Source organism: Sinohyriopsis cumingii, chromosome 9 (genome assembly GCF_028554795.1).
Source record: "Sinohyriopsis cumingii isolate HCF-2022 chromosome 9, ASM2855479v2, whole genome shotgun sequence".
In the NCBI taxonomy this organism is placed as follows: Eukaryota; Metazoa; Mollusca; class Bivalvia; order Unionida; family Unionidae; genus Sinohyriopsis; species Sinohyriopsis cumingii.
The window spans coordinates 118,421,668-118,482,615 of record NC_142969.1 but is presented as its reverse complement, the minus strand read 5'-3'; the positions used below and the strand labels follow the sequence as shown (position 1 = coordinate 118,482,615).

Genomic DNA, 60,948 nt, shown 5'->3' with positions numbered 1-60,948 from the left:
CTCTCCTATGGTTGTTAACGTTCATGTATTCCGTTTTAAAGAAATAACGAGAAAGAATTTGTTTTCAATGATGACAAGAATATCCAATATAAAGAACTGTGTCTTGAAGTCTTTGTGAAATTCTGATATTCGTTTTAAATTCTTGGACTAAATGTAACAAATTATTCTTTCTTCAAACCTCTTACACAATTTTTTATCTTTATCAATGCCAGACACATTTTGCAGTTGCAGATGTGTCTGTATATTTGCAATAAGATGTCTTTGATCTTCAGTGTTTAAAATACGTCATATTTTATATTTTGATTTAGATGTATGGACAATGCAGTCAAAAAAAGAATTATTATCATATTATATGAACTCATGTACATTTTTTAATCAAAGGTGTAACCTATTTTTATTAGTGTGATGTAGGTTACTGTTTTGGGATTTTTATTCTAGTTTTTTGCGGGAGGTGGAAGGGTGAGGGTAATTTACGGTTTGCTTTTCTCTTTTGAAATCCCATCGAACCCCTTTCTGGTTTTATTTTGTAGTCCCATCCATTCCTTTCCATGCACTATTTCGTAGTACCATCCATCCATGCTCTGACTTAATTTTGTAATGGCATCCATCCATTTTCGACCTTTATTTTCAGAATTCTTGGATAGATGTAGCTACTTTATGAACAGGCTTAGTCACTTCTCTTGGAGAATAGAAGTGTTTTTAGCATATGATGATTTTGTGGATGGTCAGGCTCAGAGCAGCAGCATCCAAAGTGGGAGCGGAATGACCATCACCTTCCCCTCCTGTACTTCTTTCTCTCTATCTTTGGCAGCCGAAGCTGCTTGATTTTAATGGTTTTCAAAAACATTAGTCCTTATTAAGCTATAACATAGCTTTTTCGTATTTTCTATTATGTCTATTTCGTGTTCATAGATGTTGTTGTTGTTGTTGTTGTTGTTGTTGTAGGGTTTAACGCCATTTTTCTGCACAAGATAGGCTATACATGGCGGCCAGTATAATTGGTGGAGGAAGAACCCTGGAAAACCCCGGGAAGAACCACCGACCCACGAGAAGCTACTTTCAGGCTTTCTCCGTGTTCATAGATAAAGAGTCGATTCGCATAATTGGTGTAGTCGGCGATGTATGATGTTTTATGTGTATACAAATTGTTACTGTTTATATTTGTTATATGGTGATATCCTTTTCCGAAATGCTGGGGTAAGGTTCTATGATCTTGGTTAAATGCTGCCGGGCGGTATGTCCGTTCCTAGTTCTATCAGTGGCCGTAAACTGACCATCCTAAGGGTTTGTCTTCGACTTCATGGAATGTCCTTACGTGTTGTAAAAGTTTTAATAATTCTGAGGAAATGAATATATGTTCACATTATAAAACTATTTTTTTTAAAATCCACCCAACTCCCAGTTGTTATTATGTATCTCTCATTCATTTTAAATTTAGATTTAATATATGGAGTGACCAGAAATGGAACTAATTATGCATGTATACCAAACTATTAACCAAAATTAACATAAACATTTTGACTTGTGCGAAATATAAAAATAGCGTATTCCACATTCTCTGTCCATGCAAATAGTCAAGTTCCATGTATAGTTAAAACAAATTCACATCAGATTCTTATTCCTATATAGTAGTATTACAACAGTCTTAGATAGTGAAAGTAGATTGGTTTGCGATAGCGGACGTAGATTGGTTTGCGATAGCGGACGTAGATTGGTATGAGATAGCGGAAGTAATAACTTGTTGATGAATCTAATAGGAGTTTTTCTTTTCGAATACCAAAAGTGTTCTCGTTGCAAGTCCGCATAGAAATCATGAGGCCATCATAAAAATTGTGACATGTCTAAAATATTCAGAATATTTAATAAATATTTTCATTTTTTTTGTAATACAAAATAGAAACATGAAGAGCTGAAAAATGGCGTAAAATGGCATTAATATTCTGACATATTGTTTTAAAAACCCTCTAATATCCTACACAGATTCTACTGTGTAGATCACATATATTGCAGTGGCAGTCATAACTGTCAGATAAGAAATGACATAAATATTTACACATAGACAATACACTGGGCTTGTAAAAACTTCTTAAGTACAGGAATACTGTTGGAACATCTTTATTTACACATTTAGGAAATACGTGTCTGTATGTATGTTATTCGAACTTCTATTTCCATGTGTACACCTATTTTCTTCTTCTTCCTCTTGTAGATGTTCTCTATAAAATACATTTATTTTTACAAAAATTACCAGAAATGTTTTCAGTGCGTAAAATACAAAATATTCTTGTCTCCAAACATGCAAAATATTGATGTAAGATGATACAAATATTGCTTATTCATTACGGTGTCAAAACAAAACCTGTATTCTTTTGATTTCATGGTCGAATCAGACTGCTTGTGATATCAGAATGTTCGACATATTTAAAACAATAAATGATTAGTTGTACAAATAGGGGTAATCTTTCAAACACACTTCAGTGTCCTTAATTGCAGGTCCGCCTGGAAAACATTATAACCACTATAAAATCGTCTAATAGATATGTTAGTTTGAAAAATTTGCATGGTATATTTTTCATATATTTTATACCAGAAACAATATAAAAAAATATGAGTTGAAGATGAATGCACATTAACATTATTGTTATCACTATTTTTTAAAATAATGGCTGCTACCAAATTAACGGAAATGGCGTCTGCAAAAAAAATTGTCACATGATGTCATTGTATCAATCTTAGAATTTGAACTTGACGAACTGCTCAATGACTAATCACCGGATATAGGACTTTGAACTGGACGAACTGCTCAATGACTAATCACCGGATATAGGACTTTGAACTGGACGAACTGCTCAATGACTAATCACCGGATATAAAATTTTGAACTTCGCGAACTGTTCATTGACTAATCACCGGATATATGACTTTGAACTGGACGAACTGCTCAATGAATAATCACCGGATATAGGACTTTGAACTGGACGAACTGCTCAATGACTAATCACCGGATATAGGACTTTGAACTTGACGAACTGCTCAATGACTAATCACCGGATATAGGACTTTGAACTGGACGAACTGCTCAATGACTAATCACCGGATATAGGACTTTGAACTGGACGAACTACTCAATGACTAATCACCGGATATAAAATTTTGAACTTCGCGAACTGTTCATTGACTAATCATCGGATATAGGACTTTCAACTGGACGAACTGCTTAATGGCTGATCACCGGATATAGAATTTTAAGGAAGAGCACTCAATTGTGTCGGGTCATTAATGTCCAATCTTAACTCGAAGCACTATGTGCCTTTTCCCCTAACGATTATGCAATATGAATACAATTTGAATTTTATATTCTTTTTCATATCTTGTTTCTAATTTTCTAATATAAATACCTGAATTTAAATTAAAATCAAATTTGTTTGATAAGTTTTGTTGTGATAACTGAAGTAATATTAACGCGATGATAACCCTGGCACATGATGACTGGTTTATACAGTACTATTAACGGGATGATGGGTCCAGTGGCCTAGTGGTTAGAGCGTCCACATCGGAAACGGAAAGTCGTGGGTTCAAATCCCGGCCGAGTCATACCAAAGACTTACAAAAATGGTACTAACAGCTGCCTCGCTAGACGCTCAGCATTAAAAGGTTAGTGTTAGGACTGGTCGGCCTGGTGTCAGGATAATGTGACTGGGTGGGACATCATGCTACATGTCTGCGGCATGATGCCCCAATGCTAAACATCACTACAAACTGCCACACTGCAGACATCGTAGCGATATGACTGAAAGATTGTTAAAGCTACTTTAAAAATCCTAATCACACACACACACACACACACACACACACACACACACAGACACACACACATTAACGGGATGATAACAATGGCACATGATGACGGGTATATATTGCATTATTAGCAAGTTGATAGCTCTGGCATGTGAGGATGGTTACATCCATAATTTCAAAAACTTTAGAATCAGACACAGATCTGTGTCTTGAAACCCAGTCGAATTTAAGGGTGCTTTATCTTTATTTCTTTTCTTTCAATTTGATAGTCTGTCATCTGTTTGAAAAAAATAAGAATTTCCAAGTTACCTTTTTTTCATTGGAAAAATGGAATTAGGCTTGCTAAACATGAAATACAAAGGAAAAACGCTTGTTTCAAATTAATACTTTATTTGCAATACTTTATTTGCATTCATATAAAATAGTTATGTGCTGAAAAACATATGACAATTATATTGCAAACGCGAAGATACGTGGACGATAACTCAAAAATATAAATACGTTAAAAAATAACTTGTCCAAAAATTACAAACTCACTCACTCACATAAGTACACATGAAATCATGCAATTATTGCAAGGTATTCGTTAGAAAAAATACAAATGAGGTAGAAAACATGACAGCATATTCGTTGACCTCAATTAAGCACGCTCTAGACAGAACAATCTGTGAATGACGAGTTCCAAATGTTGTCATGTCCGTATTCGTCTCTGCTGTGATCGATGTACTCGTTGTTGAGGACGTCGTTGTATATAATGGCACAACGTCCAGGGGGTGGAGTAAAATGCAATTAAAATTGGACATGTCCAATAAAGTGGTCAGAGAGTGATTAAGGAGCTTGAAGTACGTGTCCGCAGCAGGTATAGAACAAGCTAACGCCGTGGATGTGTATACACAGAGAACGTAGTCTTTTGCCGTGCTGACAAAAAGAAGAAATAAAACGGATAAATGGCAAAGTAATGTACACTACACTTATAAAGACTTAAAGATAGTCAGGCTGAAAAAAAAATATGTTGTTTTTTTCTTTTTAATGTTTTTTTTTTAATGTAGCTAAATGCAAATCCTGAAATTATGCCTGATGGAACTGTTCTGCATCTGTATCCATGGGCCATATCTCACCAACAAAAATTTTGAGTTACGATTAGACTTATTGGTGGATGTTATATTACATTACATTACAGTACATTACATTACATTACATTACAGTACATTACATTACATTACATTATATTATATTATATTATATTATATTATATTATATTATATTATATTATATTATATTATATTATATTATATTATATTATGTTATATATATTATATTATTATATATTATATTATATTATTATATATTAAATTATATCATACGATCACAGCACACCTCCCCGCTGCTCTGTACCCTACACTTGCTATCCATTCGATTCAGAATCAAACACAAAATTTGTTCTCTGTGCTATGTTTCACTGACGGACTCCAGTCCAACATACCTATTCGACCTCACCCATGTGTACACACCAGGACGATACTTACGCTCCTCTTCTGCCAGTCGTATACTCATTATTCCAAGTATGAAAACAAAGTCATATGGACAGCGTTCTTTTGCATACCAGGGTCCAGCAACGTAGAATGAATTGCCCACTGAACTTAGACACAAAGACACAGTGACCACATTCAAGAGGGCTCTCAAAACGCACTTATTTCGACTGCAAGAACAAACTTAAAGACCTAATAATGTTTCCTACCTTAAATATTCTCAGCATGTTTTTTAATGTTTTCTAATTTCATGGTGTTTGTTTTTGTAATCATATCATTATATGTTTTTTATCTTATAGGTGTTGTATAATGTTGTAAAGCGCTTAGAGCTTCTAAAGATTAGGCGCTATACAAAGTCCTCATTAGTATTATTATTATTACTTGCAGTTTGAAAACAAAGTCATATGGACAGCGTTCTTTTGCATACCAGGGCCCAGCAACTTGGAATGAATTGCCGACTGAACTTAGACACAAAGACACAGTGATCCCATTCAAGAGTGCTCTCAAAACTCACTTACTTCGACAGCAAGAACAAACTTAAAGATCTAATAATGTTTCCTACCTTAAATATTCTCAGCATGTTTTTTTATGTTTTCTAATTTCATGGTGTTTGTTTTTGTAATCATACCATTATATATGTTTTTTATCTTATAGGTGTTGTTTAACGTTGTAAAGCGCTTAGAGCTTCTAAAGATTAAGCGCTATACAAAGTCCTTATTATTATTTTTATTATTATTATTTTTATTATTATTATTATTTTTATCATTATTATTATTTTTAAATACAAAACGTTTGACTAAGTTGTTAAGTTAAGTTAAGAAGTTAAGTTAAGAGTTAAGTTAAGTTAAGTTAAGAAGTTAAGTTAAGTTAAGCTAAGAAGTTAAGTTAAGTTAAGAAGTTAAGTTAAGAAGTTAAGTTAAGTTAAGAAGTTAAGTTAAGTTAAGAAGTAAAATTAAGTTAAGTTAACAAGTTAAGTTAAGAAGTTAAATTAAGAAGTTAAGAAGTTAAGTTAAGAAGTTAAGAAGTTAAGTTAAGTTAAAAGTTATGTTATGTTATGTTATGTTATGTTCTGTTCTGTTATGTTATGTTATGTTATGTTATGTTTTGTTAAGTTAAGTTAAGTTAAGTTAAGTTATATTATATTATATTATATTATAGTATATTATATTATATTATATTATATTATATTATATTATATTATATTATATTATTATATATATATTAAAAAAGTAGGAATAATTTCGTTACTGCTGACTTAGATGCTGCACCTTTCAATTTTTGCCCGTAAAAAAACAATCTTAGACACATTTCTACAACCATTTACATTAAAGGTAGATTTTTTTATAAACTATTAACCAAAGAGCAAGTATCATTCCGAATAAATAGAACATTTTGCAAAGACGAAATTATTTTTAAGCGCAGAATGCCCAATGCGTGAGATGTCATATAACTTGACCGAATAGGGTACACAATTCATGTTAACACTTGTGTCAGTTTTACCACTAGAAATTCCATGCTGTCATGTATTTGTGACCGGATATTTGATTTGGAACACCAGACTACAGAAGATACAAGCAATTTAGAGTCAGAGTTGCATCACATAAGAAGCATTACTCAGTGGTTCCTTTGAGCTATTATACGACGTAAAAACGCTGTGGTTGTTTAAAGTTCTGTCAGTTGGAGGACCGGTTTATGTCCACATTCTTCTGTGAACAAAAGTGAGTTTGTGTACTTTTACAAGTTATATTTTAAACCACGCTTATATATAGGGCGGACTCCATGTTAGAGGTATACCTCCCACCCCCACCCCTTACCGGCTAGAAACTGACAAGTGCCCTTAGTTTTATTTTTGTTACAATTTTTTTTGTAGTTCTTGTCTCGGGTTTTACGCAATATTTCAGAGCATATACATACACACACACACACACACACATATATATATATATATATATATATATATATATATATATATATATATATATATATATATATATATATATATATATATATATATATATATATATATATATATATATATTATAATAAAGCGGCAAGGAGACATGAGCTATCGGAAAATTGAAACGCCACGTGGGAGCATTTTTTCATCACTTACCTACATACTAGGTCGGAATCATCTAGCTGGCGACTTTTGCCGGCCTTGAACTTTTGTTCCACCTTCTGCTGACAATTAGCATAGGATTGTTGTCTTCTTTGGTAGCAAGTTATGTGTTCTAGATATGCTGGAAGACGAGGAAGAGGAAAAAAGTTTGAGTAACGTTACATATCTATATTTCAGTCCAATCGGCTTTAATTTTCCAAAAATATACTCTGCCGATCTTGGATGTATTCCATTTGCCTGTCAACAACCTGGACGTTATATTATTAAGGTACCCACATTGGACATTGATATGTTATTAAGGTACTCACATTGGACATTAATATATTATTAAGGTATCCACATTGGACATTGATATGTTATTAAGGTACCCACATCGGACATTGATATGTTATTAAGGTACCCACATTGGACATTGATATGTTATTAAGGTACCCACATTGGACATTGATATGTTATTAAGGTATCCACATTGGACATTGATATGTTATTAAGGTACCCACATTGGACATTGATATGTTATTAAGGTACCCACATTGGAGATTGATATGTTATTAAGGTATCCACATTGGACATTGATATGTTATTAAGGTACCCACATTGGATATTGATATGTTATTAAGGTATCTACATTGGACATTGATATGTTATTAAGGCACCCACATCGGACATTGATATGTTATTAAGGTATCCACATTGGCCATTGATATGTTATTAAGGCACCCACATTGGACATTGATATGTTATTAAGGTACCCACCTAGTCCTTTTGATTAAATCAATGTTCAGTATGAAAGCTTTAGTAAAGAAATAACCTATTTGACGACAAAACTTCACATACAACGAGCACCATCTCTATAATCTTATAATAACCAGGGTAGAAAGGATTTTAAACAATTACGCAAGAGTATAAGCACCAAGTAGATTAATTCTAAATCGAACTCAGTATCTCGAAATGTCGACATATTATCTCGAAATATTATGATACAAATTCGATATTTTAGTTAACATAAAAAGCAGCCTTGGACATTCTATCTTCATATTCTGAGTAAGAATCTTCAAAATTATGGTTAAAATTGAACATTGGAGCTAATATCTCGACAATTTGACTTAGCATCACGAAAATGAAAGTTAAAAGTGAATCAGTTTAATTGAATTCGTTTCATCTAGTGACTTTCGAAGTTGTTGGACATAATCATTGTGACTATGACACATCCATAGTTTTATCCAAGATACCAAGAGACAGTATCTCGAAATAATGTCTGAATATAATGAACCTTCGTGTTAAAATATTCAAATTTCCCGATACTAAATCAAAATGTCGAAACACCACATTGAAGTTTTGCAATATTAAGTGAAATTTCGCAATGCTGGCACTAACTTTCGAGACATTAAAATTAAATGTTGAAACGAGTTAACTTTTGCAGAGAGTTTGTATCAACCATGAACTAAACTTTCCTTTGCAGAATCGGACATTTGTGTCATCATTTGTCAAAGATAGACCATGTTCTTCGTGTACTAAATTTATCGTCAGCTATTAAGCTATTATTTAAGTCCTTTAAAACCCAACTGCTTGCGATTTGAGACTTATTGATCGATACATACTGGAAATGTGTAATGAATGTGTGAAATATATCTTAAAACAACCAAAAAGGGGGAAAAATCCACTGCAACTGAATTGTGGTTTTTATGGGTAAGGAAATATTGGACGCATCATGATCGATTCACAAAAAGACATTTAAATAAATATTACCGCTTCAAAGAATATGAATAAAGTAATGACAATGTGTTATGAATTTGAAACGACATAGGATGTTGGAACGTTTTAACAAAGCTGAAAGTTCAAATATAGCATGGGAACGGAATGTACCAGAATGGAACACTAGGGTCTGTATCAAAAAGATCAATTAAACGTTAGGTATAAATGTGCTGAAGGCGTTTCCCTTTCAAGTCATCCCAATATTTGATAGTTATAGCTACATTTGCTCAGAATGAACGATAATTGCAGTGTGATGTAGCACCAGTCGATACAAGGTCAAGGTGAAATGGGTGTTTGTAAGCGGACGTTAGCGATTGGTCAAACAAGACTATAAGATCATTAAACCAGACACAGTAAACTTGATCTTTCAGCGTGTTATTAGAATCTGGCACGATACATTGTCGTCTAATTTGAGTAGGTGGGTGAGGTTTAATCGAAATATTCTATAAAGTCCAATAAGTTAGATGTAGTTCTTTAGATTATCATTAGCTTTAATCTTAACCATTAGATATGAACATCGCCCACAAAGGGTTCATTCGAATATTTTCATTAATAATAATAATAATAATAATAAGAAGAAGAAGAAGAAGAAGAACAATTATTATTATTATTCTCATTATTATTAGTATTAATTAATTAATAATAATAATAATTATTATTATTATTATTATTATTATTATTAAAGGAGATTACATATCTGGCATTCGTCAGACTTACGGTTCTGTGTGTGTGTGTGTGTGTGTGTGTGTCTGTGTGTGTGTGTGTTCAAAAACAATATTTTGTCCCCTAAATAAAATTTGTATGCATACAATTTCTTTTATCGATTTAAATGAAAATGCTTTTTCAAATCTACTTTTTCTGCACTTCACGCAGACCGATTAAATCTTATTATTTTAAACGTACGTGCACATTCTAAATTTCAATCAAATTATAATATTTTAAAATGTGCATTGTTCTAGTCTGCGCAAATTAGTATTTGACTTCATACTATTTAATACTGACATCTGTGAAGTGATAGGAGTCGAATTTTGTGAATTTTATGTACAAGGTCTTAAAATACATATAATTGACGTAAAATCTTTGTTCTTCTATATCATTCAAAGGCGGAATCTATGTTGGCTTTTTATTTTTATGTTGTGTCTAGTTATTTTATAATGTGTCTAGTTATTTTATGTTGTGTCTAGTTATTTTATGCATCAATATGTAGCTAGATGTCTTTTGATTTGCTGAAATCTTCCCCTTTGTATCGAATAATGCTGCTTAATTTTCCAAATTCAATTATCGATTATTGGGCAGATATATGCATTAGTGAAATGCATTTGAGGGTGACACTGATGTAAGTCAAAACAAAGCAATCTCTCTCTCTCTCTCTCTCTCTCTCTCTCTCTCTCTCTCCTGACCACACAATACAATTTTCCTTCGAGAGCATAAAAACCATTCTCATACACATACTTTGACCTAAATTCAAACTGACCAATTAGATGTGAGATTAGTGATTTGAAAGTGAGTTTGAGAACCTATAGAAATAGTAGGACCGTATGATGTCGCACTGGATAAAAACTCATAGCACGGACCGATCAGACATTAGAATTTGGCTTATTCTGAGTGTGAGAATATTTAATGATATTGTGATATTGTTTACTACAAATACTGAAGCATCGCTGCCACATCCAAGTCTTTTTGATTTAGAAAAGAACAACATTGTTTTTGGAATATGTCACCGAGAGTAACATTATTATTGTTGTATATTTAGACAATCATTTTTCAAATGTAATTTTCTCTTTAAAAATTTAGTCTCTTCATATAGACCACAAGAAAATTTTCTATCTATCTATCTATCTACATTTTTAGCTAGCTATCTATCTATATATCTATCTATCTACATTTTTATCTATCTATCTATTTATCTATCTATCTATCTACATTTTAGCTATCTATCTATCTATCCATCTATCTATCTATCTATCTATCTATCTATCTATCTATCTATTATTTGTCTGTCTGTCTATTCCTTGGTTGATTTGAATGTCTGTCTGTTTGCCGATATTTATTTGTGGGATATCGTGAATGATGACAAAACATCTTACCCTCAATTAAGTCAGCACACAGAAGTCCTAGAATAGAGTCCAACATTTTCATCTCTGAAAGGGAACTGTTTGCACAGGAATGAATGAAAGGCTTTGAGCAGTTTATATACTCGATATACAAGCTGAAAAGATAGAGTACATGAAGCAATAAAACTATTATTTCCAGCATATACTGCAGTTAATATCTGCCTGTGTTAATGGCCGCCGTAGAAAATCGATGTTAAAGTGCTTACACATACTTATATACTATCTCATTGATACTCTTGACTATATTGAAGGTACTCTGTTTCTCTTTTCAGATTTATACCTAGGAAAATCAAAAGTATGTAAGTCTTTTAGTTGTTGATATGTTTTATTTCTCTAGACATCATTTGTCCCCAAAAGATGAGGAATTCGTCAGATTTGAGGAAAGATACCTCACTGTATTTTCTTTGATCTTTTCTATTAGCGAGATCACGATCGTGCATACAGGCAAAACGAAAGGAAACAAGTTGTTTACTTTATAACTTTCTCTTCATTATTGTTACGACTCTACGGTCCTAAACTATGTAACAGAAAAACCTGCATGTTTTATGAAACGTTGTTTTTATAAGACCTGTCATTCGCTAAGTAATGAAATGAAAACTTCAAAGGCAATTACAGTATTACGAATTAAATGCAAGAAACAAACCCTAAGTACATCATAATACAGCTTTAAACATATCTACAGATTGATATTAAAATAAGATCACAGGAAATAGGAATGATTTAACTGTCCAACTCATTGTCATTATATACACCCAACTGTTCTACGAAATAATATTTCCTATTCGATCTATGTCTCAATACCTCCCATGTGAAATAGTTCACAATACTACACGTCGGAACAGAAAATACATGACTTAATCATCCAAGGGGAATTCCTCCGAACTTTTAAGTATGTTCATTATTAAGATTATTTTGAAAGCTTGTCAACCCCTAATTATAGCTCACTGTAATCGACAGTCATGCACCAAAAGGAAAAACCCAATATATATATATTTGCACTCGGTTTGATACCCCTTATGGGCTAAATCTATTTATGAACTGTTTGAACATATAAAAGGTCTCTCGGCCTTAGTTAATGTCTAAATACAACCATTTCCAAAGAGAATTTTATTAATGTACCTGCATATATGCACGAGTGCCGTCTGGTTGTAGTCTTGTATGTAGCGGATAGAGGGTGGGATTTGGCTGCTGTGATTATTCAACTGAACCACGGGTCGCGTACAGGATTGTCTGTGTACTTCTGAACACTGGCCGTGAATTACGCGGAGAAATAGAACTATAAATAGAAAATTAGTATGCTGGATAGTTTTTCTTCTTTGCAAAATTATAAATATTTATTGTCTTACAGGTATCGCTTTATGTGTGTGTGTGTGTGTGTGTGTGTGTGTGTGTGTGTGTGTGTTTCTATTTCGTAACAAATGAAAAGCTCTGTCATATAGTAGCCATGTGACAAATCAGTAAGAAAATTGATATATATTGCTAAAAAGTTTGTCCATTTAAAGTTTAAAAAATGTTCTGCCACAGCAATGGCGGAGATTCTACTCAATCAGCATAGATTGGAATCTAACTTAGGAGAAAGGTGTATATTTTAAACTACTATTTTTTTAAGTTCTGTTTTTACGTTGATCTAATATACCGTGTTTAATCTAAAACTTCATATGCTAGTTACTAAATATCGCTGCAAAAAGAAACCAACTTTAAAAGTGTATTCGATCCATCAAACTTTCAACAGAATCTATTTCAAAGCTTTAGTTTAAACCTTTTCAGAGTGACGTTGTAGATATCCTGTAAAATTTTAACGCCACAAATAAACACTCGTGAATATGAATCATGAAGTCAGAGTTAATTTAGGAGATTGAGCAAGTAATTTTGCACAAAATACAAAACCTTTCGCAGATCAAATATGGTTTAGATTAAACAAGGCATTTTTTAAATCAAACAAGTCATTTGTTTAGGTCAAACAAGGCATTCAGCGCATCTAGCAAGGCATCTAGTGTATCGAACATGATATTTTACAGCTCGAACAATGGATTTAGCTGATCCAAAAGACTTTTTGCTGACCAAGGTTCAATTAAACATTAACAAAAATCAAGACTGTGGATAAGAAATTTCATAAATTGACAAGATAAGCTTTCTAGACTACAGTAAATTTCGTAAAGCTGTTGAATCTTACTTTTACTGTTGCATATGGTTCGATTTTTAAGTTGTGTACGAGACAATGTTTTAAACTTCGAAATGTATGTATGTATGTATGTATGTATGCATGCATGCATGCATGACTGACTGACTGACTGACTGACTTTATTTCCTCTTTAAAAAGAGATTACATCAGAATAAACAAATTCATGATAATACAAGATCATAAAATAAAACAGAAAATTGACAAAAATACAATAGTAATACTATGTCAGCTACCGTATTGACAAAACGAAATATCTCACTGCCTGCAATTATGCAAATCTGCAGTCATTTGGCGGAGCAAGGCACTAATCTTTTAACAGTTGCTTGATGATGATAATATTTCGAAAAGTTAATACGTCTATAGTGTTATGTGCTTAACATTAAGTTCGAGATAGTAACGAAAATGAAATGAAAAAGTTTTAACAGTGTAATTCTATATGTTGTTTTTTTTTCTTTATATGACGCATGTATTTATGCATATATATACTTGTTTGCGCGTATGCGTGCGTGCATGCATTTATTTATGACTGACTGTCTAAATGACTTAGTTACCTCTACAACAAAGAGTATATCAGGTTGCTAAGATACATATTATACGTATCATAGGATTATGAGACACATCATAGACGAGAACGCAAGCATGATATATACATCGCCAACTAATGTGTTTACAAAATGAGATATATAAATACAGAAAACCATATAGAAATCTCTTGGAAATAAACATAAACAAATACATAAACAAATACATAAACACACACACAAACAGCTGTCATACTACGAAATTTGCGGATTTGACAAGAAGACTTTGGCCTTTAATTGTTTATATTTAATGTTAATTTACTACTTACTTTTAATATCATGTTAGGGCATGTTAGTTGATAGTAGGGCACACATTTTATTGTAGAATGAAGCTATGCTGTTTGCGGTCATCAACATGAGCGTATCTGATACGTCATCGTCAATAGACGACATGCAGTCAACCCTGCTTCCAAGAAGTGTCTCCAACAATATATCGTCTTCTTGGTTGAATAAGTTAACCCCGTCTCTCACTTCTAAAGAGTCAATCACTCTCTCAAAGAAAACGTTTCGTTCCTCAAGCAGCATTTCGCAACCTAAAATAAGATGTTTCGCTCTGTCGTCAGTCTCTTTTCCACAGAGTTTGCATACCATAACTTTACCAACAGGCATGATATATAGTTTCATTACTTCAGAGACAGGCCATAACATGGATGGAAATTTACTCCCAAGAAACCATATATTACTTGGTTTTAAGTCCAAATGAATGTTTCTGAAGTGAATTAAATCATTCCTTAGTTCCATATTTGCTCTCCAGGTAGTTTCTTCATGGTTTTGGATAATATCAATAATATGTCGATTCCAGATGAGTTTTTCTTCAGTTTGTACTCTTTCTGCATAGTCTAAAAGAACACTTCCCGTACCATATTTCTTAGTTATTTTGTCAATATCAGGTATAAATCCCGTCTGTTTTAGCGGGTTGTTCAGATACTGACATAGGCGCATAATGAAAATCTTTTTCCAGATAAAAGTCCAATCGCCCTTACACAATCGGTTGAAAAAGAGCAATTTCATCCTATCTATGTATGCTTCCATTGACCAGAGTCCTAAGGTACTACTCGTTGCCTCCGTAGGCGAATATTTATCGAAAGCTTGCATACGTCGCGCTGCATATCTCTGGCATAACTCAAGTTCTTCTATATTTGAGTTTGTGATACCTGACCATAGTTCACATCCATATAGGACCGAGGGTAGAATAATTCTTTTCCAAATCTTCAGACTTGTTAGAGGGTTCATTCCTCCATCTCTGATACCAATAAAATATAAAGAGTTTAACAAGTGTTTGCCTTTATCACATGCTTCCTTTATCGCGTCGTTTGGTTTTAAGTTGTATTTTAGAGGTATGCCGGCATACTTCTTACTTTTGACTGCCGGAATTGGAGATTTGTCGAACATAAAAGAAGGTATACCAGTCGTTCTTTTGTTAGTAAACAAGATGGTGCAACTTTTATCTGCATTATATCTTAATCTCCACCTTTTCGCATAGTCGGAAATTATATCAAGCAGCTGTTTCACGCTCTAAACATAGTTTCATTCAATTACTTTATCCAAACATTCATAAATAGGAAAACAAAAAAAAACGATTCATATATTCAAATGCATGACGGTATGATTCATATAATCTCACGTAATGAAAGTGAGATTCAAGTAATCTCGTGGAATGAAAATGCGATTCAAATAATCTCATGGAATGAAAATGCGATTCAACTAATCTCATGGAATGTAAACAAGATTCAAATAATCTCATGGAATGTAAACAAGATTCAAATAATCTCATGGAATGAAAATAAGATTCAAAAAATCTCATGTAATCAAAATGACTCAATTGTACTCATTTGAAATAGCAATCAATTGAAACAAACGTATGATTTGGTCATTTGTACAGCCGTATGATTCATACATACTTGTAAAAACTTGCAAATGTGTCCACTGACAAACCACACAGTTCTCCCGAATTCTTGGGTTGGCCCACTCTTGTATCAGCCGCACATACTCTTCATGGATCCACCATGCGCACAAGTTTACATATTAGCGGCTTTATCATTGTATGGCCTTGATGGTTACATCATGATCTCTGTTCATACAGACACACACACGATCAGACAGACAGCCTGATTTACCCGCACACATATACCTACATACAGCATACAGTTCTCCTGAACTGGGTTGGCCCACATGTATTGGTCACACTCAGTCTTCATGGATCCACCATGCACACATACATACGTATAGACATACGTACAGGCAGCCCTATGGCTGTAGAACAAAAATGGAGAACATTCACTCCCTGACAAGATCCAAAGGACCAGTGTGTCAGGTAGAAAAACACTTGTCTTAAGTCTACAGGAGAGTGAGTATTAGTAAGGGTAAAATATCCGCGCATACCGCGCTATTAGTGTCTCTTACCGCAAGCGATCTACGACGAGATACATGCTAGTTCGGTCGCTAACCTAACAAAAATGATCAAATCGTTCTAAGGCGAAACCAAGTTATTCTTGCCTTATTCTGTGAGACAATGTTTGAGCTGAACTAACGATCAGTCATTTCTACTACGTCATGGGTAAGAATGATGCATTTGCTGTTTTTATCATGATAGTTTATACAATCTTGACAGGTACACGAATACAGCCAAAGAGGGAGTGACCACAAGATCACAAGTGGTAGAAAGGAATGTTTGAAACATGACTCGAAAGTTAAAATAAATCTGAGTACCAATTACAAAGTATACTTAATCAGCACCAATGTTAAATTGTCAGGATTAATAGCCAAAGCCTTGTACAAATCAACCAGACACGGAGTTTGTAGGTTTTTGAAACCGTTAATCGATATATATTTCAGACTAAATCAAACACGGCATCACAAATTACAGTAATGGCTATTCTCCTTATTCACTTTAGTCTTTGAATTGTGTGTCACGTTGACTTTGCTGCTTTATGCAATGTAAATAGTTATCACAAACATTCGCATGGGGTACAATTAAAAAGATTTAGTGTCAACATCAGCGATGAAGCAGGAAGAGTAATTGATTTCCATTGCATGCATGTAAGCTATACTTTCCATGTTAAATAAAGGCCAAGATTGTAAAGAAATCTCTCAGAGGCCTTTGTAAACTTTCAAGTATTGAGACAAACAGAGATCCGAAATAATACAAAACCGGGTCAATAATTAAAGGTGAATGTGTCCAGTCTATTTGGAACTGGAACTGAGGAACTAACTGATGTATTTGGAATTGTAATGAGGACAGTTTTAAACTAAATGCTTAGTACAATACATGAGAACAATTGTTTTTATAAAAAATGAAGACTTCTAGGAGGCAACTTGGTGATAAATCAACTGTTGTCGTAAAGAATGGCTACGAAATGTCTTGCACAATCACATAACTTCAGAAGCAGGTTGAAGTGAGCAGAAGAAACATTGTAAATGTTTATTGGAAAATCATGTCACTTTATAACTGAACTTGAACAGATATAGAGAGATCTGAACAAAGCTATCCAAAAGCTAATGATGTATTCAACACAAAAGCTACTGACCTGAACTGCAAGATCACAAATAAAGCTAAGACACTTTTAGCGTTCAGAAAAAGAATAATTTAACAGAGTTAGCCAAATGATATATAGGTCATGAAAAATATCTTTCCTCTTTGCAAATTGCATTTGCCTCTCTTATTTCTGAAGCTGTATTTCTGGTTCCTCTTTCTCAAGCTGAAGCTTTCTTAACTCTATTTGCATCCAGTTTTTTAAATTTCATTTCTTGTAAGTTCATTTCTGGGTCAAATAGAGACTTACTGATCACACCAAAGAATCATTCTTTTTTTAAAAAGTCAAACTCTTTTTCACCAAATATTAGACGAACATATTTTTCTTGCTTCATTAACGAAGCTTCTCTTCCGAAAGATCATATTGTCTGACATGCTGAAGCGATTCTTCTTTTTTAAGGACTCTAACCCTTCCTGGGTAAGATATAAAATAAAGTTCTCCACTTTCGATGACATTGTGAAATCATGTTGGCTTCACTAAAGATTTCTCAAATATGCGAAATATAAATACCAGGAACATAAAATATAATTCGAAAACAACGTGAATCGATATAGAACTCAAAACCAAGTAAACATATATACCCTGCATGACATTAGGGTAAACACATACACACCTACCCTCAGTTAAATATATAGAAAACAATTTATATCTGTTTCATTTAATTTATCGAAATTATCCATGTATTCATACGAGTATATGTTTTCCCTCAGTTATGTTTGTCTCATTGTCGCCAAATTGTTTGATTGTTTCAGTAAACTTGACATCCTCGATATCTGTTTCGAGCTTCCAAGACATTTTTTCCATGAATCCAAAATGCTAACGACAAAATTACAAAGATCCTTTATTTCCTTAAAATCTTTTTCTCTCAGGGAGGATGAGTCTCATCCCTTTAGAACGATAAGCCTATCGACTTCCAAGTCCATCTTGAATGAAATACACTTTATCGTCCTTATTGGATACGATTTTAATCTCATTGTATGGATCGTTTTTTCAACATCTTGATAAACAGATGACTGCTGCTGCAGACAAGGGTTCAATGCAGTGAAAGATATTTTGGGAATCTGAAATTTAAAATAGAATTTCAATAATCAGGGTTTCTTTATTTACATGTTCTCTAACTTTATTTTAAGACGTATAGCCGACACATATGGCATGTACCTGTTGATTTAACTTTATTTTATGTTCACCTTTGAATGCCACACATGTTTGGCATTTTCAGTTCGAAACTTACTAAACGTAAATCTTGCTATCCTATCCAAACGGTTGTAAAACACCTGAATACAATCAGTAATCTTGTAAAGTATGGGTCTGAAATAATTGAGTTGATTTAATCTAAAAACAAAAGGACGAGCCTATCTGTTTTTATTGTCGTTTGCAGGAACAGATTAATGTATTAATGATTCTGGTGATGTTGATACATGCTTTCGTCTTTTTTAACCAGAAAAAAACCAACATAAACAACACATGAAGCCTTCAATCGATTTTGATAGTTTTTGAATTTGAGCATTGCCACCTATTAAGGTATTATGTCTATCACGTTGTCTACACTGTTGCATGGTGACCTGATGACCCGATGACCTCTCTGGTGCATGTAAAGAACAATACATGTCTGCAGATAATTCCTGACCATGATGCTTTGTTATTCCACTCTTCTTGATAAATCAAGTATGCCAACATAACGGTACCTTTCCATTCAATCAAAAAGAATCAGTGTAAACATGTCTGTCTTCTTTACCCTAACTGGTCTTCAACTACCTTATACACCTTTAGAGAAAGATCAAGATATACATCTCCCTCTCTCTCTCTCTCTCTCTCTCTCTCTCTCTCTCTCTCTCTTGTGTAAGTCTCTTCTTAAGTCTGATAGACAAGGCAAGCTGAACTTTAACAGAACCAATGTCTCCAATCTTCAAATATGGTTTAATGTCATTGAAAAATTAATAGATATCTTGATATTTACTACATAATAATTTGTATTCATATAAATTTCTCTTAAATGAATCTCTAAACCTTTTAGCTATGAATCTGATACAGTTATTTTATTCATTCGTTTAAATTCTTTTCGACGTATTAGCGAAGCTTTAATTCTTTCTAGCATGCTTTGGGTTAAGCATAAAAGTCATCTGTTGTTTTAAAGATCAAAGTTTCATTTTGCTACTACTGCATCCTTTATTATGTGCAAAAAGGCTAATTTCCAATGGCGTCACAAGGAGGGTGCGGGTCGTGCGGACCTCTGTGGGAGACACCATCAGACGGGGTGACACGAAAAGGACTGTCTATAAAAATTTTGAACGTTTTGTGCAGGAAGGAGGTCCATGGGTGTGGCACCATGAGTTACCGCACATGACTTTCTATACAATTTTTGAATTTGTGTGCAGGAAGGGGGACGATGGGGTTGACACCATGAGTTACTGCACATGACTTTCTATAAAATTCATGAATTGTTGAGCAGGAAGAGGGTCCATGGGGGTGACACCATGAGTTACCAAACTGGGTGACACCAACCCTAGTGACGCCACTGCTAATATATAAGCTTTTGTCATTAATTTTAGCAAAGTATTCATCTGCACTCTCTAGGCATGTCTCCCCTGTGAACGTCCATCTATGGAGATTGATTGCATTTAGCCACTGTTACGTATATTTGATTTAATTTATATTTGAATTTTGGGTTTTGGAATCTTTTTTATTTTCTTTACATGTCAATGTAATGTAATTTTGTTGACTAGGAATTTGATATTTTCCAGAAAATTCAGTTTTATTGGAATTTTTCCTTAGATACCTAATAATAGAAAAACTGTTTGTTTCTACTGTTGACTTAATTCCTAACCTTGATTGAGTGTCAAGTAAATAACTTTTATTCTGCAGTAAAATGATCGGTTCTTATCAAGAACATACAGGGGCTACGTGATTTTATTTTATATGTAAACATGATCACGTGATCCTCTATTTCACAATTAGGCATTTCCAAAATTGCGATATACTAGTATTAATAGTGATGTTGAGAGAGAGAGAGAGAGAGTTCTGGTTTATAAACACTTGGTGTCAAGTTTTCTTCTCTTGTGAGTTTTTAAGTTATTATTTAATTTTTCTTCAGATCATTTGGATTCTAAAAGATTAATTCGTTTCTCTGGAAATATTATTGTAGTCATACAGAATCTTGAACAAGGACATTTCTTGAAACGTTTATTTGGATTTCCAAGACCGGAGGATTAATTATTGTGCTTCTACAATATTTTTAATAGCTGCAAGTAATTTGGGCCTGTTGCCTATTTTACAAAATAAGGATTATTATTATTATTATTATTATTATTATTATTATTATTGAAACAATGCCAACAATACCTTGGCCGCTCCGGTGGCCCAGTGGTTTGAGCGTCCGCCTCAAAAGCGGGAGGTCGTGGGTTCGAACCCCGGTCGAGTCATACCAAAGACTTACAAAAATGGTACTAACAGCTGCCTCGCTTGGCGCTCAGCATTAAAAGGCTAGTGCTAGGACTGGTCGGCCTGGTGTCAGGATAATGTGACTGGGTGGGACATCATACTACATGTCTGTGGCATGATGACCCAGTGCTAGACATCACTATAAACTGCTACACTGCACATATCGTAGCGATATGACTGAAAAATTGTTAAAGTTACGTTAAAAATCCTAATTACACACACACACCTTGGCACCATTTTGATGTGGTACCAAAGTCGACTCAAGACCAAGCAGCGAAATACACTGTCACACTCGGAAGACATATTCACTTTATCTTATGGCGAATGCGTGGATTGGGGGTGGGATGGTCCTTAGTTTTCTTGCATCATACAAAAACACTGGTGTGTCGCTGAATTATGTTGTAACCTGAAGTATTGTCAAATCATGCCCATACTCGCGTTTTCAGATACACAGCCAACACCTGGTTTGATTGGGCAAACCCTAATTTAAATTCTAAAGTTTGGTTTATTTTTATTGATGTATTCTTCTTTAGAATTTCCAGACGTCTACCGAATCAGATATATTAAGAATTTAAATCTTGAATTGTCCATACTTGAATGTTTGAATCAACTAGATTTCATGTGAGATACAAAGAATCCTCTATTTTAATTGTCACTGTTCATTTCCACATTTTATGCGGTGAACTTCCTTATATACTGTTATTGTCTGAGTTCATTTCCACATTGCATGTGGTGAACTTCCTTATACACTGTTATTGTCTGAGTTCATTTCCACATGGTAAGTGGTGCACTTCCTTATACACTGTTATTGTCACTGTTCATTTCCTTATACACTGTTATTGTCTGAGTTCATTTCCACATGGTATGTGGTGCACTTCCTTATACACTGTTATTGTCACTTCATTTCCACAGGGTATGTGGTGAACTTCCTTATACACTGTTATTGTCTGAGTTCATTTCCACATGGTATGTGGTGCACTTCCTTATACACTGTTAATGTCACTGTTCATTTCCACATGGTATGTGGTGAACTTCCTTATACACTGTTATTGTCACTGTTCATTTCCAAATGGTATGTGGTGCACTTTCTTATATACTTGTATTGTTAACGTTCATTTCCACATGGTATGTGGTGCACTTCCCTATATACGGTTACTGTTAAAGTTCATTTTAACACATACGTAATATTTTGCAAATTATTCTCCTAAAGCATGCAAGCCCTATTCTGCGAATTTTTTAAACGAAAAAGTGGCAATTAAATAGTTTGTTTTAGGTTTTTCTTTTTGGATTCCCCAATTCTTTCTTCAGAACATTCAAAAACGTTAGGAAAAAATCTTGTCAGTTGTTCCAGAATGACGTGCTTCAAAGAAGGGAAGAAAAAGCGTACCAGCATAACCAACCCGGTAAAAGCATTTCCATTGACCATTTATTTGTGTCATTAGTTTTTGACTGTGCAAAGAATTGCAAATTATTTTGTTTCATAGGTTCCTGACTGTGCAAAGAATTTCTAATTATTTTGTGTCATGAGTTTTGACTGTGCAAAGAATTTCACATTACTTTGTATAAACAGTTCTTGACTGTGCAAAGAATTTCAAATTATTTTCTGTCATGAGTGTTTGACTGCAAACTGAACTGGTTTTCGCACGATTTAGGTACCTACCCATTGAAAAATTCTATCGCGCACCCTCAACATGGCATGGCATTGACTAATCCGATCACCATTGGTATAGTACGTGCATAGTGTCTGAGGGCGTGTACTATCCCGATGACGACTGTGTAGTGCGTGTACAGTGTAACAATTCTTTGACTAACCAAAACTTCTTTGCGTAGTGCATTCATAGCCTGACTTGTTTGGACTTCTAATAGTGATATTTAGGATTATTTGGAATATAATTCACAATACTGTGTCTTTTAAATTTTCACTTTCTATTGTAGAGAAAATAAATTGTTTGTTAATACTAATTAACATTGTTGGTTTCACTTCTATCTTTAACATATTTAAGACACTGAGTCGTGACAATTGATGAAAGCAGCAGAAACGGTCTTCACTGAAAATACCCTCAACACAAATCACAAAGCAAAAGAAACTGACTCCATTGAAAATAATCTTATTATAGATCACAAGGTGATATACACTGCATTAAAAATAATCTCGTTAAAAATCACACGCAGTAGAATTTGTCTTCATTGAAAATAATTATATTATAAATTACAACGCAATAGAAACTGTCTTCACTGAAAATTATCACAGTATAAATCACAACGGAATAGAAACTGTCTGCATTGAAAATTCAAAATAATCTTATTATAAATCATGCGTAATAGAAACTGTCTGCATTCAAAATAATCCCATCTTAAAACAGAACGCAATAGTCTGACACAACCCGTCAAATTAACAGTTTGGGTGAAACATATTGTCAGGAGTTACAATCCTGAGCTATGCTGAAACTGCTAGTTTAAGGAAAAACATGTGTCCCTGCAAGACATCTGTGCTTCGTGGTAAGCAAGCTATTATACATACATTGATGTGTTATGAAAACAGTCAGCAGATAGATCAAAGTGTGGGATTGCACGTCTCAATAGCGCCCTACCGAGCGTTGTGGCCGGTGGAGGGAAAAATTTAAAATATAAGTAGAGAAACAAATAACTGGAACACTGAATAGTTTTTAATTGTGTCCATGGACGGGAAAATGGTGTAAATTCATCGAACCATACTGTGGAATGGTATTCGGACCAGGATACAAGTAGAAAAATTGACTTTTGAGTTCCAGTGAAGTGCAATGATAAAACAGTACAATTAAGAGAACCGAATAGCAGGACTTGAATCAGTTTATATTTATTTTATTTCGTTTATCATCATGTGATGTAGTACTAGTGGGAACATGTGAGTGTGTGTATTATTAGTGTTATATATCAATAAATGTAATATTATAGTGATGCCTTGCACTGGGGCATCATGTCGTAGACATGTAGCATGATGTCCCACCCAGTCACATTATCCTGACACCAGGCCGACCAGTCCTAACACTAACCTCTTAATGCTGATAGCCAAGCAAGGCAGCTGTTAGTACCATTTTTGTAAGTCTTTGGTATGACTCGGCCGGTGATCGAACCCACGACCTCCCGCATCCGAGGCGGACGCTCTAAATACTAGGCCACCGGAGCGGTTAATTCTTTTTTTAATCCAAGAGATTACGTGTTCGTAAGGTAATGTAACTGAACTTTCATCCTAACCATGCTTGTCGTGATACAGAGGAGACCATGCTATTGTATTACGTTTGAAGGTGCAGTCTCATGATGATATAGTGAAAGTAAATGTAAATTCATTTCCTGATAAGTTTCAGTTGGGTAAAATCAAAATAGACAATCTTATTACATTTTGAATTTTAATTTATATCATTTACACTTGTTTGTATTATCTTCTAAACATTTTGTATCGCATGTTGTAAATGAATTAATTTTTGAATTAACTAACAACAAAAGTCTATTTGAAACCTGTTTAACTCATCTTCGGAACGTTTTGTTGAAAAATCATTCTCAAAGTCATTTGTTGTTTTCTACCTCAATTATGTAATCAGTTCAATGCAAGATTTTATCCATGACTATTGATCAAACAATACAACTGTTTGTATTTGTTTGATTGATAAACCGAGTTTTATATAAAGGTTTAAGTTTCTTAAATAGATGTCATTTTGTTTTCAATATACAAAATATTTTGGAAGGTTTGGTTTTGTACTCGTCTGGTGTTCCGACGGATGTCCTCCTATCGTGTATCGGATTGTTCTGCCATCTATGTTATGAATCCTTCAGTTTCCTATCTCAAATTGTTTTGCATTTTGTATTGAGTAATGGCTCACAATTAAAGACTGCTGAAATTTAAATTACGTAATTGATTACTTTGAATATGTTCGTACTTCAGTTGATCGCCTAATATTTCAAGACCAAAAGTGACCATGACATCATGCATGTACAGGGTATCGTCGTTTGAAATGTTTAAATAATGCATTGACTAATAACTATTTTATTTGGTGGTATCACTGCTTCGTTAAACCATTCAAGGCTGCATACATATCATAAGAGCAAATGTCTTTACTTGAATCGCTAGGCTGCATATATGTAAACTGTTTCTGAAAACTTCTAATCATCTCAGTTTTTTATGATAATTATCCAACTCGTTGTCCCATAAATCATTACTTTTCCATCTCCACATTAATTGTCGTTTTCCTTTCATAAATGTATTAGCTATGAAATACTTCATGAATGAACTATATTTTACATTGTTTGTTCAGTATGACTTTGAAGTCTTGATCATTTTCACATATTCATACAGGTCATGAATAAACAGGATGCATGACTTTCAGTTCGCCTTCGTTCTGATCATTATTTTTCTTTCTATTTCAGTTATTCTAACCGATTTGATATTGTTTCCCTCATTCCTGATACTCTCATTCCACCAATTCATAAACGTTTAAGGATACATTAAATTCATGTTCAAAGTATCCTATGCCCTAGATTATTACATGGCATCTATTAAACCAGTGATATAATCTATCAACATTATCACTTGTTTTGTTAACACATATTCCAGAACATAAAAGAAACTTTAACCGTCTCCTTTTTCACGCTTTTTGGAAGATTTATACCTATTAGCTGACTTAGTTAAATCAGCATATGAAAGCTTCATGTTCATTAATACCTAGCTTTGACCGATGTTTGGATTCAACCGTGTCAAACAATCATCTTGTACTGCCGCATATTTCATGTCCGAATTGCGTGTATTATAAACAATATCTACATCAAAGTTCGACTTTCTGCTGTATTTAATGTGTTTACAGGCCTTGTTCTGTGGTGAAGCTGTATAGATGCAGCTTTCTTTATATTAATGAAAGTGTTTCCTTATAAGATTGCTAATTAAGTCTACGTGCATTTTATAGAGTTAAATTGTAGACCTTTCATAAAGAATAGCTATGGCTGGACAATTCTGAAAAATCCAAACATGTCATGTCATTACTGTTGCCATCATAACATCTACACTCATTTGTATTGCGATTCATTGAATCTCATGGACACTTTCTTTTGATTCTGTTTAAAGTCTGCATATTAATCACTGAAGTCAGCAAGATTGTCTCCCTTCGACACTTCTGTAATAAAAGACTCCAGATCTTTATAAAATTTCTTCCTAATCTCATATGGCTTCGTTATGGTGGGTGCATAGGCGAAGATGATAACTGCATGTCTTTTTTCCCGACAGTGGCAGTCTCGTTGACATTAATCTGTCATTCACACCCTTTGAAGGGTTTTTTAGCTTACCACCTAGTTCTGGTTTAATTGCAAACCCAACACCACGTCTCTCTTATTCACTCGAACCACTCCAGAAGAAGCTCAGATAGGTTCCAACTTGGTTAGTTTTCCTTCTTCAGCTAGACGAGATTCACTCAGAGCTGCTATCTGTATTTTGAATCAGAGCAGTTTTCTACCAGCCAGAGCTGTTCTTCTCCTTGGTTAATCGGCTGATGTATTGTCAATTAGAGTGCGCCCATCCTAGGCACCGAGGGTGCGTTACGTTACCTTTGTATTCTTGTCTGATTCTCGGCCGCCAAATTGGGATCCCCAGCATTAGCCCTGGTATGTGATCAGTGTTAAGGTAACACATTTAATCTTTAGGGAACCTTTTGGAGCCCATTCAGACGCACAATATTTGAATATATCTAGTGGGGGGGGGGGGGTAATAACGTCATGAATTGCTCGTGAGTTAGATTTAAGAGAACGTTGTGCAGAGCCATCCTCACTCTCATCCAGCCCTGTCTGAATACAGCAGCACATCAATGTCGAGATGTCCGGAGATGAATCTGGTTGCTGTGGAGCCTATAAATAACTTTTGTCCAAGAAAAGTAACTCGTAAAAGTATAATTCAGACGCACAGAGTCTTCCAAGGCTAACTGGTCCAGTAATTAAGTTATGAATGGTACCCTAAAAAAGTGAATATGTCGATTGGCTAAGTCATTTATTTAAAAATTTGTTAATTCAACAGGAAACCAGTAGTATATTCATGCTTTATTCCTTCATGCACTTTCGCGTGATGATCATGTAAAATATAATATAACATACTTGAAGGGCATCCATGACCATGACGTTCTGTGTGACCTATGTTTCTCTTAAAGAAACAATGAACGGTGGCGAGTGAATACATTATTTGTACCTCTCTTTTGAAATTTCGCTATCAGCCGCAATGAGACAATAACTAGAGTCTGTCAAATTGTTCATCATCCGTCGGCTGCGTTACCATGCAGAGAGTGGTTTCTGTCTAGATGATTATTCGTGCTCAATGCGGAGCACGAGTGCGCTCATCCTCAGGTGTGTGTGTGTGTGTGTGTGCGTGCGTGCGTGCGTGCGTGCGAGTGAGTGAGTGAGAAAATAAAGCTTTTTATTTTTGAATTTAAAAAGAGTAAATTGAAAATACCACAAAATGAAATTTAAGAAAAATTTAATTAAACGCTCTGATCATCCATGAAACAGCAGCACCCCACACCCAACACCCCAGTTTGCGGTTAGCGGTTAAAGCCATAGCTTCTACATTAGATGTTTAATACACACTAGATTTGCTAAAATAAATATTGCATCATTTTTTCCAGATAACCTTGGCAGAGACTCCACATAGAGATCATTTTGTATTCTATGTGTGTCCTTCAGTACACCCACCCACACCATTGACTAAACTGTATGTTAAGAAATATGATTTCCTTTTATTACAATATTAGGTTATCCAACTATTCTCGAAATTTAGAATGTACGTTCATTAGGCCTTTATCGTCATATAACTATATAAAAGCGCTTATTATCAAACTTAGAGTGTGGGCTCTACATATGGGTTATCCCCAGCTATTTGTAAAGTAAATGTGAAAAAGTGATTCTACTCAGAAATGGCATTTTTGTTTTGAAACCCCACAATCAGGACTTACTAGTATAGAATAGTAACACTACTCAGAAATCAGTTTATTTCTAAAACCCTACAACCAGAACTTACTGGCATGAAATAGTGATTCTACTCAGAAAGAAAAAAAAAATATTTTTGAAACCCTAGACCAGGACTTTTTGTATGGAATAGTAAATTTTAGATTTGAAACCCTACAACCAGAACAAATTGGTATGTGATAGTGATTCTGCTCAGAAAAAAAGACATTTTTTAAAACAAAAAAAAAAACAGGACTTATTGTTATGTAAATGGGGTAAGTAAATGTTTTTATCGCCCATCAGAGGCTAGTTATTGTACGAGACAGATGTCCCATATATTGAACTCGTTAACTTAATTTTCTTAATTTGCTTTTCGGTAAGTTTACTTTCTTATTCATTGTGATTACGTAGTTCTAAGCACAACAAATTGCTAAAGTGTCACGTTCTGTCTATGAAGACTGACATATGTGAAATTCATCACTACTTCAATATATTTTAGCTCAAGTACCCATAATTGTTATAAGATGTCTTCCAAGATTGAGTAAGTAACATGACACATCTTGTCTTTCTTCCAGCAAAAAGAGAAAATAAAAAAAGGTTATGTGCAGAAAAGAATATGACGATGATCCCTTAATATTTTTGTCTTTTATTGTTATGGTCTTGGCAAGTCGCATTCTATTACCCTCCAATCATTCAATAATAAGCTGAATTGGGAAAGCAAATGTCTGAGTAGGTATTTTTGGAAAGCTAGGATTTCACGAGAAGATTGCTTAAAGAATCTACTTTTCTAAGGTAGCCGATTGACCTTTTATTATGATTCCACATGGGGTATATATTAGGTTGTACAGCATTCATACTTATTTATCCACTTCATTATTTACCATAGTGTCAAGAATGCGTTATTTCATTGTCTGTGCACAAGGGGACGATTCATCTAGTAATGAATTGTTTGCTTAAAATGCACTTCAGCAGCTACCCATTTTCTCACCGATCTGGATGTACACACGGAAGTGGGGGGGGGGAATATTGGGGGGGGGGTCAGAATGAGCTGATTTGTCCGATATCGGATCGATCATCGTCCAGTTATACTTCATTAAAGTATCGTTTGTGACACATTTCTTACCGCCTATATAAAAAGTGTCCCCTGCATATTGGGGGAGAGGGATTTTCACGAGTTGTATGATGAGGCGGCGAGTGGTGGTGGTAGTGTGCCTCTAAAGTGGGCACTCACTGGAATTTTTTTACTGACTCGCATTCTCCGACGAGTTTCCAAATTTTACACATATTAACTATAATGGAGTTTTATTTTATAGCAGGTGGCTTCAAAGGTTGGATAATGCATCCAAGGCCCTAAAGGTGGCCGAAAACTGTTTAGTGTTACCAAGACATTTTATTACAATAAAATATTCCACTTTCAGTATAACATAGAAAAACCTATTCTAACATAACGAGGCCGGTTTCTGTTGGTTTGACGAGTGCAATTTTAAGACATATGCTGTACTCAGTCATTTAAACTAAACGTGCCTATTTATTAGGGTTGTTGTTGTTGTTGTTGTTTTTGTTGTTTTTCTTCAGACGAGCACTATGTAATTCAATAACAATTTACTTATTTTGTAATTGATCATATAAGAAGAATTGTATCAATAATGTATTCGCTAAGTTCCAGCTACTCTAAATTGCTTTCCAAATGGCGTTAATAAGCAACGCTACAGTATGCACACACCATTTCACCCTGATGTAGGTCTCTCTTTTACTTGTTTTTCGAGTTCTTTTTTTTTTTTGTTTCATTTTGAAAAAAACACAAGTTTATGCTTTAACAATTTCAGATCTGCTCATTTAAGTTTTAAGCTTTTTCTTTTTTATGTTTCTTTTGCAAATTCCTTGAAAGATTAGGCCAAAGAAAACTTCACAAGACCATACCCTTTTCCAACTTGAAGGTCACTGAGTGAAAAATATTTTTTAAAGAAAGCAAAATTAAACAAACAAAATCTCAAGCTCAAACACTTCCTTTGGGTTCCCGCCAAAGGTTGAAATTAGTAAAATATGTTTCTTATATCTGTACTACATGATTAAGAAATATTTGGTTCTAGCGTTGTCACGCTTTGCGGGGATATAATTCATTATGAAACAGAGTTATTCGATCAGACCAAACAATTTATTTATCCGATGTGTCGAGTGTGTCGTGCTACCTACTAAAATGAAACGACTTTGATGCACAACAGTACACGCTATGTCTTGTTAGGATACTCAGTATGATAGCTGACATTTTCGTAATAAACTGTTGGAACCGTTTTTGATTGTCGTAAACATTATAAAAGTCATTTTGGCTTTTAAGGTGGAACTAACCTCAATTTACGTTTAGCATTGCTGTTTGTTTGTTGGGGTGTTTGTTTATGTTTTCTTTTGGTTTTTTAAAATATTTTTGTTATTTTTTTTTTTTTTTTGGTGTTCAGTCTGCACTCGCCTGATTTCAGAATTCAGTGATATAAGTTTAATTGTAATAAATTTGATAGATTGTTCCAGAAAACTTAAATTAATTTCAGACTCTTGAGAAACAAAAAAATTCATTTCAAGGTCAATAATAACCATTCATTTTGGGTTAATATCAAACTATGCTAGGAGGTTACTGTGACTAATATGTACAATAATAATTATTATTTACGAAATAAAAATAAATATGTTGAGAATATAGTAACTTAATGAAGACGCGAGCGTTGGTAGGGTTTACGTATATTAACACAAATGCTGTCCTAGCCACATTTTATTTGTTTTTATCAATGCCATCATTTATTTGCCCATCTATTACCGTCGCCATTTGTTTTCCTTATAACTTTCCGATAACTTTTATGCAATCAAATCTTGAATGTGGTGGCTACATCGTGGCTTGCACGAAGAATGCCCAAACTTTAATGCAATAGACCGTATGCTTATTGCCATCTGCACGCACATTTAGCACATATTCATATAGTTACGGCTCTTTGTGAATGACTCGAGTTTGCTCTGTCTTTTCCGTTCTAAAAGAAAAGCTCGAATGTGACGAATGGACAGTCATTTTGAATTTCATTGATGAAAATGAACCTATCACGTGATCTGGTAACAAAATACTGCCTCACTTCGTAAATGAACGTTCAAATATTGATTCATTGTAACTGATCTGAGTAAATATTTTAATTCTTAGCTTAACTTTAATTTATTTATCTGTTATTCATCTCGTGCATGGTCAGTAAACATGACGTTGGCAGAGCACTACTTTGATGCGCAAGTGATATGCACCATTTTGCTCTTTGTTTTTCCCAAAAGTCGAAATTAATCCGCGTAAATACATCCAATGAATTTTTAAGTTATCATTTCACTTTTATTTTTGTGTTAATTATTGTAGTTGCTTTACAGCTAAGGCTCGAGTTGATTCCTTTGAAACAAAATAAAGTAGTTATTTAACAAAGCGTATTTCCTGCTACAATGATCTGATAACGTTTTGCGATTTGGATTAAAGGATCTGATAGTCATATTTGCTATATATTAATATTTGCAAATGTCCTGTGAAGATAAACACTTGACATTTTAGTCATTTATGTTAATTGAAGAAGGGAACTGCAGACTTTGTCGAGGGTTCGAAACCTTCTCTGTTCAATGTAAGTTAGCTGTTTCTGTGTGTACTTGGAAAAGACACCAGGTTCCCGTTTATTCGGCATGATATAGCAAGCAATGTAATAAAAATATGCCATTAATAACTAACCAACCAAAATTATACTAAAACTAAAATGTCTTAATGAACAAAATCTTTGAAAGAACTCTATAATGCGTTTAATACATGTTAGCTCTCCATACAATTGAAAATGTGTAAAAAATAAATAAACAAAGAACAAATCTTACAACATTTAAGAATGCATGCGCTTTTAATAAATGTTTTATTTAAAATTGTGTGTATATCTTAGCATTAGTTTTACAAGCAATCAATGGAAACGTTGGTTTTTTTGTTTTTTTTTTGTCCAGACCGAAGAGGGTGATAGTAACGTGGATTAGCTGTCTAATAATGATAGAAAATTTATAGAATCATTGGTGTCAGTACTACAATCACGTGCAAGTCAAGTGGCAACCAATCGTCTTGTTCTTGTAATGTTAAACCTACTGAGAAACACACGTGGTAATTTCTCCATAGTGCGTATGTGTGCTCTACTGAGTAACACACCTGTGGTAATTCTCCCTAAGGGCAAGTGAATTCTACTGAGTAACACACCTGTGGCAATTCTCCCTAAGGGCAAGTGAATTCTACTGAGTAACACACCTGTGGTAATTCTCCCTAAGGGCAAGTGAATTCTACTGAGTAACACACCTGTGGCAATTCTCCCTAAAGGCAAGTGAATTCTACTGAGTAACACACCTGTGGCAATTCTTCCTAAGGGCAAGTGAATTCTACTGAGTAACACACCTGTGGCAATTCTCCCTAAAGGCTAAGTGTACTCTACTGATAATGAAATTCTTTTAGCTTGTGTTTCCAAAAATACATGCTTCTTTTCAAAAAGATAATGCCATGAAATAACTTATCATACGTATTTATAAAATTCAATAATTGATCATTTTGTCTACAGATGAAAATTGCTAATGAAATTCTTTTATCTTGTGTTTCCAAAAATATATGCTATCTTTTCAAAAAGATAATGCCATGAAATAACAGAATCGTCTTATCATACACATTTATAAAATTCAATAATTGATCATTTTGTCTAATAGTTCATAATTTAACATCTTACCTAATTTACTTTTCTTTTAAATGTAATTTGTCAAAAGCGCTAACCGTTACCGATTGCTGCCATCTCACCCTCTCTCCGCGCGGGTTCGAGTCTCGGACTTGGACAATTGGGGGTATGTGAGAAAGAATGCCAGTAGCTTCTCGTGGGTCGATGGATCTAACTTGGGTTTTCGACGGTTCTTTCTCCACCGGTTATACTGGTCGCCATGTATAACTAGCTTATCGCGTGCTGAAAAAAATTACGTTAAACCCACAACACAAATAAATTTAATTTAATTTTGCATGTAAATATGTAGAGGTATAGATGGATTCAGGGACTTGACTATTCGGTAAGATATTGCTTGTTTGTAGAGGAGATAGGTTTATTGAGGAGCCAGTCTGGAGAGGAGATATCGTGACAAAAGGTTCAGTTTTAGAAACATTTCACGGGTCTTTTGTAATCAGCAGTACTCTTTCTAAATGGTTGTAGAATTTTAGACAATTTATCTTACTTTGAGCTTAATCTGCCCCTAGTTTCAAACTTATGACATGATATCTGACCCTTACTAAAGATTGAGCCCTGGTTGATCATGGTTGTGCCACTTTACCGCGCGAACAAAATGCCTTTGCAGACATTTTAGCAGTTTCCGAACGGGTTACTATCATCTAAATGTAATCAATGAACACATGCCACTGTAGGTGAGTTTAATTGAACAGTCAATCCAATTTCCCGGTCAGTTTTGACAAGTGTGGATACCACAAGGTTTTGTACGCGCGGAAAATTAATCTTCTCCTGAAGGAAAGTGAAGGAAAGTTATGAATTCCCATTGTCTTCATGAAAGTTTATTGATCCTGGGAGATACAAGCAAACATTTGCCAGCCGTGCGCCGGGATGTATATTACACCCCTCTCGGGACGACCACTGCTGCAAAACTAAGATACTTATTTCTATTTATCGAGACCCAGATCGTTGTCTAAGGAATTTGGCTTTTAATTCCTCTTAGTATTTTTGAATGCGAAATTGGATAAATATTGGCATCTGTTACAAGGCGTCAGTTCATTAAACAGTATTAAATGAACCGTACAATGAATGCGATGGTGTAATTACGAGCTGTGATGTTTGTTCCTATTTTCCCCAAGTAAGCCGTTCTTGAATAGAATATTATAGCTGATTTGAATACTGGCTGTCTTTGGTCGTATATTTAGGATCAGTGTTTACAGAGAACGAGAAAACAATATGAAACTGTCAGAAGAAATTAAATTTATTTCAATGTCCATTCGTTTGGGGTAGTTGGGTTGTGTGTATCTTTCTTAAATATCTGTACTCAATCTATTTTTCCACTTGAAATGAATACCACAGATTGGTCCATTCCCCTGGACATAAGTCAATCAGATATTGTTGAACAATAACCAAAAGACCTAAGATTTTAGACTTTAGTACAAGTATGAGAATGGTCATGTTTGTATAACATCCGAGCCGGGACACTCTATCGCCAGGAACATGCGAGCAAAAAGATCCTGTCTGTATTTGTTTGTGTTTTTCTGTTGTTGCTGTGGGGGGGGTTTTTTGTGTTTTTTTGTGTTTGTTTTTTTTGTGTGGTTTTTTTTTAACGCAATACGTTTCACAATCCATTATACATTACGTTCAAAAGACACTTTCGATTTTTCAGGTCATACAGATCCGAGCTTGGTCCGTTTTAATCTACTCCGGTATTTATCGGTTATCGAAACTCTAATTCAGGCACATTTCCTTTAAAACCAAAGCAATTATTAGCAAAGCGATGTAAATCACTACATTACTGTATGGCATCAAGTCCCATCCATACATTTTCCATACGTTTTCAGATTAGAGTATAGTTATAGGTTACTGCGTTTCTTTGGGAAAATATGAACGAGTTTTTAGGACAAAATACTGCACGACCTTGAGGAGTCCAGTATTTTTCAGGGGAAAAAATGAGTTCATATTTTCCCATACAAATGTAGTAACCTTTTAATTATATGCTAATTTTGTTTAACTACCTAAGGTTTCATAATAAAAGATATTGCAAAAAACAATGTAGACAAATGTATGCTTTATTCCAAAATAAATTAACAACCGTAGATTCATCAATACACAGCAAGAGAATTCATGCGCACATAGCTCCGTCCAGCGACTTTTAATGTAGTCAAGCGCTCTACATCAGTTTAAAAAAGAATTGTCGTTTTAGTCTACCTCAAAATGAAATTTAGAGTCATATTGTGGATTAATGCGCTTGGATTTTGTCTTTATGTTGATCCAACTCTATTCTGCTTTTCTGATTATGAGGGAATGGATTATTGGATCAATTGATTGTTGTAAGGAGAATAAATTTCAGCTTTGGAAATATAGGCGACTGGAAATTCAAGTAAAAAGTCTGTGTGTATCAGGTTTTGCAGGACATGTCAGACGGAGTGTGTATCTTCTATCGCTAGCGTAACATTGTATCAAAATAGTTAAACGAGGAAAATTGAAACGTAACTGTTATGTTACACTCCACTTACCCAGCGGAAATATTATTTTTTTATTCTTGGCTCTGAGGCTCTTAGTTTCCTATCAAAACCTTCAGTTATATTTCGAATCTATTATTTTACAGACTCGTAAAATGGTACATCTCTGATACAGAACAATCGTCATAGTATTAACTATTCTTTTGCGGAAATATCTGACTTTTCTCCTAAATAGCTGTTTCAATGATTAGAACGATATTTTCAATTACTGCGTCATTTACGTTTGTTGCTGACATTGTGAATATCCCGTTCATTCACTTGCTTGTTTGAAAGTTTCTTTTCTGAACTCGTCCACGTCGTTAACTTTATCATCTATACTTTCAAATGAACGAAACAGCTGCACAAGTTCATTCACAAACAAATTTAATCAACCAAAACCTAAGCGTCTGCTACACGAGTGTGCATGGTTTGTTTACAAAGTAGTTCCTAATTCACTATACTATCTTTAGGCACACGTTTCGTTCACGTGCGTTCAATATGAAGGTGTTCAGTATCGTAAAATACTGCACCATTCTGACAATGTAATGTTAACGGAGACAAAAATGAGCATATAACAATATGTAAAGTGGACTAAAGTATTGAATTAATTTAATGTTCCGGGGGATCAAATAATGTACATACGTGTCCATGTTAAAATCTTGATCTCGTGATTTAATCAATGACTTCGAGAAAATTTGTGTGCTTGCTACAGCGACAGCTTCATTTATTGTCTTTACGAAGTGCTATTTTAAATCGCTTGAAATAAGCGACGTTTGCAAAGGAAATCGCTCATAGATTCCTGCAATGTTCTGCGGAGGAATCACACGTGATTAGCAATCATATCAGTCCCAAATTATGATAATATACTCTTTAGAAACGAAAATATTTAACTGTGATCTGTATGAAATCATAACTTAAAACATTATTGTATTACAGAGTTACCGAAGTCCATCCAGCTGTGTATCGGTCGCGTGCATCACGAATTTCGTTTTCGCCTAATAATGTTCGAAGGACTAAATGGAATGATACCAAATCTGGTACAAGGCTTGATATAACAAAACGTGGTGAAGTTTGATTTTCACACATTCTATCAAATGTTGCCTAAGTTGTGCCTCTTGTTTAATTTACAATGTTCTCAAAACCCAATTCAAGTTTATTTCATACATTTTCAAACACAGTTTGATGGAATTCTTGTCCTTTTTTCCATTCTAACATTAGCATTTGTAATAAAGGTTTCTTCAGATTTATAAAGGTTTCTTCAGATATATCTCAATGACCAGAACATCTGTTTTTCTAGTGGCTTAAATATAATATCGCATTAACGGGAACGTGTATTTCTCGTGGCTTAAATATAATATCTGATTGACCAAACTATCGGTGTTGTCTGGACTTAAATCTAAAATCGCATTGACGGGAACATCGGTGTTCTCTGGACTTAAATCTAATATCGCATTGACGGGAACATTGGTGTTCTCTGGACTTAAATCTAATATCGCATTAACGGGAACATCTGTTTTTCTCGTGGCTTAAATATAATATCGCATTAACTGAAACATCTGTTTTTCTCGTGGCTTAAATATAATGTCTGATTGACCAAACTATCGGTGTTGTCTGGACTTAAATCTGATATCTCATTGACGAGAACATCGGTGTTCTCTGAGCATATATATAATAAGAATATGAATTCATCAAGACTGAGAAAAAGTCATAATTTCAGTATTCAAAATGATGATCGATTTGACATCAATTCTGTATTAATAATAGTTACAAAGAGAAGTTAAATAATAGTTTTTGATGAAGACCTATACAAAGGAACATATTAAAAAACTAAGAGACGACCATAAATGACGAAATGGAGAAGAATGGAGAACTGTGATTAATTTAAATGCATTTAAAAAGATATGCCAAAGAGTCTTCTCTAATCCAATAATAGTCAATTAGTCATTACCATACTTTGAAAGTGTCCTCTCTCTCTCTCTCTCTCTCTCTCTCATCTGCAATATATCACTGCCTATTAAGCAACTGACTTGCCCTTTTACAGTACAAAACTGTTTATTAACAATGGCAGTACCAAATGCTGCACCTTTTAATATCCTGAGCGTCGATAAGTTTCTATTTATCTTGTCTCATTCAGTATTAAAGATATCGTTTTAATTAATATTCCGATTTCGGCTTCCCATCATTTAATATTAAACATATCATTCGAATGGATATTTCCGATTTCGGCTTCCCATCATTTAATATTAAACATATCATTCGAATGGATATTCCGATTTCGGCTTCCCATAATTCAGTATTAAAACGATCATTCTAATGGATATTACAATTAAGGCTTCCTATTTTGTAACGAAAAAATAAGTCAGAGACTTTATCTAGCAGAAGTTTATAACTTTCAAGAAACATATCTTCACTGTGTCAGTCTTTTACATCCAGGACTTGTTAATAACCTTTGAGACCTATTCCCTTCTCGTATGACAATTCTTTTGTGAATACCTTCATTATCGTACGCCAATTAAAGTTAAACCCACAATCTATCAAATATTGGTTTAGGGTAATTATGTTTTGAACCGAAAGAAATAATCAGCTTCCAACCGCTTATTGGCAAGGCAACCGGACAAGCGAGCCTTTTTCAACAATTGAATCAATCACAATCCATTACTTTTGACGAAGACCGGACGCAAGCAGAAACAAATATTATTGAGTGCTTGGAGAACAAGTGAGTTGAGCCGTACACACAGCGCACTATTCAAGTTCGCCTGTCGTATGACATTCTGTATTACCCAGAGGCGTAGCTGGGGGGGGGGGGGGGGGCAGGGGGTACATATGTCCCCGGGCGCCAAGGTACAGGGGCGCCAAAATGAGGCTTACAACGTTACATTATAACAAGTAAACAAGGGTAATATTCAAAAATGTGATTAAACGGGGAGGGGGCTGGGGCGCCAACTTTATAGTTCGTCCCCGGGCGCAAAATATCATAGCTACGCCTCTGGTATTACCTTGTCTCTCTTAACTTGCTTGATGACATGGTGCAGGTAAATGAATCACGGCCGACAGGATGAGGATTAGGGAAAATGTTCGTTATGGAAAGTTTGCTTTGTGGAAAGAATGCATGTTATTTTAAGATATATCTCTGCACGGACAACAGCAAAGTCAGGCATTGTATATGTATATGACTAGGCGAACATCTTTAGAAATATAAGTTCCCTGCTTGAACTAAAGTGAAAATTGTGATAAGGTAATTACATTATTTGTTTGTATGTGTGTATTTGGGGCACTAGATTAAACCTTTATTTTTGTTTGTCTGAACAGTATTGATTCCAAAAAACATTTATAATATATATGGGATTCAGCTGAAAGCTTGTCGAAAACTGTTCCTTATTAAGAGAAATTTTAACAAACAGTAATTGTATAATGATTTGAAGTAAATAAATCATGAATAAATATTTATAGGATCCTGCATTTGTATGGGAAAATTTTAACGAGCGTGAATAATACTGAACTCCCAAGGTCGTACAGTATTATTCCGAAAAAATAAGTTCATATTTTCCCATACAAATGCAGTAACCTTTTTATTATATACTCATTTCGTTTTTCTACTTAAGGCTTAACAAAAGATGAATACACTAAAAGAAATAAAGTAACTGAATTTATGCTGTTTTTCAAAATAAATACACAATTAAATAAATCCAACTCAATTAAGTTTTTTTCTGCTTATGATGGGCTGGATTTATTGGGTAATTTAAGTGCAGTAAGAAGAATGCGAGCTCAGTTGGAAATGTAGTTGAAATTACAGTACAATTTCGGTCTGTATATGGTTTTCCATGGCATGGGTCGTGTCATTTTGGATTTGCAGAACTAACAAAGAAAGTACATTTTGTGGATATTCATGAGGCATAAGTGTAAGTATTACCATTTTTATTACCAGCTAAAGAAGACATATGTTTATGACCTGTCACTTGCATCTGGCTGTTGGAGGGACCCCAGCTATGACCTGTATCATACAGTGTGTGTCTTCTATCGCTAGCCTAACATTGTATCACAGTAGTCGAACGGGGAAAATTGCAAAGCGGTTGTTGTGGACACTCCATTTACCCAGCAGAGATAATACGTTTTCGTCGTCTTGGCTTATTGGCTCTAAGGCTCTTTGTTTCCTAGTAAAATGTTCAGCTGCATTTTTTTCTTAAATTTAGTGTTTTGACTGACTGGTAAAATGGTGCATCTCTGATAGATTTTGCGATAGCCCTTGGCCTCAATATGCTTTTCTGTGTTATTTATACAGATCCTAAAGAGCACTCGTCATAGTCTAAACCATTCGATTTACGAAAAGTTGCGAATATTTTCCCCATATAACCATTTCAATAATCCGAATGCTATTTGCAATGAATGCGTCTATCGCGTTTGTTGTTGACATTGCAAATATCTCGTTTATTCCTTTGCTTGTTTGAAAGTTTCATTAATGTCTCAGTGAACTCATCCACCTCGTTAACTTTATCATCTCTACTTTCAAATGGATGAACCAGCTTTTTTAATTTATTCACGAGCAAATGTAATAAATCGAAAGATCAACCGTCTGCTGCAATGAACTTTCCGTTTTGTTTGCAATGTAGCTACTAATATACCATACTATTTTTAGACACGTTTCGTGCAATACGGATAAATGCTGAAAGATTCTGAGAATATAAAGTTAACAGATAAAAAATGAGCATGTTATATATAAAAAAAAACAATTATACTTCATCATTTCTAGTATATGCAGTTGTTTTAAAGATCATTTAGAAGTATTAAAAAAAATGATGGAATACACTTGATTGGTTGTGACCTGTGTATTAACATTTTTTGGGATATTTTTATGAAGGTTTGCACTGCTGTAAATATTGACATTCATGCAGAGATGTCATTCCATGTTTAGTCATGGAGAATCGTTCATATATGTATTACTTCTTGAACAGTTTATCGGAGGACAAAGTGAGTTGAAAGTGCACTCAATTTGAAACTCATGCGCCGACCTTCAAGGCTGGCATGTTTATGTTTCGCCTGTCCCCATATATGAATATCTGAGCAAACTAGTCTTGTATGAGCCTAATTATTCTTACAAGGTCGTGTGTGTGTGTGTGTCTGTCTGCCTGTCTCTGTGTGTGTGTATTTTGCTTAAGAGTGGTCTTCATAAAAAAACTAAAAACTGTCAACGTAAAATAAACTATCTTTGATTTCCACTTTCATCGCTTGTTATGGGCTGGATAACTTATCATTAATTTCCAAGACAGTGTTTTTAAAACTTTAATTTTCGATCGAACAATCAAAACAAATGCCTGTTTTATTGATCATGCAACATCAAACTTAAAAATTTAAAAGGCGAAAACATAATTAATGCTGCTTCTCTGACAGTAATTACTAACTCTTGAAATCTTGTGCCCATCGCTGTGAAGCCGAGACAGTCGTTGTATGCCCGTATAACAACTCGAGATGTTTAACAAACCTAATAAGTTGTCGAATTAAATCTTCTCGAATTGAATTTCCATAAATCTGTTGTCGTAAAGACCAGTTCCCTACAATACCAATTTTATAGGAAATAATGATTGAAGCAGCAATCATCATTCTAGCACGTGCTTGATCCATCAAAGACACTAAAGAAAACCTTCGAAATCACTCGATAGTTTATATGCTGATATATTTGGAACCAGCTGATTTCTGTGCATGCGTCTGTGTGTGAGAGAGATTGTATGTTTGTGCGTGTGTGCGTGGGCTGGACTGGTGTCATAGATTACAAATGTAATTGAAGAACAGATAATTGATTATCTATTATTCAGCAATAATCTATTCGTTAAATGGTCCAGTAAACCCTCTTTCTTTTAAAAACATCATTATAAACAATAAATGGCCCCACCCTTTCTCTGGTCTGATCGCGTCGGTCAGCTCAGCGGCGTGTTTGAGCATGATTGATCTTTAATGTCTTTTTTGCCCTCTCACCAAAATATCTCTTCTGATCAAGAACTAATAAATAGAAACTTGTTCATAATGAAAACGCCAGTTATAAATAAAAAGAGGATGATATTCCCTATGATATATTTCTTGAATTCAAAAACAAAGGCTAAATATGGCGGTCCCCGTGTGACCTTGGTTACGCTATTGTATCCAGGTAGCCACACTACCGTAAACAAAACAATTCATCTGAAAGAGTCGACATATGAGATCAACGCATTTGTGTGTCCTACTGCGTAATGATATTCAGATATTCTCTCTTGCGTAACCAAACGTAAGTAACAAACACATGGAAAATAAACAGCTAACAACTTCCTGTTTCAGGCCAATGTATAACATATAAAACATATAATATATACGCATATCTATACATCTGTCTATACTTATATATAAGTAGTGTAGTGGGCCACTATATCGACAATGGAAATGCCAGTCAAAAAGGTGGTAGGCCACTTTGGCGACAATGACAATTTAAAATGAAGAAATTTAACATGGCGTGGATGGGAAATAGAACATAGCGACAAGGGATTGGGCCACTATAACGACAATGGAAATCAAACTCAAAAAGGTCGTGGGCCACTTTGGCGACATGGGATATTATTTAATATGGGAAAATTTAACATGGAGTGAATGGGGAATTGAACATAGCGACAAGGGATTGGACCACTATAGCGACAATGGAAATCCCAGTCAAAAAGATCGTCGGCCACCTTGGCGACGAGGGCAATTTAGCATGGGGAAATTTAACATGGAGTGAATAGGGAATTGAACATAGCGACAAGGGATTGGGTCATTATAGTGACAATGGAAATCGCAGTCAAAAAGGTCGTCGGCCACCATGGAGAATTGAACATAACGACAATGGATTGGGCCACTATAGAGGCAATGGAAATCCCAGTCCAAAAAGTGGTGGGGCTGTTTGGCGACAATGGAATATAACATGGGATTATTGCTGGGGCTGTTTAGTGACAATGGGAATTTAACATGGGAATATTGCTGGGGCTGTTTAGCGACAAGGGGAATTTAACTTTAGACTCAATGGAAATCCCAGTCAAAAAGGTCGGTGGACGATATAGCCTCAAACCAGAATTTAACATGGTGGGACTGTTTAGCCTCAAACGAGAATAGGACATGGGCTTTTGGAACTGTCTGGCCTCATGGGGAAATGGAACATGGTGGAACTGTCTAGCCTTAATGGAAATCCCAATCAAAAAGGTCGTCATCCACCTTGGTGACAAGGGCAATTTAACATGGGGTAATTTAACATGGAGTGAATGGATAATTGAACATAGCGACAAGGGATTGGGCAACTATAGCGACAATGGAAACATCAGTGCAAAAGTTCGTGGGCCACTTTGGCGACATGTGAAATTATTTAATATGGGGAAATTTAACAGGGAGTGAATCGGTAATTAAACATAGTGACAATGGATTGGATCACTATGGCGACAATGGAAATCCCAATCAAAAAGGTCGTCGGCCACCTTGGTGAATAGGGCAATTTAACATGGGGAAATTTAACATGGAGTGAATGGTGAATTGAACATAGCGACAAGGGATTGGACCACTATAGCGACAATGGAAATCCCAGTCGAGAAGGTCGTCGGCCACCTTGGCGAATAGGGCAATTTAACATGGGGAAATTTAACATGAAGTAAGTGGGGAATTGAACATAGCGACAAGGGATTGGGCCACTATAGCGACAATGGAAATCCCAGTCGAGAAGGTCGTCGGCCACCTTGGCGAATAGGGCAATTTAACATGGGGAAATTTAACATCAAGTAAGTGGGGAATTGAACATGGCGACAAGGGATTGGGCCACTATAGCGACAATGGAAATCTCAGTCAAAACGATCGTGGGCCATCTCGGCGATATGAGATATTATTTAATATGGAGAAAATTAACAGGGAGTGAATGTGGAATTGAACATAGTGACAAGGGATTGGGCCACTATAGCGACAATGAAAATCCAGGTCAGAAAGGTCGTCAGCTACCTTGACGACGAGGGCATTTTAACATGGGGAAATTTAACATGTAGTGAATGGATAAAATTGAACATAGCGACAAGGGATTGGGCCACTATAGCGATAGTGGAAATCCCAGTCGAAAAGTTCGTCGGCCACCTTGGCAACAAGGGCAATTTAACATGGAGAAATTTAACATGGAGTGAATGGGGAATCGAACATAGCGACAAGGGATTTGGCCACTATAACGAAAATGGAAATCCCAGTCAAAAAGTTCTTCGGCCACCTTGGCAACAAGGGCAATTTAACATGGAAAAATTTAACATGGAGTTAATGGGGAATTGAACATAGCGACAAGGGATTGGGCCACTATAGCGACAATGGAAATTCCAGTCAGAAAAGTGGTGGGGCTGTTTGGCGACAATGGGAATTTAACATACGAAATATTGTTGGGATTGTTAAACGACAAGGTTAATTTAACATGGGAATATTGCTGGGGCTGTTCAGCAACAAGGGGAATTTAACATGGGAATATTGCTGGGGATGTTTAGCGACAAGGGGAATTTAACATGAGAATTTTGTGGGGCTGTTTAGCGACAACTGGAATTTAACTTTAGCCTCAATGGAAATCCGAGTCAAAAAGGCCGTGGAATTTAACATGGTGGGATAATCTAGCCACAAACGGGAATAGAACATGGGCTTTTGGGACTGTCTGGCCTCAAGGGGAAATGGAACATGGTGGAACTGTCTAGCATTAATGGAAATCCCAGACAAAACGTCGTTTCCAACTCTGGCGACAAGGGTAATTTAACATGGCTGGGACTATAGCGGCTCAAAGGATTGGGACTGTCTATAGTCAAGGGATAGGGACTGTTTAGCGTCAAGGGATTGAGACTGTCTATATATAAGCGATTTAGCCTCAATGGAACTTCCATGTTAAAAAGGTCGTGGGCAAGCCTAGATAGTCACAATCCCTGGACACTAGACAGATTGTTGTTAGTCTTGCATGGTTTTTAATGGCACTATCAACATGTTAGTGATTATATCATGCATACTATGGCAGCCAACTTCTTTCGCAAGGACACGACGAGACAGCATTAGATTTGTTATGCAGCATTTATTGTTATGCAGCATTAAATAAGTTATGTAGCATTATATATGTTATGTAGCATTAAATAAGTTGGTCTAAACTTAGTGACAGAAAATGTAAATTTATTTAATTTCGAAAGAGAAACATTAAAATTCATCGAGTTTGGGTAAAGGTTATGATTCAAAATCCAACAAAAGGTACAAACGTTAGAACGTCGCTGTCTGAAATAACGTGGAAAATTCCCAGTTCACGTACAATCTAAAGCATACAAATAATAATAATAATAATAAGGATTTCCAGACTCCACAATCATAATCAATGTTTAATAAATACATTCAAGAAGAAAGCTTACGCAAAGCGCAATGGGCATCTCGTTCTCGTTTTTAGAACAAATTGCATTGATTGTGACACATACACGTATTTAACCATGCTTTATTTTGCATGATCTTTAGCTTCTCTATATCAGCATAAATCTAAATCGTTACATTTATCAGGAAATCCAGACCCAACCTGGTCGTTTTTAGTAAGCCACCATAAACACAACGAAAAAAAAATCTGATTGAAAAACGTTCAGTTTTAGAGTCACGTATCAATTCGTTTTCGACGACTGATTCATTTCATCTGAAATTGTAATTGTTTTTTATGTTTAAGTGAGACGCCCAACTAGAGAATTTGGGTTTCATTGCCAGCGTAATAATCCTAATGGGAATACGCTTGTTAATTCAGCGGAAGATTTGTTGCAAATAGTTTAAGGTGAAATCAAAAGAAAACTACCGACATGGCAAATTAAAAGCGGCTGCGATCCCCTCATTTTCGTTCCAGCTGACCACGACTATAGGTTTTAACATATTTAGGTAAAATGTGTTTTCTTCTTCAACGTCAGGGATTTTGTTATATCCCGCTTATGTCACAGGGACTCGTGTCGTTGCATACAATCGACCTGTCATACATGTACTATGTAATAACTACAAGGGACGACACTTGTCTTCTTGCTCGCGCAACCTATTTTAGAATAAACGCCGATATTTCAAGATACGCTTTGCGTAGCTTAAATCATTTGGTAGAGATATTTAGCTCAGGCATTCGACTGTGTATCCCTATCAAAAGTTTGAATCAATATTATACCTATAAGGAATGCCCAATCATTTTCCGACGCTACCACTCGACATGACCCTGATCGCACCCGCTTAATATGCAAGAACAACGCGCTGAATGGAATACTACCTTCTCATTGGCCAACTGAAAATAAGGTATAAATAAATACAGAACGATATTTTCTTTTAATCAATGAGAGGGCAGTATTCAATATTCAATATTCAACTTCAATATTAACTAACTTCGATATTATATAACTTCAATATTAATTAACTTCAATATTAATTAAATTCAATATTAAAGACATTTAGGAACCTTGGTTAAGTTTTTGGTTAAAGTTTTACTCTAGAGTCAAAAATCTACAAGAGTTAGAGATAATGCTCTCATACAACAGAAAAATCAGAAGGCATTTCTCTTTCAATTCTATGTATCCCCACCCTCCCTCTTTCCCTAACACAAAGGCAAGGTCATTTGAAAATCGTGGTCAGGTTTTCGATTACAGTTTATATGTAATGTCCAAAACATATACGTGGAATGTATGTTATACCCATGACTCTAGGCTAGGTCATGGTAATTTTGAAAATATTGTTTTGGGATATAAATTTGCTGTGTCTGATCAATGGTTCCATGCCTTAGAAGTTTAGTTACACTTTATCCTTTTATATCCATCTACCACAACAGTCTCTGACCCTCGGACAAGATCAGGGTGATTTTTACATTTAAACGTAGTTATATGGTTCTAAGTTCCACAACCTGGAAGAGATAGCTTTCACAGATTAGAATAAGTAAGCACTGTCCTTTCACATTCATCATGCATACCCTTTGACACTCACACAGGGTCAAGGGCATGGCCTTTTGAAAGTGAAAAACACACGTACATGTATCAAAAAGAGGAACAAGAGTGACATGTGATCCCTTAGAAACTATGATTTTAAATACGGGCCAATGTCTTCTGTTTTAATCTGAGCATTTCAAATGCACCGATCGTTGTGTGTGTTGGTCCTTTTAAAGGAAAATATGCTTCCATACAATTTTGGCTCTCTTTGTGTCTTTTATTTGTTGTTTTACATGTTTGCTTTTATGTTCTTGCATTTTATGCTTGCGTTTTTTTTTTGTTGTTGTTGTTGTATTTCATCATTTACATATATTTTTTTTTAAAATTTAATGCTTTATCTTGAAGGGTTTATCTTCCACAAATTTTCTTGGCTAATCTTTTATCTTTGCACGTTAGAACGTAACTTTTAACCATCGACACAATACAGCCAGTACTGTGCTGATGTGTCATTAAAGCCTAATACATACAGGCATGTTGTTTGAATGGGTTGATGTAATTCAAACAATTTTTTTTTCATAGCTGCGACATTTGTCTCTAAATCCTTATAACAACTTTCAATCGACACACTATAGCCAAATTTATAGTTCTACCGTTAAGACTATATACAAATAAAACCGCTCCGGTGGACTAGTGGTTATAGAGTCCACCTCGGATGCGGGAGGTCGTAAGTTCGATCCCCGCCCGAGTCATACCAAAGACTTACAAAAATAGAACTAACAGCAGCCTCGCTTGGCGCTCAGCGTTAAGAGGTTAGTGCTAATATGGTCGGAATGGTGTCAGGATAATGTGACTGGGTGGGACTTCATGTTACATATCTGCGGCGTGATGCCACAGTGCTAGACATCACTATAAGCTGCCACACCGCAGACATCGTAGCGATATGACTGAAAAAAATTGTTAAAGCTACGTTAAAAATCCAAGTCACATACACATATACAAATAATACTTAATGCAAGAAAAATAAAAGAAACGCCTCTTTTAAAAATTATTCTGATGCGTAAAAATATAATAAAATCTTTCTAAAATAGATCTATGTTGGGATCCAAAAAAATGCGATTGGTAAAAGTAAAACGGATCACTTAGATATAAAGCTAAGAGTAGTGTTTTCAACACTGGATATTTTTAACACTGGGTGCAGTCATTTCGCTACATTCAGATTTTTGATTGATGATTCGTTTTAATAACTGACTGTTTGGAATGAATCTCTAATGATATAATATCTTAGGCTATGGCTAAAAACTGAACCATTTATATCCTTACCGTATGTGCTCAGCTTATAAGGTAAGTCCAAATTGCAAACTGCACAGATACAGAATATGTCGTCAAATAATACGACGGTAGATCTGGGTCTGTGCAGTTTGTTCTGAGTAATCAGAAAAACAAACAGCACATACCCTGATCTACCGGCATTATGCGATGACTGATCAGGATCTTGGTTTTTGGCAGTTTGAATCAACTTACAAGCGAGTACATACGGTAATTGATTCTGTATTACTCCAACGCAGTTATTAATAATGTTTAATAATGTCACTGCTGTTTCTTGCTCATTATCCCCTAATGTGATATATTATATTGTCTAAACTAATGTTATTATGCAAAAAATGTAGAATATCCCACTTTCAATCTTTCTCTTTCTGATAATTACTCACTCTCTCTCTCTCTCTCTCTCTCTCTCTCTCTCTCTCTCACACACACACACACACACACACACACACACACACACACATCACCAATCTCTTACACTTTGCCTAAGAATAAAATGTTCTATTGAAGATTATACTCTGCCTTTGAAAAATCCTAAAACTATGCTTCGAACAAATTAACCAAAAAAATTATATGATTGAATGTAAATCATATCGCCATAATGTTGTATTTTATTGATAATATCGTGATACTGTGGTTTATTGAACGCATCGACATACTGTATTTTATTGACCATATCGCAATACTATGTTTTCTTGAACATATCAACATACTGTGTTTTACTGAACATATCGACATACTGTATTTTATTAACAGATTTGTTTTATTTAAAAGTCGCAGTGTTATTTTATACGAAATAAGTAGGAAAAAGTTCCACATCGGAACGTTGCCTACAAAATCGAAATTTGTATAAGTGAAATCTGGATTTTATAATAGATGTAAACATTTATCAAATCACCAACGTAATATCTAGAGGGTTGTGGCATAATAAAAAGGTGTTTGTTTTTAAACCATTGGCCGGGGATTCAAGTGATATGATGACGTATTTAACAGACAGAATTACGACGTAAATGGTTTTTATTTAACGTTGGCTAGATCACGCAACTGTGCTGACAAAACATAAAACAAAACAATGCAAAATAGTTTTTTTTTTTTAAGTAATACGAATCGGATTATATCTAATGGGGGTTTATTCGTTTAAAAATAATACATTTATGTCTAGATATTTGATTTCTTGCAAGAATTAAACACAGTTTAAGCAGTTTCTGACATATTTGACGTAACTTCGTCTGCTACAAAATGTCGTCTGCAGACTGACTAAAATGTATGTGACAAATAAGTGAAGAGTACGAGGTCCAAAGGTCAAGAGCACCTACCTGTCAAGTAGCCAATTAAAAGCCAGAAGTCCACTCTCACTGTTGCAGACATTTTTTAACCATAATTGACGGTTTCCTGGGGAACAAACAACCTCCTTCTTATCCGACACCACTTCGACAAGTAATGATGAAAAGTCGACAATAGAACACTTATATTGTAGCGTGTACTTTCTCCAGTCATTTGTACATGTAATCCATAGGTATAAGTAGATATACGTACATGATTGATGCAAACGGGAAATACTAACTGGACCGAATAAATTTTACGTTTAGTATCCTTTCCGAATAAGCGCAGGATATTCCCTTCAGAGTTTACTTCTGTATAATACTTCCATCGATAATCGTCAATAGCTTTAGCTACGCAGAACTCCCTTTTGCCGTCGCCTCCACTAATAAAGCACGCCCGCTTCTACCAGATTATTCTTCCAACAAAGCGAGAAATAAATATTCCTTTAGAATTCAAATCGGGGATATCAGACTCAACACATAAATCTCAAGCAACAACATTCGTTGGTATGCCTCAGTCTAACTTATTCTGTGTGAAATGTTAAAGTAGTCGCTTCTGATTGAGAGATGTATAAAATGGATGTTGTATTATTTCTAGCTGACTGCTTTCAAAAAAACATTAAAACATTGTCTCAGCTCTTTGGAAGTCTCTCGAGTTTTATATACCTTAAGCAAGGAGTAAACAAAACTTTCAGTAAATAATAAGTACTGAACTTCTGTAGATGCATGCGTTTCTGGTAACATTTCTAACAGACTGGTTACCGCTTCTTATATCATAGTTTTACAGAGCAATCCTCTGCCAATTTACATGGTGACCAGTAGTTGTCTAAATACTGGCATGGAAAAGGCCAGCAGTAGTACTAGAAATATCGCCTAGCACATTAGACTATAATTATTTTTACTTACCATCCCAACTAGGATCAATTATGTATATAGTTTGTGACGGCAGACAAACATTTTCCGCAATAATGCCAACCTCTAGTTGGACTCTTTGCTGTAATGTAATGTTCTTCTTGAATTAACAATGAAGCGTAATTCGAAAAGCAAGGTATAATATTCACCAAGATAACGCCAAAAAGTCTAAGAAAACTCTCCGAGTGTGTCAGAATTTAACGAATTTTCTGTCCGCTTTTTACTTGTACAACTCGTTTTCGAAACTGCATTAGTTGTTGCTTCCATCATATTGAACCTTTTCACTTTAGAGCATTATTTTAATTCAGTTCCATTCAATTCAGTTCACTTCATTGTACAGTGTACAAAGAAAGAAAAGAAGAATAAAGGAACGAGTGAAATGATGATTAAATTTGGTGGAAAGTATATAAAGTGCAACAACCTAGTTGTACAGTGTGGTCTATATTTGGCGTACATCTACCTAGCTTTGCAGGGCAGTCTATATCTATTTTCAAATGATCCAAGAACAAATTTCGTCACTTAGAAATACAAGAATATTAATTAAATAATTATCTAATGATTTTTTAAGCTGCGAAATGCTATAAGATATCCAAAATTCCCCCCTACACAACCATTACGCTTCATCGACTTACTGCCCTTTACAAAATTTATTGAAGAATAAATATACAATATAAACACTAATTCTTTTGCAGAAATGCTAATTTTGCCATTTATAATGATATTTTATTTCTTTTACTATTCTACATTTTCGCTCTCTTTTATTCTTTTCTTTCATTTTTGTTGTTATTTTGGGTTTAACTCCATTTATCAGAGCAAGAAAGGGTATACATGGCGGCCATTATAACTGGTGGAGGAAGAACCCAGGAAAACCCCAGTATGAACCACCGACAAAAGGGAAGCTACTGGCAGCTATCTCATATACCCCCATTGTCCGAGCCCGAGAGACGAACCCACGCGGACAGAGGTGAGATGGCAGTGATAGGTAAAGGCCACTCGTCCACCCGCCTCTGACTCGCTTCACTTTAGAGTGACAAAATACATTGTCTATAAATGTATTCATTTTTGTTGTATGATTTAAATCTTGTACAAATGTTTATGCCTTACAAGTATGTCTCATCTGTCTTTATGCCAATAAAAACTTTAAAAATATTTATTCAAAACATTTATTAACTGTAATTTATTGAGTATAAACAATGAACTTAACGGATGCAGTGAGATCAATCTAACTCAACACAGTACTTTTCACCACGGCAGTCCCGGATATAATTCTGGGGTTTGCCAATGCAAACATAAGTGGTCCTCTTTGCAAGACCGGTGATTTCTCGCTTTTCTCCAGTTTTGTTCCATCTGACAGACATTTCTAAATTAAAATCGGAGTCATTGAGTGCACAGATTTGGACACGTCTAATATTTTTGCCAGATATACACCCAAACACAAAGAACCAAATAAAACGATATATAAATACAGGCATAAATTTGTCAACATCGTCTGCTGGAGCCCCGGGTGGCCGAGTGGTCTAAGACCCCGGGTGGCCAAGTGGTCTAAGGCGCTCACCTTTACAGATCACTCACTTCACACCTCTGTCCGCGTGCGTTCAAGCCTCGGGTTCGGCTGGCGTGGGTGTGTGAGAAAGCTTGCCAGTAGCTTCCAGTGGGTCGGCAATTCTGAACGTGGTTTTCCCGGTTTCTTAATTCACCAGATATGCTGGCCGCCATATGTAACCTATCATGTGCTGCAAAATGGCGTTAAACCCATAACAACCAAGCAGTACAAACTGCATAATGTTCACACAAAATTGTATTCTTTTTTTTTTTTCTAACGGTGATACACGGCAACAAGTTGCGACTACTCCATCTGCACTTGATTAGTAGCGTTACATTTGTAATACCTTCGGATTTTTCGATACAAATGATGCACTCGATTAAGAGACATTAACAGTAAGGGAGTATGTTATGAATTGTTTACTTTGCGTAAGTGGACAAACTTGTGCAGCTGTCCCTCTTGACTCTAGATGTAATTAGATAATTTAATAATTATGTTTCGGTTGTAAGCCAGTACATCCGCCTTCAAAATAATTAATGGGTCTAGTGTGTCCTAAATAAACATGTGAATGTGAGTGGGGGAACGTAGCAAATCATAATTTATTCTGGCTCTTATCTCTCGAAGTAGAGCCTGAACAATCGTGGCCTTAAAAGTCGACGGACGCTCTTCTTCCTTGTGAGTGAGACTAGGTGCTGGTACAAATTAATCCGAAGTAGCAATGTTTTGGAATAGATGTCATGTGATGTGAAGTGATTTTGATTTTTACCATAGCTTTAACAATTTTTCAGTCATATCGCTACGATGTCTGCAATGTGGCAGTTTATAGTGATGTCTAGCACTGGGGCATCATGCCGCAGACATGTAGCATGATGTCCCACCCAGTCACATTATCCTGACACCAGGCCGACCAGTCCTAACACTAACCTCTTAATGCTGAACGCCAAGCGAGGCAGCTTTTAGTACCATTTTTGTAAGTCTCTGGTATGACTCGGCCGGGGATCGAACCCACGATCTCCCGCATCCGAGGCGGACGCTCTAACTACTAGGCCACCGGAGCGGTGGTTTTGGAATAGAACGCGTGGATCTATCTCTGTTCTGCTTTTTAGACGATATCAGAAAACACGCTCTGATTTTAGCATTTATATTTCCCATGTATGCATAAAATTAACTTCCGTCTTATTCGCCCATTGGATTTCACCTTTCTGCTTGCAAAATTAAAAATTTCCTTTGTTAAACAATTGCAGCAATGTTAGGTCAGTTCATCAACAACTAACATTGCAAGGATGATTTAAGTATGGAAATACGTTTCCACGGAAGATTAAAATAGATTTGCTTATATACCTTTCTATTCATTCAGAAAGAACTGAAGAAAAAGAGAAGAAGAAAAAACAACACATTAACCGATATATTTAATTGCATTGGACATAAACTCAACCCACCATGAACTTAGATTCGTTGACGGTGAAAAATAAAACTAATTGGAATTAATATCTGGTGAGGCAATACTTCTCCCGCAAACATTTAGAATTTATTCTTTTGTTCCTAAAACTGAGTTAAAATCAATGCATTAACAACCTTCTTCGTTTATCATAGTAGCTCAAAATAAGTTATTTTCGTCATGATTGTACGTCATTCACAGGAAGTCGACGCTTATGAAGAAGCTTCGGTCTTAAGGCCAGAAGTACCGCAGCAGTACACATACACAATTGACAAATTGCTAGTTCCATGTTCAATCCCAGATGCCCGAAGGTACAAGGGACAGAATTAAGCTATCAAATGTAGATGGTATTGAGTGACGCATTGATTGGCACAAACACAATATCCACTGGCACAAACACAATTCCTAATAACTGCATTATGTGATACACACTACTTTTAATACAGAGGCCTAAAACGGAATCTTAACTTAAAATCCTAAGATTGACGTCGCCGCGGCTCCAGCAGTCGCCATCGCAAACTGCCAAGTGGCACCTGTTTTACGCTGTCTTTAAAAACAGGCGAAACACGTTGTCACTTCGTTATTGGCTAGAATGTTTCTTTAAGCGCATATTGTTTATCTTTGTGTGCCGCTATTTGCAGCCAACAATTGGTTTCAAATTAATATAGCATGCCTTGCAACGCGCAAGCATTGTTAAGTTGACCAGTTCTTTCCAGACAAATACGCCAAACTTGTGGCTGAGGTGCGCATTGTAAACAGTGAAATTGCAACAATGTTACTGAAACAAAGGAGCTATTTTATGTCATGTACCAGTCTGTTTCTTTTATACCGTTACTCAGATCGTGGTGATGCCGGTTTAACTAAGGGAAATAAATGCGCAAAGAAAACCTTAAGTTTACACAAGTTATGTTCCGTGGTAAGACTACGAGATACGTAATCACTTCATTTGTACTGTTCTGACTGCGTTATGGCTCGACCCTACTCCTTCCTCGCTGTTTATTTGCATATAATTTCAAATTTAGAATTTACCATGCAAATGAAGACTGAAATATACCATGCAAAGTAGGTTTAAAATTTACCATGCAAAGGATGATTGGAATTTAACATGCAAAGGAAGATGCAATTTACCTTTGCAAAGGAAGATTGCAATTTACCACGCACAGAAGACGCATATATCTTATTTCAATTGTGATGGGTGTAAAATATTGTGTTCGATCTTATAAAAATTATAGATAGCATAAAGACTAGATGTCATTTCTTGAAAATTAGTCAAAATGGCTATTTTAAATTTTTTTTTTTTGTTTTGTTTTTTTTTTCTCGCTGTTTACATATAATTCTTGACACAATCACGGATAAACATAACAAGGATTTTCTATATACGGACACAAAATATGACTGCCTGACAGAAAGTGGTCGGTTCCTAATTTACCAATTATATGAGTTCTGCTTTAGGACCTATGAATATTTTATAAAGGGCTATTGCTCTTTCTGAAGGACTAACTTTATTATTATCTTCTTTGAATCAATCATTTATACAATCATTTCATGAATTCACCTTCACCTGACTTTGGCATATTACCGAGACACCTGCCAGTAAACCGTTTAAATAACATGAACTATTTGACAGTAAAGCGACTAAACAACATTCGGATAGTTGTTAATGCACATTGCAAAACTACAGGTAGCAAACATTTAATAAAGAGGCGAATAACTGTTCTGACAGCGTGTTCGTCGTCAGGTTTTTTTACATGTAGTTCTGTTTCTCTGTCATTGTTGGATGAAATTTGAGTAATGAAGCTTGATGTGTGTTTTGATCTTGTAGGTAATACTTATCACGGACAAAAGTATGTCACAGATACATAGTTTTCATGCGCCAGCACAAACACTATTATTATTATTATTATTATTATTGTAGTTGTTGTTGTTGTTGTAGTAGTTGTTGTTGTTAGCTCAGTTTGTCTTGCACAATATATATATGGTCAAGACACTTGAGGGATTTATTGATCTTGGATCGTACTACTCACTATAGGCAAATGTAGGTTACAGTGACATTTTTGTCACATTCCAGAGACTACGTTAGGTGTTTGTATGTAAGTTGGGTTCTCTGACACTATTACGTGTATAGTCATGAATCTTGGTGAGTATATTCAACTCATACGGTAATACTCACCAATGGCAAAGATAGGTCGTTTTGACCTACTTTTCAGTTATCCACTTATTACTTAAATATCTGCATGTAGTTGAATTCCTTAAAAAGTAAAGTGCGTACAATAATATCGGGAATAATAGTCATCTCAATAGCCTACTGCTGAGGTCGGACCCAGGGTGGCATTGTGGTCTAAAGTGCTCGCCTCTACCGATCACTGCTATCTCACTTCTGTCCGTGTGGGGTTGAATCACGGGCTATTGTATGTGAAAAAAACTTGCTAGTAGCTTTCCGCGATGGTTTTTCCCGGTGTTTTTCCTGGTTCTCCTTCTAATACAATTAGCAAATGTTCAAAGATTATTATTGAAAAACCTTCAATCACCTTAAATTTTCATTTTTAGCCAGCGATCAGCAGAGAGGGCGAACAACCTCTAATTGACTCACTCGCTATTCGCAAAAATAAGCCTTCCTGGAAATCGTAAAAAAAGGGATTGCAGACTGAATGCCAAGTATGAGGCTTCACCCTCGTTGCTGCTATTAATTAAAAATTGTTATATCAAATAATGGTTCATCTGGAATCTTATACTGTCCGGTAAGCTCGAGAAAGATTAGAAGCAATTAAGAAATTTCTCCCTGTGAGAGATTTTATTTGAGAAAACCTGCAAGCGAGACAGCAAGCACAAGTTGAATACGCAAAAGGTACAGAACAGTTATTTAAAGCTGTTACTAAAGTTACTAAAAAAAGTCTTAACATCTATTAAGGAGGATCTTCTTCCGGTATCAAAACAAACCGCTGAGCAAACTGAAAAAATAGCGAGAACTAAGAAAACAAAAAAGATTTTACGAGCACTTCCAACTGTATTAGCTGCAGCTCAACCTCCATCTGTCGATGAAGAAATACTTGAAGGTATTGGCAAAATTCGTACTGAAGTCGCCGACACGAAAAAAGAACTTGCATCTAAACCAATAAGAGAAAACATTGAATTGATTAAAAAATTTAGAAATTTTGGTTTTGTGAAAGATATTAGAAATACTAAAATTGAAACATTACCTGAAAAAATATTAATTAGTATGATTAATAAATCTACTATTTTAAAACCCGGTTATGAAAAAGTAAACGATGATAATCGTATTAAATGGATATATCGCATATATAGAAACAAAAAACAAGCCAGAGATGATGATTTAGAATACAGAAGTCTTGTTGAAGAAGTACTAAGACTTTATAGAAAGACATTAAAACAAATAGAACAACAGCAAGAACCTTCATATCAACTTCCTCCACCGCAGCGACAGATAGAACAACAACAATCTTCTTCACCGCAGCAAAAGTTGATGTCGGAACTTAAAAGGTCTGAAGAGAAAGAAAAAGAAGAAAGGTCGCCCTTAAGACTATTTAAGAAAAGCGTGGAAACAACAAATGAGGAAGAAGAAGCAACCGGAAGTGGTTTGGGAAGTAGTCTTGCTTGTCCTAACAATATTCTCAATGACGTGCAACGGATATAAATTCTCATAAGAGGGGCGCGTGCTGGTAATAATTCTCCGGAAATAATTAATGAAGCAGTTGATATTTGTCAGCGATTATTCACAGGTGGTATCATGGATATTGGCGTTTACTGAGAACTTATTGATGAACTCGTTGATGATTGCAGTGACTAGTTGTCACAATGATTAGATAAATGGCAAGTAAAATAAGATGATCATACACGATAGTCAACATGGACCTGTAATTGTCAGAGCAATAAACTCACGATTACCAACCTACAGAGCGATTTACGGAGATGGGCTTAGTGATGTTGTTCAGGGATTATTCAAAAGGTTAGCTCCAAAAGTTGCGCCTGTTGCAAAACAACTATCTATGAAATCTATTGATGTTGTTCGTGAAAAAGCTCATGGTGCAATCGTCAACGTTGCTGGTAAGGCATTCTCGGCAATCAAAGAAAGACTAGCACGATTAATACGACGAAAATCACAGCCAGTGAAATTACCAAGTACTGAAGTTATGCCTGCAAATGTCAATAAAATAATCAATCAAGCTGCAAATCAGAAACTGGCAGCGCTAGCAGATCAAGAACTCGGTGAAGCAGGACATAATATTTCAAGTTTAATATCAGGAAGCGGAGTTTCCCGAAGAAGCTATTAACGTGTTAGACGAAAATAATTATAATAAAAATGTTTAAGCGCATACCCGACTCATTATTTGACATGGACGCAACTGTCCTTAAGGACGAAAGTGTACGTGATTATCAATTTTATTCTTATAACGCATACGTTCCTAATGAGCGAGGAAGAATTGAATTACAAGTCCACGATACAAGCAGATACTTTTTGCCCGCCGAGGCTTTTATTGAGGTAGAAGGTGAAATTTTAAAAACAGATGATACTGCATACGGCGCAGACGATCAAGTTGGCTTTGTCAACAACGGCATCATGGCGCTGTTTGAGAGCGCTAGTTATTTGATTGATGGAGACAACATCGAAACGATTCAGAAAAATGTTGACGTTGCCACAACAATAATAGGACTGGCAAGATACTCTGATGATAACACAAGATCAGCAGGTCCCACAATGATGTTTGCGAAAGATAATTCTAATCACCCAGACAGCAAACCGTATACTATAAGACGGCCAAGAAATAATGGCAACAACTCTGACGCTGATGTATGGCCGGTGGTTCATGATGGTAATCCAAGAGATAATTTAGGATTTGCAACACGTCGATCAATGTTGGATGGAAATCGTAGAAATTTTTCATGCGCAATTCCACTGTCGCATATCTTTGGATCTTGCAGAAATGTTTGAAAAGTTATCTTTGGAGCTAAACATACAGTTACTCTTGTGAGAAGGGATACCGACAACAAAGCGCTCTGGAGATCTGCTGGTGATGCTGGTAAAGTAGTACTGTCAAAACTTTCGTTGTGGATGCCGGTAATGACTCCATCGCTTGCTGAAGAACAGCGATTACTTTCTTTCATGAACACAGGTGGTAAGTCTCTGTTGTTCTGGTTAACAACAACCACTGATAGTATACACTCTAACGTCGACGTGGAAGTTACATGGCATATAGCATCACAGAAAAATGTTTCGGCACCACGACATGTATTCGTTGCTTTTCAAGAGACTGCACGATTAAACTCACAAGAACATTCCCATATGATATTTGACCGACTTGGTGTTACTGATGTTTCTTTGCGGATAAACGGACAACAAGAACCAACAGTAAGCATAAAACTGAATTTTGAACACAATCGTGTAGCGCGTGCATACCATCGGTTAATAATGTTTATGGGACGTGATCAAAACGTAGATACTGGATTACAGATCTCACAGCATGATTTTAGAACTCTGTATCCAATTTATTACTTTTCACTAGAGCATCTTGATTTATCCAAACAGTCTGTCGTTGATATGCACTTCGACGCCAGAATAAATACAGGTGGAGTTAATTACAGAGCAATCGCGGTTATACTTAGCGACAAAGCAATGTTACTTGAAGGTGGAAGTGGTCAAATGAGAGTCGTTAATGCAACAGACTGGAATACGATTTAAACTTTCTGCTGGTGCTATCAACGACGCAGTTAAAACGGGAGGAATATTTCCATTTCTCGCAGCAATATCAGCGTTGTTATCTGCTGCTGCCCCAGCTATTGCAAAGGCAGCCGTGGTAGGTGGTGTTGGATATCTTGGTAGCAAGGTAGCAGAAAAAGTTATGGGAAAAAGGATTTTAAAAGGGGGGGGGGTGGCCTAAGACTTCCAGGAACTTATCTAGGAAAAGGTCTAAGACTTCCAGGAACTTATCTACGTTGAACTCACAATGGAGTTTTACACCAATGTCAAATTATGATCTAATCGATGCGGCTAAACAACTCAAAATAAAAGAACTTCAGAGGGTTTTCTATGCGAGATCAATTACCACAACAACCAAACAACACTGAAAGAGGTATTATTAATCTCGATAACAGCACTGGACCTGGAACTCACTGGGTATCATACGCGATTGACCCTTGTGGGATTGTATATTTTGACTCGTACGGGTTAGCTCCACCGCAGGAATTTATCAAGTATGTCAAACAGTCAGGGACCCCAGTTTGGTACTCAACGTTACCAACACAAAAATTAACCGATCCGCCAATATGCGGCCGTGAAGCCGTGCAAGAACCAGTCAATCCCGTCTATTTGCGATGTCATAATCAACTGTTATCAAGAATAAACTTTAAACTGAGTGACCAATCCGGGAACTTTATTGACCTTCGTGGGGAAACGCTAAATCTGAGCTTATATGTAAAATCTTAATGATTTCCAATACTAAAAATCTACGATTATCAAGGGAACACAAATGTCACTGACGAGGTCTTTCTGCAACTGTCGCTCAGATTCATTTTCAGGCCGATTTTGTAATTTTGGTGAGTAATAAGGTAGTCAAAATCGTGTAAATCGTCAGATTTGTTAATTCTGATAGGTAATGAGGTAGTCAAACTGACTGATTTTATTTTTTTACTGAAAATTGGTCAGTAACAGCACAAAAAAATAATTATCCGTCCTTGTTCTTGATAAAATCAAGGAGGTGGGCTGACATACTACTTTCGCTTTCATTTTATCAAGGCGTCTAACTTTCGTTTTCATTACTTGAAATAATCTTTCTTAGTTGCCTCGCACGAGTATTAATTGTCTTCTTTGCTTCATAGTCACGAGATAATTCTGATCTAATTTTTTAGATTGCACAAGAGAGAGAGAGAGAGAAATTCATTTACTTCACTTTCTTTTATTGTAGCTATTTACGAATCGATACTCTGATGGTAAAGTATATCTTCCCTCTTCTTTTCTTTCTTGCAATGTCTCAAAATCAGAAATAATTTTTTCAGGATTTAGTTTATGAGATATATTTATGCCGTCTCGCTCTAACTTTTTAATAGCAGAAATACTATCATTGATATTTTCATAATTCATTATACAGTATATATATATATATATATATATATATATATATATATATATATATATATATATATATATATATAAAAGAAAAATATTTTACACTCCTATATGAACTCCAGGGTGTGTGAGCCTCTAACATGTCTAACAACAGTCTAGCAGACTCAAGAGGGAGTGTTTTCTAGGACGTCACAACACATGAGGACGACACAACCCCCACGTGAGCCTCTAACTTGTCAGACAACAGTCTAGTAGACTCAAGAGGGCGTGTTTCCCAAGGACGGCACAGCACATAGTATTTACACTATTTACATCTGTAAACTCCTAGGGTGCCACCGCATCTTAGCGAGTTTACAAGGATACAATAAACCTGAATTAAAGACAGCACAACACATAAATCTTAAATAACTTAATTAACTTAATTCTAAGGAGGAGGACGGCACAACAACCCATGTGAACTCCTATGATGCCATCGCATCTTAGCGAATCCACAAGGATACAGTAAACTTTGATTAAGGACAGCACAGCACATACATCTTAATTAACTTAATTCCTTAGATTCTCTATGGAGGAGGACGGCACAATACATTTACAGTATTTACGGTAAGGACGGTACGGTACATGTATTTACACTATTTATAGTAAGAGCGACACAATACATATAGGACGGCAGAGACAGATACGGGGTTATTTTCTACGTTCAACAGATTTTGCACACCCTCTCCCAATTTCAACCCCGGGGAACACAAAGGCGCCCGCCACGTGTTGACATGGAGGAAAGGTGTGTTTGTCTGTTGAGTTTCGAGAACCCCAAAAGAGAATACGGACTCTATAGTAGTTAAGCTGGACTGATATCTAGAAATTCAAAGACAGGCGTGACGTATATTCTTAATTTTGTCATAATTATAATTGCAGAAAAAATACAGATGAACCAGAAAACCAGACGGATTCAGTAAAAGATATATATCGTCTGTGTAAAAAATTATTATTTATCCCAATAATCAACACCTGCCCGTGTTGACAATCCTTGATAAAATCAAGGGGGAGTAATCGGAGATATTTTACTTCCGTGTTAACCATTACCACAAAAAAATGTTCTGAAAGGACAGAGAGGAAAGAATAAAAAGTTACCTTTAAGTCTATGAAAAACTTTAATGTGTATACAATTAAGAAAACACTCGGCTACACAAGTAT

The 60,948-nt window shown here is 35.4% G+C and overlaps 1 protein-coding gene across 2 annotated transcripts; it reads right to left on the bottom strand.

The window, feature by feature from the left end:
• Window positions 1-4,168: 4,168 nt before the first annotated feature.
• Window positions 4,169-49,622, bottom strand: LOC149792545 (uncharacterized). Of its 2 annotated transcripts, none has more exons than XM_089971195.1 (5): window positions 48,778-49,622; window positions 12,435-12,591; window positions 11,289-11,353; window positions 7,441-7,567; window positions 4,169-4,716 (listed from the first exon to the last, which is right to left on the bottom strand). In XM_089971195.1, the coding sequence occupies exons 1-5, from the start codon at window positions 48,827-48,829 to the stop codon at window positions 4,368-4,370; spliced, it is 750 nt and encodes a 249-aa protein (XP_089827321.1). In that variant the 5' UTR covers window positions 48,830-49,622; the 3' UTR covers window positions 4,169-4,367. The 2 variants fall into 2 exon arrangements, with proteins under 2 accessions (XP_089827321.1, XP_089827320.1); XM_089971194.1 differs by having other exon boundaries at window positions 11,289-11,410; window positions 48,778-49,616.
• Between the last annotated feature and the right edge of the window lie 11,326 nt (window positions 49,623-60,948).

Excerpts from the sequence above, each read along its gene's own strand:
- LOC149792545 (XM_089971194.1), bottom strand. The coding sequence starts at position 48,829 with ATGTCTGCAACAGTGAGAGTGGACTTCTGGCTTTTAATTGGCTACTTG. Across the intron at positions 11,411-12,434 it reads GCACTCGTGCATATATGCAG|CTTGTATATCGAGTATATAA; the intron begins GTACATTAATAA and ends CTATCTTTTCAG. Across the intron at positions 4,717-7,440 it reads GATTCCGACCTAGTATGTAG|CACGGCAAAAGACTACGTTC; the intron begins GTAAGTGATGAA and ends TCTTTTTGTCAG.